The sequence below is a fragment of the Cyanistes caeruleus genome, chromosome 6 (genome assembly GCF_971803275.1).
Source record: "Cyanistes caeruleus chromosome 6, bCyaCae1.hap1.1, whole genome shotgun sequence".
Taxonomy (NCBI): domain Eukaryota; kingdom Metazoa; phylum Chordata; class Aves; order Passeriformes; family Paridae; genus Cyanistes; species Cyanistes caeruleus.
Window position 1 is genome coordinate 18793514 of NC_141706.1, and position 71655 is coordinate 18865168.

Below are 71655 nucleotides of genomic sequence, written 5' to 3' on the forward strand. Positions count from 1 at the left end.
CTCGATGAGGACAGCAGGGGTGCTTGTTTTCATCCCTGGCCTGGACGAGTCAGGTGAAGACTGGGGAACTTAGGATGGGTCTTGAAATCTCATAGCAAGAGTGGGATGTTTATATTAGCTTTAATACTTGGATAAAATTGCCTTCTCATTCAGTCCCAAAGCAAGACCTTAAAGATTTTTTTGCTCTGGGTTCATAAAAATTTTCCTGAATCTATGTTAGACTCCGCTTTCACAAAATCGCTGGGGCATATGGTGGGAATTCAGCTTTTTGACCCAGCTACTAAGAGGGACAAACTTGCAGCTTGTCTACTTCCTACATGTTGAATGATAATTGAAATTCTTAGTAACCCTCTTCTGACCCCCTTATCACTGGAATTTTTGCTGCACCACAGCCAAGGTCATCTTTAGAAACTCTGGGGTTGTCTGCCCAGATGCCACCTTTGACCACTTGCAATACTGCACCCAAAAAGGAGGGAGAGGCCTGTCTGGAGAAAGGGGAGGAGCCCTGCCAGGAAGAAGGTGAGGGGAACTAGCCCAGAAGAGACAGAATACAAAATTAATGCGAGGGTTTAAGCTTGGGAGTTTTAACTCAGGAGCCAATAATCAAGACCTAAATGAGTGTTCTATATCAGAGGACAAATATGATTTCAATCTTCAAGATTCAAACCCACTTCCTTTAGCCGATATGGGGAATTCTTTCTCTGTTTCCAAAGTAAGGGATCCCATAAAGAATGATTTACAATGCTCTTTGACAGATTGGAATGCCGTATGTTGTAAAGTAATTAAAGACGGAGATCTTAACTTGGCTCATAAACCATTGTTAGCTTTGCTGGTTAGATATGGAAGGGGGGGGGGGAGGTGGTAAAAACCCTCGATGGGAACCTGTATTGTCTGATGATATAAAAGATTTATGGAAGACAATTCAAGGGCAGACAAATTGACAGTAGCTACTGCAAGTACCTTGCCAAATATTTTTCAGCAGGCAAAATTAAGTCATGCTTTTTTTCATCAAAATGCACGAGCACTCATGTGAATGTTTCATCTTTCTAGAGATCAGGCTAAAGCAATCATAAATACATGCCCAGATTGTCAGTTGATGCAACCTCCTGTTTCTACAGGAGCGGTCAATCCACAAGGGTTGCAAAGCTTGCAATTATGGCAAACGGATATTACCAAATATCCGTCCCTTGGGAAATATAAAAATATCCATCAGTGGATACTTTCTCAAATGCAGTTTTTGCTTCTGTACACACAGGAGAAACAGCAAACCATGCATATCAACATTTTTTGCAAGCATTTGCTTCACTGGGAGTACCTCAAGAAATAAAACCAGATAATGATCCTGCATATACAGCTCAAAAATTGCCCACATTTTTAATGAATTGGGGTGTATGCCATACTTTTGGAATTCCTTATTCTCCCATGAGTCAAGCAATTGTAGAGAGAACACACCATTCTCTAAAACGTGTATTAGATTAGCAAAAGGGAGATATAGTGCAGGGAACACCACAGATGAGATTAAGTAAAACTTTGTAAGTTTATAGTTTCTTGAACAGTTCCTTCGCAGAGCCTGATCCTCCAATTTTTAGACATTTTTCTAATAGCACACATGTAAAATTAAAAGAGAATCCTCCAGTTCTAATTAGAAATCCTGAAACAGGGCAATTGAAGGTCTGTTTCCTCTAATAACGTGGGCCAAAATGTTTGCTTGTGCTTCTACAGGCTCAGGGCCCAAGGGATTGCTGCTAAGAATGTGGAAACTTACAAGATGAGAAAGTCTACTAAAGATTCTACAACCAAAGAAGAAAGCATGCAGATGTAAACTACACAGAGACTATAACTCGTATTTAGAATCTTTTGTCTTTATTGCAAAAACTGTAAACTTTAAGTTTCTTATTGATGTTAGAGATGTAGAAAATAAGAATATTGTAAAATTCCTTTGCCAAAAGTGTGGCAAAATTTGTGTTATATCCTTAAGTTTTACAAAAAGAAATTTACAGTCATAGGTTTTTAAAGAAAAAAAGTACTGAAAAATTTGCTTGAAACCTGAAGTTTGAGGAAAAAACCTATTGCCAAAAGATAACCCTTGGTTAAGCATGAAGTTCAATCAAATGTTGTTTGTTTTTTACTTTGTTTGCTTTGTTTGCTTTTAGTAGTGTAGCTTTGCAACTTAGTCAGCCTAGAACAAATGTTTGGGTGACTTTAGCTAATGCTTCAGGTTTAGATACCATATGCTTATCCACTACCACTCCAGAAAATCCATTTTCAACTTGTTTAGTCAGTGTATCAGTAGAAATTTGGCTGATTCCAGAAGAAATTGATAGGGCTATACGAGGTGCTTTTGCTGGGACAAATGTGTGGAAATTTTGGACTTCAGTAAACACATGAGAATAGTGGACTCCCTATCTTCCTGAAGCATATATTGAACCCCAAGAATTAGAACTTCTTGGCTCTATAAAGGTAGAGTTCTGTGTTAAGTTCAATTATACAGGGAAAAATCAATCAGTGATGAAAGATGTTTCTCCACATCACCCTGTGTCACTGTCAGACACTAAATGATTCACACAGACGCAGCTCAAAGTGTGATAAAAGAAGAAGAAACAAGTTTATTTGTTCTTTCAGCATTTATAGGTTTTCGACAATGACCAGGGATTGGATAGTCAGCTTACCACCTTCCCAACCACACTGGCAGTGAGAGATGTCCATCAAAAGGCATATCTTTAATGGAATGTATAAACACCTATAGTTTATAGTTACTTTCCTGGAAAAGTGGCTAGAAATTATGAAAACAATATCAAAAGGTCTGATTCTCAGGGTGACATGTCACCCTTTTTGTCTTTTAAAATAGAAAAGAAGAAAAGAAAAATGAACAGAGAAAACAATATCTTAAACACTCAAAATAAAAACAACAGAGAAAACAATGTTCCAAACAATATCAAAAGGCTTTTAGATTCAGGGTGATATCTCACCCCTTCTCCATTACAAAAATAAAAATGAAAACGTGTTTGGCATCAGTGTCTGCTTGTGGATGGGCCATTGGGATGATCACTCACATCACCTGCATCCGAGTCATCATCCAATGGCCCATGCATTGGATGACTTTCAGTTTGGTCACAGTCTCCAACCTGCTCGCCAGCCAGATGCTGCCTCTGCGGTCACAGGTCAGGGGGAACACATTTTGCAGGTACCCAGCATACCCCAGTATCTGTTGATACATGTTTGTACCTGCGCCCCAAAGCAATAAGGTCAAAAGGACCTTCCCACTGCTTGGTGACCAAATTCCCCACTTGAACCTTCACTCAAGGATGATGCGGCTCATCCAAAGCCCACAATGAAAGGTGATGGTTCAACGTGACTGGGTTATTAGAGTTCAGCTGCACCATGAGGTGATGGAGGGTATACAAAGCTTTTTCCAACTGACTGTGCTGGGTTTCACCCTGCATTCCCCATTTCTGCTTCTGTAGAACTTGCTTTAGTGTACCATGAGCACATTCCACAATAGCCTGACCTGTCGGAGAATGAGGGATACCAAACTTGTGTGACACACCCCACAACTGCAGGAACTGCTGCACCTTCTGAGACGCCTAAGCAGGACCATTATTGGTCTTCACAGCAGAAGGTATGCCTAAAACAGCAAAGCCTTCCTCCAGTGGGCAATGACATTGCGGGTCTTTTCTCCTGTGTGAGCGGAAGCCCACATTGCAGAGGAGAAAGTGTGCACACTGATGTCACATACCAGAGCCAACCGAACTTGGCAACTTGAGTGACATCTGTCTGCCAATGCTCCAAGGCCCTAAGGCCCCTGGGGTTCACCCCTGCCAAGGCGCAGCGAGCACATGACAGTCGTCACAAGACTTAACAATGTCATGGGTCTCAGCTGACATTAACTGGAATGGCTTCTGCAAAATATGCTCGTTCTGGTGGAAAAAAACACACAATGCTTTGGCATGCTTGAGCGTGTCAGGCTGAGGTGATGCTTGAGCGTGTCAGGCTGAGGTGCAACCCACTCTGGGTTAGCCAACTTGTCAGCCCTCATGTTACCTTCTGCAATGAACCCTTGGCAAATTGGTATGACTCCTTACACGCAGAACGTAGTACGGATGCACCCGGGACTGAATGGCACTCCACAGGGCCTTCAGAAAATGAAACAAAGCAGGATTACTGACCTCCTTCAAAACTGAATGACCCAACTTCTGGGCTATGTCAGCCGCATAGACAGAGTCTGTGACCAGATAGAAAGGTTCCTGGGAAAATTTCTGAAACGTCATGACAGTAGCCCATAACTCCACCAATTGGGCTGACCCATCCTCATGACTTTCCAAAACATACAGATCTGTCCTTCCAGGTAGCAATGGCCTTCCCAGTCCTCCCCGAACTGTCAGTAAAGACGGTGGGTCCTTGCACAGGTTCCTGACTATTTCTGGGCTGCAAACAAATTTCAGTGAATTTCACCAGCTGCAACAGCTGATGTCTGGGAAGATGATAGGTGATCTGCCCAGAAAAGTTCTCCAGAGCATTTTGCAAGGAAATACTGTTCGCAAAGCTTCAGTCAAAGTCCTCCTGCGGTACCAGGAGCACAATCTTTGCGGGATCTGCACCCATCAACTGTGAACACCGTTGCCGGTATTTGACAATCAAGCAAGCTATCAACTCAAACAATGCAGTTGCTGTCTTCTGTGGCTGACGGGGCAGGAAAACCCGTTCTAGGACATGCAAGGGATCAGACCATTCATCATTCCATTGGTCAATAGTACCTGTGGGATGCAAATCTGGAGTGGTAATGAAAACAGTGACATCAATGGAAGGATCAATGTGATAAACCTGACAAGCAGAAACTTCTCGCTGAACCTCCTCCAGCAGCTGTTGAGCCTCTGGGGTCAGTGTCCAAGGAGACTTCAAATCAGTCTTCTTTCAACAGATCAAACAAGGGAGACAGTTGTGCCATGGTCAGTCCCAAACAGGGATGCAACCAAGTGACAATACCCACCAACTTTTGGACATGATTCAGTGCCCTCACCGAATGCACAATTGCACCTCTTGATGTTGGACAATTCGTTCCAAAATTTTGACCCCCAAATACTTCCAAGGAGGTAGGCGCTGAACCTTCTCTGGAGCCACTTGCAGCCCAGGAGAATGCAGGGCACTGATCAGCCGAGGTTGTATGGTCAGCAGTTCGTCCTGGGTGGGCGCAACCACCAAGATGTCATCCATATAATGATAGAGATGAGCATCTGGAAACTGCCAGCCAACTCCAGACAGGGCTTAAGCCACATACCATTGACAAATGGCAGACAAATTCCGCATGCCTTGTGGCAAAACCCTCCACTGATATCTCTGTGTGGGCTCAGCACTGTTGACAGCCAGCACTGAGAAGGCAAATTTTGGCCTGTCATAGGGATGCAAAGGAATTGTAAAGAAACAATCCTTCAGATCGATGATGAGGGCTGGCCAGCCAGCAGGAAGCATGGCAGGGGATGGCATGCCAACCTGCAATGTCCCCATGCTTTCCATCATAGCATTAACTGTCCAGAGGTCTTGCAGCAACCTCCACTTCCCAGACTTCTTCTTGATGCAAAAAACAGGAATGTTCCAGGGACTGGTAGAAGGCTCCAGATGACCCTGGTCCAACTCTTCTTGCACCAAATCACGGTGGGTGACTAGTTTATCATGACGGAGGGGCTACTGATTCTCCCAAACGGGTTTTTTCACCAGCCAACATATAGGAGGTGCAGGACAGTCTGCACCCTCCAACACAGTGGCCCCCATCAAAAATCTGTCCCGATATGCACTCTCATGCAGCCAGAACATCTCTCCCCCAGAGAATTATCCATGAGCCCTTCATAACATATGTCCAAACCATGGTCATGTCTCCCTTGGGGTTCATGACGAACATGGGCCTCCAGCTCACATAGCATTGTTCTGATTCTGCCAACCCTGCAACAGACGTCCACCCTGGTTCCAAGGGCCACTCCAGGGGCCAGTCAGCAAACCTGACAATTGTGACATCCACACCAGTGTCAAGAAGCCCGTGGAGGTTAACCTCTGGTAGTATCTCACCACGGATGGACAGGGTGCAGACTCGTTCAGGACAATCCTTGGTCATCAGGAAAGCAGTCCAGTGAACCTGAGGTGGCCCAGTGGACCTGAAGCCACCATCTCCCTGCAGCCAGTTCTCAGCTCTGTGAACACAAGACTTAAAAGGCACAAGTTCAGCAAGCCTGGTTCCTGCAGGGATAGTGATGGGATGGGGGGGGGGGGGGGGTGGTGAGTGTGGAAACCATGCTTAAAATCCACCCCGTGAAATCTGAATCAATGACTCCCAGGTGCACAACAATGCCCTGAGCAGTGGCACTAGATCTCCCCACAAGAAGAGCACTCATGCCCTCACCTACCAGACCAAAAGCATCCAAAGGGACCCTGTTGTCGTGGTTTTAAACCAGTAACTAACAAAAAAATTACTTATTTCTTGCTGTGAGATATGGATTAGAACAAGAGCAAAACAGGCATAAAACTTAAAAGGAATAAAGAAAGTTTATTGACAAACTACAATAATAAGAACACCAGAATAAACTTCCAGAAAAACCTTTTCATCCCCTATCTACCCACTATTCTCTTGTTCACATGACAACAGAGACAAAGACTTTGGAACTTTGGTGGTGAAAACAGTCCCAATTCTTGCTACAGTCTTTTCACCAGTCTTTGTAGTGAAACAGAAGTTTCTTTCTGTTAATCTATGGAGTTTCTCACAAGAAAACTATTTTTGTTATAGTTTTCCATTGCCCTGATGTTAGCTGCCCAGAGCTGCTGTTATCAGAGCTCACTCCTCCCATTTCACATCACTCTGAGGTGTGTATGGCCCATGAGTCTAGGGATGGCATTTTAAGGATGAGTTATTCAAAAGCAAAAGTTCTCTTCATCTGTTTCTGTGAGCTTCACCAGAAAACAGTTTTTCTCATTGCCCCCCAAGGCTTCAAATTTTTGCTTCACTGTTTCCAGCACTTCACTATATCACAATCACTCTACTTTTTACTCGAAATTTTCACTTTGAACACTCTATTCCTCCCTATATACGGTCATAAATTAAAGGAGTTCTTTCAGGACTTTATTGTCCATCTCCATAGCTTTAACAGAAAAATATTTCATCTTAATTAAAGCATCTTCTTAATTCTCTACCTTTCCTGAAGCTTCTTTTCTTTCTTGTCACTGGTAGTTTATAAAGTCTCTTTTCATGTTGATCACTCTCTTTTTCCTTTTCTGGATAAAAAAAAGATTAATCTGCAAGTCTCATCTGGGAAATGAAAAGTTTAAAATCTTGCCCAGGCTTTGTAGATGGCTCTGTGACCTCTGCTGGTGCAGGAGCTGGAGCCGTCTGCGATAGAAAATTCCTCATGGCTGCTCTGGAGAGTGTAGTTGTTGTCTCAGCTCGCCGCAAGTCCAGAGCTTTTTCTCCTTCTTTACTTGGCAGTCCCCGGTGAACTCCGTCACTGCAGCCTAGCCAGGAACTGGCTTGGCCCGGCCAGAGCCCGGGACAAGTCCCCCGCAGGCCCCATCTCCCGGCCGGGAGCTGCTGGGGCCAGCCCAGTCCCTGCCTGGCCGCATGGCCTGGGCAGGGAACGGGAGGCCTGGAGCTCTGCCACCGTTCACATCCAGGAAACAAAAAGAACCCAAGTGCCCTGACTTTACATCTTAAGGTAGAGTTCACAAGTTGATCTCCCTTTTCAATGGTTAAAATTGCTGTCAATTCCCAGTAATGACCAATAACTGGTCAGGAGAAGAGACTCCTTTCAGTCCCCAGCAACTTCAACTTCCTTAGCTCTCACAACCACCTTAAAGGTAAAGTCACTTCGTGACACCTGTACATCCTGCAAGAGTCTAAGACAACCGTGTCTGCCATGCAGACATCAAGACCTGCTGAGCTGGAGGTGCTGGCTATCAGCTGGCCAAGAAAACCTCCATCGGCTCCAGGGTGTGAAAGAGGCTTATGTCTGAGCACGTCTCCCTGTCGTGCTTGGTTTCCTGTTTCCTGTGCCCTGCAGATGCTGACCATTGCCATGGACCGTTGCTTTGTACACATTCACCACATGATTCAGGCTATCACACTGGGCACAGTAAAACAAAGGAGTTGAGGCCCCCTGTGCCTTCTTTTTCTGCTTCTTGCTGGCCTGAGCAGTCCCCTGTTGCTGCTGCCCACCCTGCATCTTCACCCAAGTTGGCCGCAGAGCGACAGCTACAGTAGGTAGTTCCTCAGCAGCGACACTTGCCTCTACACAAGACTGTGCCAACTGCGGCAGCAAGGGATCACCAGTGAGCATCCCGATGATCCTCTGACACATGGCATTACAATTAGACCTTGCGAGGCTTTTCAGCATCAGCTGTCTTGCCGCACTATACTGCACCTGCCTCTCCACAGAAGCAGTCAGCTGATTTGCAAATCGCAGAAAAGACTCATCAGCTCGGTGGACAACCATCACAAAAGGCTCCTTTGGGATGGCCAGTTCTATGGTCCGCATTAACCCTGCCATGCCTGTCTCTTTGCATTGCTCAAGCATAATAGGGTCAAGGCCAACCTGCCTACTAACATCAGCAAAGCCATTTACCCAGCAGAGCATCAGAACCAATCACCAATCCTGCTGACCCAAGGCAATGTTCTGCTGCACCACTTGACAAGCCATCTGAGCCCACTGTGATTCAAAAATGTCATATTCCACCAGCTGAAAAAGAACATGGGCTATACTCCGGATATCATAAGGTACTAGGACACCACCCACAAGGCCCCAAAGGGCCTGCACAACCGTAACCCATGTTTCTCAGCCATCTCCCAGAGATTTGCCACAGCTTTCCAGGATAACGGTTGATGAGTCCTCTGAGTCGCATCCTGAAGCACAGGGAATGCCTGATAACCATCCGGAGGAATGGCCTCGCCTGCGACGCCCTGTCCCAGAGTCCCCTGAGACATGGCCAGGCACCTGGCTGGAAGACAACACAACAGTACCTGGTGCCACAGCTGCCGTAGCACCAGCAGAACCAGAGGAGCCATCCCCACCTTCTAGGGAGCTGTGCTCAGAAGCACAGCCAGCCACCTTGTCAACCTTAGCCCTCACCACCTCCCAAAAAACGTGCCTGGTCCCGCAGCTGCACAGTCAGGCAGGGGGGCAAAGTCCACAGGCCAGTTGAAGAAGCCCCAGCAGCCTGGGACTCCTTGCCCTTGGAGGCCATCAGCTTCACGACCCTGGCATCACCACCCAAGCCAAGAGTAAACAATGCAGGACCCCGATTTACATGTCTATCTCGGCCACAGGAGAGAGCAGGGACATCCCCACTCCAGCTGCGGGCTTGGGCCATGCCCAGGAACCTGAGGTGGGGCAGGGTGGAGTCAGCTCGGTGCAGCCCGCCCCCAGCACAGGGGGAGACCGAGGCACAGGGAGAGGCACAGCCCAAGGAGCCACGGCACCGTCCCACTCCACTGCCAGGGGGCGTCCTGGGATCGCAGGAGGGGAAACCCGCACCATGGAGCCAGCAGAAGCCAGCCCGGTGTCTGGGATCACCCCTAGCAGCGTCTCCCTGGGGATGCAAAGCCCAAGAACCAGTGCTGGCCACTCCACGTGGAGTGGCACAGGCGCACCCCCTGCTGGACCAGGGTCACCATGCACATGCACAGCCACTGGTGCTGAGCCTGGGCTCGCCCCATTCCCTGCTGTGGGGTACGGCACAGCCCAGATGCATAGGAGACAAGGAACCGCCCCCGATGTCACCTCCAGGGGCAGCGCAGCCCCCCGTTCAGGCAGCTCGCCGTCGCTTTGCACCGGGAATGCACACAGAAGAGGCGACCCTGCCCCAGGCTCACGCCACCAGAGCACTGGGCAAGGTGGGGTCACACCTACCTGCTCCACGGTGCCCCCAACAACCCAACCTGCAGGGGGCCCCAGCAACCCTGGGACTCAAGACACAGCTGTCCCCCAGCTCTGCATCACAGGGGGAGAGAGAAAACTCCACCCAGCTCCCAAAGCTGGAGTCCAAGGTGTTCCTCTCATCCAGGTCAGAGAAAGCAGCCACTGACCCAGCAGAAGAAGATGCACAGATGTTCAGAGTGCAGTCACACTGCCGCCAGATCAGCAGATGCCTGGCCAGGTGTAGTGGTTCAGATTTGCTAATTTTGTTTCCTGGCCAATGCACCAAATAAATGTTGTGCTTTTAAAGCAGTAACTAAAAAAATTTCTGGAAAACTTACTTATTTCTTTCTGTGAGATATAGATTAGAACAAGAGCACAATAGGCTTAAAACTTAAGTTTAGGCTTAAAGAAAGTTTATTAACAAAACTACAAGAATAAGAACACCAGAATAAACCTCCAGAAAACCCCTTTATCCCCCATTACTTAATCATTTTCTCGTTCACATGACAACATAGAGACAAAAAACTTTGGAACTTTGGTGTTTAAAACAGTCCCAATTCCTGCTAGAGTCTTTTCATCAGTCTCTGTAGAGAAACAGAAGTCTTTCTTCTGCTAATCTATGGAGTTTCTCACAGGAAAACTCTTTCTGTTATAGCTTTTCTATTTTTCTGATGCCAGCTGCCTGGAAATCTGTCATCAGTTCACTCCTCCCATTTCACATCACTCTGAGGTGTGTATGGGTCAATGAGTCTAGGGATATCATTTTAAGGATGAGTTATTCAAAGGCAAAAGTTCTCTTCATCTGTCTCTGTGAGCTTTCCTGGAAAACAGAAGTTTTCTCTTTCCCTCAAGCGGCCCCAAATCTTCAACTATTACTTCTCTCCTTCTGTTCCAGCACCTCACTGTATCATAATTACTCTAACTTTTGCTCAAAATCCAAACTTTGAACACTCCATTCCTCCCTATATACTCTGTCATGAATTAAAGGAGTTTTTTTCAGGACACTAGTGTCCATCTCCATAGCTTTAACAGAAAAATATTTCAGCTTAATTAAAGCATCTCCTTATTCTCTACCTTTTCTGAAGCTTAATTCTTTTCTTTACTGTCTCTGATAGTTTATAAAGTCTCTTTACATGTTGATTACTCTCTTTTTCTTTCTCTGGAAAAAAAGGATTAATCTGCAAGTCTCATCTGGGTAGTGAAAGGGTTAAAATCTTGCCCAGGCTTTGTAGATGGTTCTGTGATCTCTGCTGGAGCAGCGGCTGGAGCTGTCTGCGATGGAAGATTCTTCATGGCTGCTCTGGAGAGTGTGGTCACTGTCTCAGCCTGCCGCAGGTCAAGAGGTTTTTTCCTTTCTTTACTCGGCAGTCTCTGGTGAATTCAGTCACAACAAAAACTGCAGCCGAGCCAGGGACCGGCCTGGCCCGGCCAGAGCCTGGGGAAAGCCCCACAGGCCCCGTCTCCCGGCCAGGAGTCGCAGCAGGCCCAGCCCAGTTCCTGCCCGGGCCGCATGGCCAGGGTAGGGGATGGAAATCCAGCTAAAGCTCTGTTACCTTTCACAGCCAGAAACAAAGAGAGCAAGAAATTCCCAGGCTTATGTCTTAAGATGATGTTCACAGGTTGATCTCACTTTTCAATGGTTAAAATTGCTGTCAATTCTTAGAAATGGCCAGCTGTTGGCTAGGAGACAAACTCCCATCAGCCTCCAGCAGTTTTAACTTCTTTAAGTGTTTCTCTTTGTTTTCTTCAATGCCAATCTATCACACCAGGTTGGCATCATACCATGGGCATTGCCTGGATCAGACAATTGCCTAATGCTTCCCAAGCTGGCTTCAAAAAAAACACTTCAACCATAGGAAAAAGCCCTTCAGCTGTCCCATAAATATACAACTGCTGAAAATCAGTATCCAAAACATCAATCCGTTTCTGATCAAAGACAGCTCGAAACCCCCATGACCAGGGCTTCTGCTGGGGAAACCTGAAGGCAGTCATGGTCCAGGGCTGGACATGACACTGCTACCTTCACCTGCAATACCCAGGTCACCAGATGTCACTGTCAGACACTAAATGATTCACATAGATGCAGCTCAAAGTGTGATGAAAGAAGAACAAGTTTATTTGTTCTTTCAGTATTTATACTGGTCAACAATGACCAGGGATTGGATAGTCACGTTACCACCTTCCCGACCACACTGGCAGTGAGAGATGTCCGTCAAAAGGCATATCTTTAATGGAATGTATAAAGACCTATGTTTATAGTTACTTTCCTGAAAAAGTGGCTAGAAATTATGAAAACAATATTGAATGGTCTGATTCTCAGGGCAACAACCCTGTATATAAGAATCTGACTTTTTGGTATAATGACACTTCTGTAGTTCCATCTACATTCAACTCTGTCCCTCTTCAATTGCCGAAGGGGATATTTTTTGTTTGTGGAGACAGAGTGTGGTTTGTTATTCCATCTAACATCAAGGGTGGTCCTTGTACCTTGGGAAGGCTTACATTTCATACCAAGTATGAAAACAATTGTCGACATGAGACGTAGAGGAAAAAGGTCCTTAATTCATCAGTATGGACCAGAACGTAAGAATAATTTTGATCCTTGGAGTTTTGGAAAAAGGCTCACAACATCTCTTCTTTTGCGACCACTTGCATCAGCAGAAGCACTAATGCAATTAGATGGAATGGGATGTTGACTGAGTAAACAACCTAATGGTATGTCCCTTGCACTAAGAGGCTTCTTAGCAGATGTCAAATATGTTAGGCATGTAAATTAAGGAAATAAGGCAGCAATAGATTTTCTTTTGTTAGCACATGGACATGGATGTGAAGATTTTGAAGGGATGTGCTGTATGAATTTATGAGATCATTCCAAAAACATATATAAAAGTATACAACAGCTCAAAGAAGGGGTATCAAAAATCAGAGTAGATGATGGAACTTGGCTATGTGATTTGTTCAATGGATAGGGTTTGACAACATGGCTAAAAAAGTGTCTTACAACAGGACTACACATTTTAGTGATTGTGATAGTAATGTTAACAATGGTGCCTTATTTGTTTCAGTGTATGCAATGGATGATTAACAAATCCATTAATGTTTTTTTTTAGTGCAGAGCAAGAGGGGAGATGTGGGAAATAGAAAAATGGCAAATTCCACAGATGCTGAAGGGTTCAATCTGCAGCATTTGAAAGAGCTTGGGTTAATGTAATGATAAAGGCACACAAACATTAAGTCGAAAAATTATAACTTTATGTTCTTACTGTTATAAGTAAGAATATGTCTTGAGTAAGTAAGAAATTATATAAGGTAAAATACTGTGAGGTTTGAGCTGCAATAATGTGACTTATAGAGTAGGCTAGGGATCTAGAAGCTATAATAGTGGTGTATGACTACATGACCTGTCAGCTGATTGTCTACGAGACAGATGCAGTGCAGCAAAATTAAGCAAAGGTTGTGGACATGATTCTCTGAGCGCGAGATAGTTTCAACATGTCAGGGGCTCATCTGTTCCCAGGGGAAAAGTTATTGGGAAGTTTTCTCTCCAGGATTGTGTTATTGTAAATAGATAATATTTCTCAAAACAATAGTGAACAGATGTTCTTGGTTTGTTTTCTCTGGTCCCACCTATGGGACCAAAGGGGGTGCTGGTTTATTGTCCAATCGTGTAACTTGGACTGAAACACCTTATAAAAAGGGGTTAAGAACCCCTGAATAAAGGTTTTAGCCTCACGAAGCAGCTGGTGTGTGTGTGTCTGATTATCTGAAGAACCCTCAATACATCGTGTCCATCGGTGACAAAAGGTGATAGGTTGTTAAGTAAAAACAAGTTTCGTGTTTGCCTTCTATTGGACCAAAATGTTATACATTGCTGTGTGAAGAAGAGATATGTGACTACCTTGAGCTATGGCTGACTTGCTGCTTCTCTCCAAATCTCACACCTTCGAGACTGAAATCTTATCAGGTTTACTTGAGCAATAAATCATCTCAAATAGCATGGTGGCCCCATCCCTCATTTTTCATCTCAACAGTGTTTGGGAGGAATCCTGCCTTGTTCATAATTTTCGGAGGCAGAAGCCCACTCCCAGCCACAGGCCCCTGGACATGAAGGGTGGACCTTTCCCATGGGAAACAAAACTCACTCCCTCCAGGTTCCTTATGAAAGCTTGTCAAAGGTGTATGGAGCTCCAAGGGTAGCCTGATTGCTCGATGGGGGTGGCTTGGGTCAGGGAAAAATCCTGCTCTATTCATTATTTTTGGAGGCAGAAGCTTGCTACCGGCCATGGGCCCCTGGACCAAAACTTTTACCAGGGGAAAGAAAACTCACCCACCCAGGTTCCTGATGTCACTTTGTCAGAGGTGACACTCCAAGGGCAGCCCAAGTTCTAGGCGGAGGCGGCTTGGGTCTGGAAGGAATACTGCTCTGTTTGCAATTTTCAGCATTCTGGCAAAGGGATCCCTGGACATGAACATCAGTCCTTTTCCTTGGGTAACAAAACTCACCCCACAAGTTTCTTCTGTCAGTTTGCAAGAGGTGTTTGGCACTCCAAGTTCTAGGAGGGGGAAGCTTGGGTCCAGGAGGAATCCTGCTCCCTTCAATATTTTTGGAGGCAGATGCCAGCTCCAGGCATCTACAAGCTCAGGGAACATCCATCGGTATTAATATGGGACCCTGAAACTGTGATATCCAAAGTCCATACAAGCTTGAGACATGGGAGTGTGGATATGCCTGTGTATCCACACCCAAAGACAAAGGTGGATCCCACAGAGTAGGTGAAGACTTATGTCCTGAAACACCCTAGCTGGCCACCAGATCCCGAAAGGGACATGACCATAACAGCTAAGAGAAAGTGTCAAAGGAGTAGGGAAGGAGAGCCCAATTCTCCCTTTCACCCTGATTCCCCAATGTTAAGTTTTTTTTGTAGATGAGTTTTAAGAAATATGTTCTTTGTGTTGTTTTAATAATTTTTCTCATTCTGATTATGTTCACCATTTTAATAAGGTGTTGTTTGTCTGCCACAAACCAGATAACATTCTCCTCCCCCAGAATTAATGTTGCTGAAACCCCTGGTTCCCACCTTCCTCCCCAATGGTTTTATGATTTGTACCCCAATTCAGAACATCACTCTTGAAAGACCGCCAGTTTATTCACCAGCCTTCACAGAAGTAAACGAGAACACCGTTTATTTCTATTATTAACACATCTTTTATAGGGTTCTACAGGGTCCGCGGGCAGAGCAAGCTACTATTGGCTAGTACACACAAGTTTACATTCTTATCCTTGTACACAAGAATATTGTTTTGCTTTACTCTCTCTTCTGCAGGCAAGTTTCAAGGATTCTAGCCCTTAATATTACGACTTATTCCAGAGGCTGGTTTGTGCAGACAGGCTTTTACTAATATATCGTGCCCCCCATCTACTAAAAAACTCTATAATTCCCCCGTTCTCTTTTTGCACAAACCAGGCTTTGGATGCGGATTGTACTACACTTTTACGAACACAAGATAACATACAACTTACAAGCATTATCACCATTAACCCTATAAATAGCATCCGTCCCCCCTCCAGCACAAGAGACTTCAACCATCCAGTGATGCCCCTGCTGGTGAACCAACTCCCAGTGGGGTCACTATCTTCCTTCAGGGCATGTAACCCATCCTGTAGCTGGTGTAGTTGCTTATGGATGGAAACGGAATGATCAGTAAGATTCAAACAGCACATGCCTTCAAACTCCTCACAACCATGTCTTTGCGCTAAGAGCAAAAAATCAATTGCAGCTCGATTTTGTAATACTGCATGACGTACACTGCTTACATTGGCTGAAAGCTCACTTAACATTGTGGATGTTAAGTTTAATTCTTTCCTAGTCCAGCAAGCGAACCTTTTTACAGTGGCTAGACTTTTAGCAGCGGCTGCTCCTGGAATGAAGAAGGAGGTTGCCCATATTATACCGCGATTCCAAAAGTCTGCGTTTCTAACATCATTACACTGTAACTCGTTTAGGCTTCGCTTGGACCGTCTATTGGTTTTCATTTTGTTAGCCACATTTAGCAATTGATGTAAGCTTGGGTGGAACAAAGTAAGTTTCCCAAGATAACATGGCCCCTCAGGTGGACTACCAGGAATTCCATTCCATGCCCTATCCCCACAGATCAGGAAGACGGAACTAGGTAATTGCTTCGGTAATTGTCCTGTGAGATTGCATTGCGAGTAAAAAGCTTTACTCTCAGTGGCAGTAACGAGATCAACTATGGGGTTGACTGTAGCCCAGCGCTGTGTTACTTTGTCAGGATGACTTTTTGTCAGGGGCTCAAACATCATTCATCCACCTGAGGTATTGGTGGAACCTAGCAGATCTAACTCTTCTGGGGGTTCCATGGTAACATTAAGAACCTTAATAATTTTCACTTGCCAGCAGGCTTCAAGCTGTCTAGATGTGAAGCCAATGGTGCGATTGCACTCTTGCAGCATTTCCAATCGATTCAGTTGAGTGTCGTTGCTAACTAAACCTTTAAATGCTGGAGGATCCCATCCAGGGACTCCTATGAGACAGGTGCAAAAAGGATCTCCAGGTGTGGCTAGGCTCAAACACATTGATTTTTGACTAGTCAGGTGTGCTACGGTGACCCATATGTTCTGTTGCTTTTGGATATTTGTCAGCAGACAGCTGGTTGGGGTTACACACAGCACAATTACCATAAGCAGTTTGTCCCATGCAAATGGCATCATGTTTGCAAGCTCACGGCTAAAACTTCAGTTGTTAAATGAACTTTCAAAGATGCTTACGCTAGCTCTTGAAGGGGGAATACTGATACCTTATACTAATATAATAATCACTACACACACTAAACTCCTTATCTTAACTGTTATTTATCTACTTTTAACACACGTGCTCTGGTATATATGTAATCTAAGCGTGAAAGCTATTTGCAAAAAGGGTAAACACACAACTAAAATTTGTTTTGTGCACAATTAGATAGAGTCTCTGCACTCTTCTCAGATCTTCACAGGAATTTCTCACAAACAGACTATGACTTGACACAATTCAGTCCTGAAACATTTGTTGTTCTCGTGGTGTCAGCTGGCAGCCGATCAGAGATTGACTGAGGGCATCAACGTTCTGATTGTTCCTCAGATCTTTCGTGGCTGGTTTGGTCCATTGGCTAGGCACCCACAGCGGTCCAGTATCTGTGGAAACACAACTGTAACCAGGCCCGTTAAATAGCAATGGACTCGGTCCCTCCCAGATACCTGTTTTTGGGTTCTTGTAGTATAACTTAACCTCTGGGGTAGCTGGCATCTTTACTTGAATATTGTGAATTACCACCAGGGGCTGCTCTAAATCTCCAACTAAACTGAGGAAATTTAGAGTGAATAACACTTGCTGCAATCGAATGGTAGGGTCTAATTGTTCTGGTGTTTTTTGCTTATTCAGATACTCTTTTAGGGTTCTATGGGCTCTCTCTACAATGGCCTGTCCAGTTGACACATGGGGAATTCCTGTTACATGTTTGACTGTCGCTATCCAGCTCCCTGCTGGGACCCCTCTGTCCCACCCCCCGTGGTGCCTGCTCGTCTCTGGGCACAGGCGGCGGAGGGGGTCCTGGAGTGGATACAACACGGACTCAAAGTATCTAGACACAGGAGGCTCAAACTTGCTGGAATAATCCCGGGTTTATTGTCTGTCGTCCATCCGGGGCAAGAGAGAGAGCGAAATGCCCTGGGTCTTATCTCTTATACCAGGGGGCAGGGGTGATTAGGGGATGCAGGGAGGTCACAGCCAATGGGAAGGGGGGGGGGGGAGGGAAAGAAGGTTTTCAGGTAGGAACTAACATTACACAAACCAGAGGTGAGTTTTACCCTTGGGAGGTACCAAGATTTCTAGATGCACTACAACACCTCACCCTTTTCTGTTATACAAAAATGAGAAACATGGATTTGAATAAGAGGTAGGTTATTTCAAAAAAAAAAGGAGGAAACAGAAATTTTTTTAAAACATATTCGCAGCCAAAGTACGCAGGTCAGGGGCTAGAGAGGTTTCTTCTTGCTCTCTTCAGCGGCGTCTTCTCTTGGAAGCGACAGCCACTTGCTTCTCTTCTCTTCTTGCTGGTGCTGGATTCTTTGGAATAAAAGGTTTTACCCATTTCTGAGGAATCCATCGGGGGCCTGAAGGGGTGGATACACACGCGTAGCCACGCCCCCAGGTGACAAGTTCATAGGGACCCTTGGTTTGCCAAGTTTCAGGGTCTCTGATTAACACCGGTGGATGCTGTGACAATTTAAACTGATCACCACTGTTAAAATGCCGAGTTACAGGAGGATTCATGTTTTCAAATGAACAGTTTAGGAAATTAATAGTAAACAGAGCTTTACATAGTTTCTGTTGGGGAGACATCCAGACTGCTTCGCTACCTTGCCTGGCTAGGACTTGTTTGAGCGTCTGGTGTGTACGCTCGATTACAGCCTGACCTGTGGGGGAGTGGGGGATGCCAGTTTTATGTTCCACTCCCCACTGCTGGACAAATTCCAGGAACTCCTTGGATTTATACGCTGGGCCATTATCTGTTTTAATTTCTTTAGGGATTCCCAATACAGAAAAGGCCTGTACTAAGTGTTGTTTAGCATGCACAGACTTTTCTCTTGCATGAGCAGAGGCATACACCGCTCCTGAGTATGTATCGATACTCACATGTACATACTTAAGGCGACCAAAACTGGGAATGTGAGTGATATCTGTTTGCCACACCTCACAGCTCTTAAGGCCTCTGGGATTAACCCTGATGCCTAATGATGGCACTGCCTGGAGCTGACAATTGGGACAAGTAGCCACGATGGCTTTGGCCTGATTCCGTGTCAGCTGGAACTGACGGATCAGTCCTGGCACATTTTGATGATATTGCTGGTGACTTATTTTTGCCTGCTGAAACACATCAGGGAGACATACCTTTTCGGCTGGGGCAGCAAGGGAATCAGCCTTCCGGTTCCCCTCAGCGATTTCACCTGGCAATGGGGTGTGCGATCTTATGTGCATCACATAGAAAGGTTGTTCTCTATTCGAGACCAAGTAAATCAGTTTTGAAAGCAATCTAAAGAGATGTTCGTTCTCAATGTCTTTGAGAACTGCCTGTTCCGCTCTGGACACCACTCCTGCTACGTAGGCTGAGTCAGTAACTAAATTAATTGGTTCTGAAAATTTTTTAAAGGCTCTCACGACCGCAGCTAGTTCAGCTATCTGGGGTGACCCCTCTACAAACTCAACATCAGCTTCCCAAAGCTGAGTCTGTGGATTTCTCCAAGTCATCACTGACTTGTGAGATGTCCCAGATGCATCAGTGAACACTGTGAGAGCCTTGAGTGGCCTCCGGCTCCTTTTCTCACGAGGAATGAGATGGAATTCCTCATGAAACAATTTGTGTGATGGTGCATGAACTGAAATTTGCCCACTATAGCTGTCCAGAGCTAACTGGAGGTTAGCATTGCTCTGCAGCAGATGCTCAAACATCTCTTTGGTCAGTCTCTCAGGGGAGTTTTTCCCTTCTCCAGAGAGCCTGACTGGGAGGTGAATACACATAAAGTCACAACCTGCCAGTTCCCGCAGCCTTACCCTGGCCTTTTGAATCAGCTGAGCCATCAGCTCTTGTGGCTTGGTGATAGTCTTGGGTCTTTGATGGGAGAGGAAGACCCATTCTATTATTAAGAGTGGGTCTCTCTGCCCTTCAGCCCATTGGAATATTAACTCATGTAGGTGTGGCAATTTTCCCAGGACAATAAATTTGAAAGGCAGCTCAGGTTTGAAGCGGTGTGCCTGTCTTTCTGTCAAGGCCTTTTGTGCCTTTTCAATTACAGTTTTCGCTGCTGGAGTTAGCACTCTGGGAGACAGTAATTCTCTCTCCGCTTTTAATAAATTGAGTAGGGGGCCCAGGTCTTCATTGGTGAGGCCTAGCCAGGGTCTGACCCAGTTTAGTGACCCGCATAGAGAATGAAGATCTGCTAGAGTTTTAGGATTACCAATAATTTCCAATTTTTGTGGAACAACAGTCCGTGCTGTAATTTGCAGGCCCAGATATTTCCAAGGTGGCATCCTTTGAACTTTGTCTTCCTGCAATTGGAATCCAGCAGAGGTTAAAACTTTAACCACTAGGTCAAGGGTATCTTTCAGTATGTTGTTATTGGGACAGCATATTAAAATGTCATCCATATAATGCAAAATGATAGCCTCTCTCTTTTCAGCACGCACTGAGGACAGCAATGACCCCACATACCACTGGCAGATGAAGGGGCTGGCTTTCATCTCCTGAGGTAATACTGTCCAGTGGTACCGTTTCATTGGGGCTTCCCTGTTAATGGTAGGAATGGAAAAGGCAAACCTTGGTGCATCCTCTGGATGCAGGGGAATTTGAAAAAAGCAATCTTTAATATCCAGTACTGCTAGTAGCCAATCTTGTGGTAGCATGGTTGGGGAGGGCATTCCTGGTTGGAGAGATCCCATGTTTTGTATTTTTTTGTTTATTTCTCTTAAATCTTGAAGGAGACACCATTTATCTTTCCCTGGCTTTTTTATTACAAACACCGGGGAATTCTAAGGGCTGGTTGTTTCTACTATGTGTCCCTTAGCCAATTCTTCTTCCACTAATTTTTCTAGCGCCCCAAGTTTTTGTTTGCTGAGAGGCCACTGATTCACCCAAATTGGATCATTATCTAGCCAAGATAATTTTTGGACAGGACGCTCTACAGTGGCCTCTATCAAAAATCCTGAGGTGTCTCAGGAATAGTGAGTTTTACCCCCCACTGCAACATGGTATCTCTCCCCCACAGGGGGCACTGGTAGTCAATTACAAAAGGTCGGACACTAGCAATCCTACCATCCGGACCTTCGATCTGGACGATATCTCTAGCAATTTTTGCCAGTTTCATCCCTCCAACACCCTGTATTTTTCCTGCCACTGGTTGTAGTTCCCAGTGTGAGGGCCATACTTTTTCCGGTATGATGGTCACATCTGCCCCAGTGTCAGTTAACCCTTCTACATGGAGATGTTCTGATTTATGTGTTAAATTGCATCCTATAATTGGCTTGTTTTCACCCACTACTTCTGCCCAGTAAACTCCCGGTGCTTTGTCATCTACTGGGACTTCTGTTGGAACAGGGATTACCTGGGCTATTACCTGCCCTTTGTCTATATAGAAAGGGGGTTGGGGGCACCTAGCTAAGAGAGTGAGGTGTGTTAGGTCTCCCGTGATTGTCATGGGAGCCACCTCAATCTCTATTGGTGTGTGTGCTGTGTCTCCAATAACAAAATACCTACTATCCAGTCCAGCCAGGTCTTGTGAATTATCCTGCAAATCTACTCCAACAACAGTCCAGCGGTCAGATCTGAAACAAAAAGCTTTAGAAGTTACAAGTCTGAATCGCTTTTGCGGTTGCCAGACCTTATTAGGCAAACGTTTTTCACAATTATAGTTTAGCAGTTTTTCACCCCCCTTCTCCCTTTTTATTAAAGGACAGAGATTCGTTTCCACTTCATTTATGTCTGCACGCTGAGTGGATAAGCGCTGTGATGTAAGTTTTTTGGCAAGCTGGTATCCATGTGTTTCTGTTGTTTTAAAGGACAGTTTTTAGCAAAGTGTCCTGGTTTTCTGCAATAAAAACAAATTCGCTGTTGCTGGTCAGGCGTCATCTGTTCATTACTTGTCTCAGATGAAACTGCAGCAACAGGTCTTGGGGTGGTCCAGGGAGGTCTCTTTTCCTGCGAAAACATCTCTGCTTTCCTTGCACAGGCTGCTGACATCTGTGCAAGGGTTGGAGGGGGATCCACAGGCAAACCTAAAATGACTCTACGGCAAGATTCATTAGCATTTCTCTGAGCAAGTTCCTTGACTAACTCTGTCTGTACCACAGGGTCTTCTACCTGACGGGAGACTTGTTCTCTTAATCGGTCTAAGAATTGCAGGAATCCTTCTGAGGGCATTTGTTTTACATTAATATAACTGCCTTTAGTGTCAGCTGTAGGTAGCTGTGTGAAAGCCTTTTCTGCAGCTGTAGTGATTTTATCTATCACAGCTTTTGGCAATACCCTAGTTTGGTCTTCAGGTTTTTCCCATACTCCTTCACCACATAAATGCTCTAAAGTAATAGGATTATTTAATAAATCTACATATTGGGGATTAGTTTTTAATAATTCCACCAGTATGTTTTTTAGAAACCGTTCCATGTGTTTTCCCATAATTCAAATTCAGATGGTGTAAGCAAACACTTAAAAAGATCTTTAATATCTGTAGGAACTAAATCATTTGAAGTTAATGTTGTTTTAACAATGCTTTTAAATATTTCACTATTACGGCCAAATTCTCTTTGTACCTTGCAAATTTCTTTTTTGTCTTGGTATGAAAACGGTTTGTAAGTACGGTTTTGAGGTCTTGCTCCAATAAAGGTCACCGGAGCAGCAGTAGGGAAAAAGGCTGAGTTAAAACCATTTTGTTTTCCATCCCCAGTTGTATTGACCTGGGAGGGGGGAGAGGCTTGTCCTGCTCGGACATCGGGGAAGCCCGTATTCCCCCATCCCCCAGGGGCACCATGTGGCTCCACACTGGGAGCAGGCTGTGAGGTTCCACCCCTCCATTCCCCGGGGCGTCCCCCGGGGCCATCAGGGCAATTTGCAGCAGCACAACCACACCCGCCTTTGGAATGTGGTGAGGCAACCTCACCTCCCTGCTCGGTCTCGGGCCTGCCCCCCGGACCGTGGGAACTGGGCGGGGCCCTGCCCTTCACCCCCCACTCGGCCCAGCCCCCAGCCTCGCCCCTGGCTTCCGCCCCATCCCCGTCCCCAGCCCCGCCCCCGCAGGAGCTGGGCAGGGGGGCGCTCCCCCCCACGCCTGGCCCCGGGGTTCCACCCCCCCCCATGCCGGGTCTCGGGGTCTCCCCCTCCCCCATGCCGGGTCTCGGGGTCTCCCCCCCCCCATGTCGGGTCTCGGGGTCTCCCCCCACCCCATGCCAGGCCCGGGAGGCTGGCACCCCCCCATCGGGGGGCAGAGCCGGGACACCCCTCTCCCTGCCCCTCTCTTCCTCCCCACGGGACAGGGGCCGGAGGGACAGGGGATAGGGTTACAGCTTCGGGGGACAGGGTCATAGGGTGGGGCCAGGCAGGGCTGGGGGGGATTATGGGTTGGAGAAAGGGGATACACAGGAGGATTCACCATGTGGCCGGGTAACACGTGGCCAGCGCCATCTTGGCTCTCAGCCATGTGGGGATAGAAAGATACATTTTCTGTAACACTGACAGGGTATAGGGAGGGAGCCTTGACGGCTTGTGAGGCAGGACTGGGTGACTGAGAGAGACACACCGGATTAGAACTTGTATTGTTTGTCTCGGGTATCTTTTCTATTGGGGGAACAGAGGTTTTGGGGGAAAAGTTAGGAAAGTTAGGTGCTTGTTTGTCTTCCGTTTTTATTTCTCTGTTAACTAATTCTTTTCGAATTAAAAGAAAAACTGGGAGGAATTTCAGGGCCGATTTGTCTCCTCCTTCTATTTTTAAGGTTAATAAATTTCCAATTTCATCCCAGGCAGTTACTGAATCTAATTTTAACAATTCGACCTGTTTACTTTGCTGAGTCAAATATGATACAAACTGTTTTATCTTATGTTTTGAAATTTTTACATTTGTGGTTTTTAAAAAATTCTGTATTTGTTGTGTATGACTCCTTTCTTGTGTGCATAGCCGGGATCCCATTTTTGGAGGTCACAGCAGCTCTGCACACAATCTGTCTATTTTCCCTACCACAGAAAACAAGGTTGCACCAAAAGGATTACAATTAAACTCACACTGTACAAGCAGCAGGGAGAATTCCCTCTCCCACCCCCTCTCTGTCTCTGCCCACGGCTGGGGGAACCCCACACGCTCGGGTCTGCTGCCGCTGGGAAGGAGTTACACGGAACACAGTCCCCCGGGGTCTGTTTCACGCTCCACCCCTCCCAGCCCGAGTTCAATCTTACCTTTTTCTGTCGTTTTCTGGCGGTGGAAGGATACTTGTTGCCCTGGAATCGGTCCTCTGGTGCTGGAGGATTTTCGACTCCTTTTCGGAAACTTTTTTTGCTGTATTTTTTTTTAACTGCATCCAAAGTCTCCAAAGAACGGCTCACCCTGGCTCCGATAAGCCTTTAACGTGGGCTTGTTCAGCCCCAACGGTCGGGCGCCACTCTCTCGCTATCCAGCTCCCTGCTGGGACCCCTCTGTCCCACCCCCCGTGGTGCCTGCTCGTCTCTGGGCACAGGCGGTGGAGGGGGTCCTGGAGTGGATACAACACGGACTCAAAGTATCTAGACACAGGAGGCTCAAATTTGCTGGAATAATCCCGGGTTTATTGTCTGTCGTCCATCCGGGGCAAGAGAGAGAGCGAAATGCCCTGGGTCTTATCTCTTATACCAGGGGGCAGGGGTGATTAGGGGATGCAGGGAGGTCACAGCCAATGGGAAGGGGGGGGGGGAGGGAAAGAAGGTTTTCAGGTAGGAACTAACATTACACAAACCAGAGGTGAGTTTTACCCTTGGGAGGTACCAAGATTTCTAGATGCACTACAACATTTGACTGCCCATTTTTGTAAGAACTGAGAAACTCGTGTTCCTACATATGCAGGCCCATTGTCTGTTTTTATTTCTTTCAGAACTCCCATTATGGCAAAGCATGCTACCAAATGTCAAATTACATGTATGCTTTTTTCTCCTACTTGTGCAGTGGCCCAAACCATTTTTGAAAAGGTATCTATTGTAACATGTACATATTTGAGGCGACCAAATTCAGGCACATGTGTTACGTCCATTTGCCAAATCTCACAGGCTTGAAGACCCCTAGGGTTAACACCTAAGCCTAGAGTGGTTCCATATTGACTGCATTATGGACAGGATTTTACAATGTCTTGTGCATCTGTTAAGCTGATATTAAATTGTCTCTGTAAGGCTTTTGCGGCTTGATGAAAGAGAGCACGACTCTCTCTTGCAGCTGTGAAAGAGTCTCTTGGTGCTGCTACAACAGGACTGACAAGCATATCAGCTTTTGCATTGCCTTCTCCAACACCTAATTCTGTTTGATGACTGTGGATGTGAATGATGCAACAGGGCTCATTTCTGTCCTCTATAGCTCTTTTGATTTGAAAAAATAGTTGACACAATCGCTTATTATCTGGTGGCTTGATGAGACCGTCTTCAATACGTTGTACCACTCCTACCACGTACAATGAATCTGATACAATGTTCAGCTTACTGTCTCGCCAGTGAGACAGTGCCCATGCGACGGCTGTAAGTTCTAATGTCTGCAGTGAGTCATGTGCATCTCCATCTATAATTTTACTTCTCCAACTCGAGTCTTCTTGCCAGGTACAGGCTTCTTTTTTCCGCTGACTTCCTGCATCCGTCTATATTGTAAGGCCTTTTACCGGATGCTTCATGACTTTGGGCTGTTGCAACCACTGCTGCTTTAAGATGATCTGCAGGCATGGGTCTCTAGGTTGCCTGTTGTGTACAGTTCCTGGATAGCTGAGCAGCGCTAATTGAATTGGTTCTGAGTGTCTCAGCATCCACTCAAAATTTTCTATTGTTATTGGCAGACTGATATGTTCAGGCTCAGCACCACTAGTTTCCACAATTCGTGTTCTCGCCTTTTTGATGAGATAAGCAATTGCTTCTGTCCTCTGCCAGATACTCATTGGTGGCGTATATGGTGTAAAAATCCACTCAAGGATCGCTAAAGGCTCTGCACATTTCTTCCCTAATTGCACTCACCATAGCTTCTTGGCAGGCTGCTTGGCACCTCGACAGCTCTTAGGTGGGCCTTCTCCCCCTTTCTCTTTTTGCCAAGCAGGCTACTGAAATATGATAGCACATGGTGCAACAGAGTGGTTACAAATCAGAAGTCGCAAAGGCACATCTGGCAATCTTCTGTCTGCTAGTGTTGAAAGCAGTTTCTTCCCTAGAGAAATGAGACAGCTCTTTTGATCTGCAGAAAGGGTAATCGGAGCTTGCAGGTCTGTACCTTTCAAAAGGCTCATTAAGGGTGCTATCTCATCATTTCGGATACCAGCAATGCGTCGTACCCATTGCAGATCTCCAACAAGCCTTTGTGCATCGTTAAGGGTGCGGATCTCAGTGGTTAACTCCAATTTTTGTGGGTGGACTGATGAAGATGTCAAAATTCACCCTAGGTACTTCCATGGGGCTTGTTTTTGAATTTTTTCTGGGGCAACCACCAAGCCTTTTGCTGCAAGCTGGGCGGTGATAAATGTGAGATCTTCATCTTGGAATGGATCACATTGACAAAACAAGATGTCATCCATGTAGTGATAAATAATTGTCTGGGAGAGCTTGGCCCGCACAGGTGTCAGTGCCCAGTGCACAAACAGTTGGCACATTGTTGGAGAATTTTTCATCCCTTGTGGAAGGACCACCCACTCAAATCTCTGAGACGGACTTTCTTTGTTGATTGACGGCAAAGTGAAGGCGAATCTCACTGTGTCTTCTTTCTGCAGGGCTATTGTGAAGAAACAGTCTTTCAAATCTGTCGCTCTGTTGGGAATGGCGAGATTGAACGACACAGACTCTCTAGGAGTCAATCAGGAGAATTTCTCTTAGTTTATTACTTCAGGTCTCTTTTATAGAGACATATATATATGTGGAAAGTACAGAAAGGAAACTCTTATTGGTTAGCAAACTACTACATTACTATCATTGGTCAGTGGGGCACACTACCCCCTGACCTTCTCCTGCAAAGAAAACAAAGGAAAGACAAACAGCACCTGCAAGGCTGTTTTCTGTCTTTGAGGATTGTTTTGAATCCTCCTTATGAATTCCCAGGCTACTTTCTCAGGCTGGACTGAGAAAGCTATGTGGCATGTAATTTCTACAGGCTCTCTGTTTCAGAGTTAGTGTCCACACAAATCTATGACTAGAAGATGCCATTCTTGTGGCAGCATTGTGGGAGAGGGCATCCCTGGTTGTAATGCTCCCATTGCCCACATTTGGTCATTTACCTTGCGCAGATCATGCAGCAATCACCATTTTCCAGACTTCTTTGGGATGACAAAAATTGGAGTATTCCATGGGCTGAGTGATGGTTGGATATGCTTTGCTTGTAGCTGTTCCTTGACAAGTTCATGCGCAATTGCCAGCCGCTCCAGGGATAGAGGCCACTGCTCAACCCACAGAGGCTCATTAGATTTCCACTGAATCCTTGGGGTGGGCAGCCTGTCAGCAGAGGTGACTACTGAAAAGGCGATTGATTGGGAAGAGTTAGTGTTGCCCCGAGCTGCCTGAGACCATCTCAACCAACGAGCCCTCCAAGGCTTCCAGGCAAAGGCATGACATATGGACATAAGGTGGTAGTCTGTCCTTCAGGATATCGAAACTGGATCGGGTGTACACTTCTCAGTGGCGTGGAGTATCCTCCTACACCTTGTACTGAGCTCAAGGCTCTGTGGAGAGGCCATTCTCTTGGCCACCAGAGTCAGCTGACGATGGTAACATCAGCTCCTGTGTCTAACATCATCTTGACTCTTTGCTGTTTTGATCCGTGGCACAGGGTGATTTCAGTTACTGGCCGATGACTCATTTGTTGAACGAGATTCACCACTGTGTCTCCTGTTGACCCAAATCCTTTGGCTCCATGTCCAGAAGCACTTCGAAAAATGTCTTTCTCAGTTGCCACCTTTTGAAATAACACCAATTAAGCAATTCTTTTTCCCTTTTTGATTGTAAGTGGAGGAGCTAGGGTGTAGGCACACACTTGGATTTCACCAGTGTAATCAGCATCGATGATCCTGGGAGAACAATAAGTCCTGCAATTCCAGCAGATGATCTCCCAATCAAAAAAGCACCAAGTGCACTGGTAACAGAATAAACAGGTCCTGTAACTCCAGTTGGGATTTTGCGGATGGTGCTGCCGATGAGTGTGACATCTACTGATGCTGCCAAATTGATTCCCAGGCTTCCCTGGGTTGCTGGTGGGTTGAGCTGCTGAATAGAGTTGGGCTGGCAACTTGTGTCCCCGTGCGGCAGCTCCTCGCGCTCTTGATCATGTTTTTTGCAAAGCGACATACAGAAGTAGCATGTCTGCCTGTCTGACAGTGATCACACCACACAGTAGCTGGACAGGATTTTCAAAAGTGCCCTCTGTTGCCACATTGAAAACAGATGATTGAAGGTGTGGTAGAGGGTTTGCATCCACTTCCCAGTTTACTGATGGCAGCAGCAAGCAGACTTGTGGTTGGCTTGATGGCTTCTGCAACAGCATTGGCTACTAGCTGTCCTTGTTGCGTCTGATTTACTTGTAGGGCAATATCTAGCATGTCTCCCACATCTGCTTGCTTTGGGAGTGTGGCAAGGATAGGCTTCATCTTTGAGTTGGCATTCTCAAAAGCTAACAGTTTAAATATGTTCTGTTTTGCCTCTTCATTGCTCATGTCATTCTGAGCTTTTAGGGCTGCTGACAGACAATCGATGAAATGAGGATATGGTTCTGTGAGGCCTTGCCGTATTGTTGTGAAGGAAGGATGAGGTTTTGAATCAGGCACAGCATTAAAGGCTTGACGAGCGAGCTGTGCAGACAAATGATGCATTGCAAGAGGGTAGTTTAACTGTACAGCTATATGACTGTAGATTCCTGAACCAGTGAGCATGTCAGGATTAAGTCCATATAATACATCATTTTGATCTCGAGGTCAATTGGCTTCTAGAACTGCTAACCTTTTCCATTCCTTCTCCCACACCATAAGCTGTGATGGAGTTAAAAGCAGACGTGCGAGATTTTGGCTGTCTATGGGACTGTTAACATCAGAGGTGAACAGCCAATCCAATGCAGTGTTTGCAGCTTTGGATTTAATGCCATTCTCAGTAACTGTCTTTTTGGCTTGCTGTAAGATCTTCCAGTCGTGCTGTTCATAACATGGATTTTGCTGATCATATAAAATGGGACAAGCGACTGCCCCTGCTGCTTGCCATTCTCCCTCAAGAATTGCATCTCGAATGATGCCGGACCACCTCTGCTGTGCTCTGTGTTTTCTGTTCTCTTCCTCCAAGGTGACAGAGCTAGAACAAGGTTGTGGTGTTGACAGTGTTTCCAAAGGTGGAGCAGATGGTTCAGGACGCAGCATATCCTGTAGTTGTTGAACTGACTCTGCTCGTTGTCTCAGTGTTTGCTGCAGAGCTGCTTTCTCTTGTTGAGGCTGTGCTTTATTCGTACATAGGGTTTGTTCAATCCGAGCTTGAAGCTGTTGCACAAGCTGCTCTATTTGTTGTTGCCATCCCAGTAGCTCTTTCTTTGATGTACTGTTATCATCAATTGGCTCTGCTGCTGCTGCAAGCCGTCCGTCATCAGAGTGCATAGAGATATCATCATCGGAGGGGAGAGGGATGTCCTGTGGTCTTCCCCAGTGAAAAGTAGATGGCATCGAAGGGTAGATCTTTGGTTTGCACTTTGTGGCTCTTGTTTCTGCTGACGTATCAGGCTCTGCCTGGCTGGAGCTGGCACCCGCTCCTCCCAGGGGAGCCGTCACTTCTACATCTGCATTCGGCAGGGTAACTTCTGGCTTAGGCTCTGCCGGCGCAGCTGGAGCCACAGAGAGCTCTGCCGGTGAGGCCGGAGCCACGTCGGAGCACCCCTGGGATTTTAAAAGTTCTGACATGGTGCTACACTGCTTCCCTGTGAGCCCCTTTGCTGGCTGGACATGCCCAACTCCGAAAAATGCACTCAAACGGCTAGCGGACTCGGCAGGAGATGGCTGTGGCGCGTCCATCTCGGATGGCGCCATGGCGTCTATGGCAGCTGCTGCTACTGAGGATTCTGCCTTCATATCCCTTAAGGCATTTAACACAATTTTCCATACTGAACCGGGGGCTACTACGTCTTTACTCTTTCTCGTGATGGCCGTGTCCCACATCAGATTCCCGACATCCATCCATTCTTCCACCGCAAAAAGCAGTGAGGGCACTCCAAAATGCCCACGATTTTTCGCCCATATAATGAGCTTATCCAGGTCCTTTTCCCGGGCTGCTTTGCCTCATTTAAAGAGGATGCTAAGAAGCAGTTTTCTCGCTGCCGCAAATTCCGCTTCCATGCTAGCGGCAAACCACGGGAGGGAAGGTTGTGACCCTTCTACTACGCTCCTGCCTCTCGGTCTCCCCCAGCAACCTGAATTTACATGTCCTACCGCACTGCATCTCACCGCGCTCAGGCTGCCTATCTGGTGCCAATCCAAGCCCACGGCTTCCCGCGCCCAGATCCGCTCCCCTGACTCCAAAGCCTCTCTGCCCGCAGGAGGTCCCTGGTCAGAGCACCAGATCTTGAAAGACCGCCAGTTTATTCACCAGCCTTCACAGAAGTAAACGAGAACACCGTTTATTTCTATTATTAACACACCTTTTACAGGGTTCTACAGGGTCCATGGGCAGAGCAAGCTACTATTGGCTAGTACACACAAGTTTACATTCTTATCCTTGTACACAAGAATATTGTTTTGCTTTACTCTCTCTTCTGCAGGCAAGTTTCAAGGATTTTAGCCCTTAATATTACGACTTATTCCAGAGGCTGGTTTGTGCAGACAGGCTTTTACTAATATATCGTGCCCCATATCTGCTAAAAAACTCTCTATACATCACCTCCATCCTTCTTTTTGAAAAAGAAAGGGGGAGATGTTTGCTATTATAACTCTGTCCCCAGCCTCTGTTACCACTGTCCACGCCAGAGTGGATAGGGAGGCTGGGGAGGTAGTTTTAGCTTGCCAGACGAGGCCCTAAAAACGAGGCTCTTTCCCTTTGCTGAGATGGCAATCACAGCTTTATTTCTTGGGATCCTTTGGGGTGAGATGGCAGGAGGGAAAGAGGAAGAGGTATCGAGAGGCACCCCTTTTTCAAGGCAGGGTAAAAAGGGTGGGTTACTTTCACACAACCAATAAGGGGAACTGGGGAGAACAAGATAAGGGAAAGAACTTACAAGTCTACATTTTTGGGGGTACATTCTTTGGGTCATACCATTTTTCCTAACTGCATTACAACATCTCACCCTTTCTTATTATATAAAAATTTTGAAGAAAGATTGTGATATCATTTTGATACTGATCATGAGTTTGTCCACCACTTGTGATTGACAGGCCGGTCCAGTTGCTTCCAGTCCGCTAGCTCTATGTGGTTGATCTCTGAGGTAGTAGATACTAATTTCTTGAGAGCTTTTAAAACTAAACAACGGATGATCCCAAAGGCTAGCACGATTAGAAACAGAACAACAAAAAACAACAAGATTGTTTTGATTATCGAGGTCCACCATCCTGTGAGTCCCCAGCCTTTGAACAGCTCATTAAGCCAGTCCTCAGCTTCTTGCTTCACTTGTCCAATCAAGTTCTTCATCTCTCGGAGGGCTCCGTGGACACTGGGGGCTTTTGAGGACAGGTTTAGGCAGCAAAGTCCTTCAAATTCCTGGCATTTGTGTCCATGCAGCAGCAGAAGAAAATCTATGGCAGCCCGATTTTGGAGTGTGGCCTGTCTGGTAATCTCATCGCCTTTGAGGAGGGAGCTGAGGGCAGAGGATGTTAAGTTGGCCTGTTTCACTACCCAGCATTCTAACTGTCCTAATTCACTGAATGCCTGGGCAGCTGCAACCCATGGAAGAAATATGGATGCAGCAACCCTTTTTGATTTTGCTCAATGAAAAATGTCAGAATCACAATTTGGATCTAAAATGTCAGTGTTCCTTTTGTAAGTTTCATAGGTTGAATTTTCTTTTTGAATCCATATTTTAAATTTGGGTTTGGTTAGGTCCCTACAGGGATAGCCTCCCAAAGGTACACGGTCCTCCTCGAAGGCGAGATGGGAACCCTGCCCACGCTCTATGTCCGCAAATCAGAAACACGCTTTTAGGGAGGGTTCTTGGATGTGAACAGAGAGGATCATCTGCTGTGATGTGACTCCGCACACTACACCACTGCCTTGCCTTAAATTCGTTTCGATATTGTACTATGTGGTGATATAATTTAGTGTCTGTCAGTGTGTTATACATAAGGTGGATACAAAAGGGTGCAGGAGCAAAACCTAATAGCTCTAATTCTTGGGGCTCTTTATTAGCTCTGGGCAATTTTGGTAGCCACTCTTCAACAGGGTTTTTAATTGTTACCGTTCTCTGCTTACGGTTTTCAAGTGGCTGGGTGCTATGTATTTTGGGATCTGTATTAAACTTGGGATCACTAAAGCTGGCTGAAAATTCTTCAGCCTGCAGGGGGATTCCTACCAGACAGGTGGACACAGGGTCTTTTGCTGCTGCACTGGACAGGCAGGTACTGTCTTACTGAAGTGTGTATGCTAGGGTCACCCAGATGTTCTGTCGTGGCTGAGGGACGATCCAGGCAGTGGTCAGGCTGCTCAGAGCAAGCAGGAGGATAGCTGAGGTAAGGCTCATCATGGGTTTGAGTGTGAGATAGGTTTTTTCTTAAAGAAAAGAAACAAACATTTTTAAAATATATTCATAGTCAATGTATGCAGGTCAGAGAGTAACAAGAGGTTAGAAAGGTTTCTTCTTGTTTTTCCCAGCAGCCTCTTCTTTTGGAAGCGACTGCCACTTGTCTCTTCTTCTTCTGCTGGGGCTGGGTTTTTGGGAACAAAAGGCTTTACCCATTTTTGAGGAATCCATCAGGGGCCTGTAGGGGTGGATACACACGCGTAACCATGCCCCCAGGTGACAAGTTCATAGGAGCCCTTGGTTTGCCAAGTTTCAGGGTCCCTGATTAAAACTGGTGGGCGCTGTGACAATTTAAACTGATGACCACTGTTAAAATGCCGAGTCACAGGAGGATTCATGTTTTCAAAAGAACAGCTCAGGAAATTGATAGTAAACATAGCTTTACAAAGCTTTTGCTGTGAAGAGATCCACACTGCCCCACTACTTTGCCTGGCTAGGACTTGTTTGAGCATCTGGTGTGTACACTCAATCACAGCTTGACCTGTGGGGGAGTGGGGGATGTCAGTTTTGTGGTCCATTCCCCACTGCTGGACAAATTCCAGGAATTCCTTGGATTTATACGCTGGGCCACTATCTGTTTTAATTTCCTTAGGGATCCCCAGCACTGAAAAGGCTTGTACCATGTGTTGTTTGGCATGTACAGATTTTTCTCCTGCATGAGTAGAGGCATACACTGCTCCTGAGTATGTATCAATGCTCACATGTACATACTTAAGGTGACCAAAACTGGGAATGTGGGTGATATCTGTTTTGCCACACCTCACAGCTTCCAAGGCCTCAGGAATTAACCCCGATGCCTAATGATGGCACTGCCTGGAGCTGGCAATTGGGACAGGTAGCCACAATGGCTTTAGCCTGACCGCATGTCAGCTGGAACTGACGAATCAGTCCTGGCACATTTTGATGGTATTGCTGATGACTTAACTTTGCCTGTTGAAACACATCTGGGAGACGTTCCTTTTCAGCTGGGGCAGCAAGGGAATCAGCATTCCAGTTTCCCTCAGCGATTTCACCTGGCAAATCGGAATGCAATCTTATATGCATCTCATAGAAAGGATGTTCTCTATTTGAAATCAAATAAATCAGTTTTGAATGCAGTCTAAAGAGATGTTTGTTCTCAATGTCCTTGAGAACTGCCTGCTCTGCTCGGGACACTATTCCTGCTATGTAGGCTGAATCAGTAACCAAGTTAATTGGTTCTGAAAACTTCTCAATGGATCTTACGGCCGCAGACAGTTCAGCTATCTGGGGTGATCCTTCTACAAACTCAACATCAGCTTCCCAAAGCTGAGTCTGTGCATTTCTCCAGGTCATCACCTACTTGTGAGAGGTTCCAGATGCATCAGTGAACACTGTAAGAGCTTTGAGCAGCCTATGGCTTCTTTTCTCACAAGGAATGAGGTGAATTCCTCATGAAACCATTTGTGTGATGGTGCATGGACCGAAATTTGCCCACTATAGCTGTCCAGAGCAAACTGGAGGTTAGCATTGCTCTGCAGAAGGTGCTCAAACATCTCCTTGGTCAGTTTCTCTGGAGAGTGTTTGCTTTCTCCAGAGAGTCTGACTGGAAGGTGAATACACATAAGGTCACAACCTTCCAGTTCTGGCAGCCTTACACTGGCCTTTTGGATCAGCTGAGCCATCAGCTCTTGTGGCTTGGTGATAGTTTGGGGTCTTTGATGGGAGAGGAAGACCCATTCTATGATTAAGAGTGGATCTTTCTGCCCTTTGGCCCACTGGAATATCAACCCATGTAAGTGTAGTAATTTCCCAGGGACAATAAATTTGAAAGGCAGCTCTGGTTTGAAGTGATGTGCTTGTCTTTCTGTCAAGGCCCTTTGTGCTTTTTCAATTGCATTTTTTGCTTCTGGAGTCAGCTCCCTGGGTTACAGCAACTCTCTCTCCCCTTTCAATAAACTGAGCAGTGGGCTCAGGTATTCATTAATGGGACCTAGCCAGGGTTGGACCCAGTTTAGTGACCCACATAGGGAATGGAGATCTGCTAGGGTTTTAGGATTGCTAATGATTTCCAATTTCTGTGGAACAACAGTCCGTTTAGTGATTTCCAGGCCCAAGTATTTCCAAGGTGGCATCATTTGAACTTTGTCTTCCTGCAATTGGAATCCAGTAGAGGTTAAAACTTTAACCACTAGGTCAAGGGTGTCTTGCAGCATGTTGTTACTGGTACAGCACACTAACACATCATCCACATAATTCAAAATGTTCAGCATGCACTGGGGACAACAATGATCCCACATACCACTGGCAGATGAAAGGGCTCGCTTTCATCCCCTGAGGTAGTACTGTCCAGTGGTACCTTTTCATTGGGGCTTCTTGGTTAATTGTGGGAATGGAAAAGGAAAATCACGGTGCATCTTCTGGGTGCAGGGGAATTTGGAAAAAACATAATCTTTAATATCTAGCACTGCTAATAGCCAATTTTGTGGTAACATAGTCGGGGATGCATACCTTGTTAAGAGACCCCATGTCCTCTATTTTTTTGTTTATTTCTCTCAAATCCTGAAGGAGGCACCTCTTATCTTTCCCTGGCTTTTTTATTATAAATATTGGGGAATTCCAGGGACTGGTTGTTTCTACTATGTGTCCCTTGGCTAATTCTTCTTCCACCAATATTTCTAGCGCCCCGAGTTTCTCTTTGCTGAGAGGCCACTGATGCACCCAAATTGGATTATCATCTAGCCAGGTTAGCTTTCAGGTAGGGCACTCTGCAGTGGTCTCCATCAAAAATCCTGAGAGGTCTCAGGAATTGTTAATTTCGCTCCCCACTGGGACATGGTGTCTCTTCTCTTCCCCACAGGGGGCACTTGTGACAAACGAATGGATACTAGCCAATCTTCCATCTGGGCCCTCAATCTGAACAATATCTTTAGAGATTTTTGCCAGTTTCACCCCTCCAACACTCTGTATTTTTCCTGCCACGGGTTGCAGTTCCCAATGTGAAGGCCATACTTTTTCAGGTATGATAGTCACATCTGCCCCAGTGTCAATCAACCCTTCTGCATGGAGATGTTCTGATTTATGTGTCAGGTTACCCCCCAAAATGAGTTTGTCTTCACCCACCACTTCCACCCAGTACACTCCTGGTGCTTTCTCATGTACTGGGACTTCTGTTTGAACAGGGATCACTTGGGCTATTATCTGCCCTTCAGCTACATAGAAGGGTAGTTGAAGACATCTTGCCAAGAGAATGACGTGTGTTAGTTCTCCTTTAATTGTCATGGGAGCCACCTCAATCTCTATTGGTGTGTGTGCTGTGTCTCCAATAACAAAATACCTACTATCCAGTCCAGCCAGGTCTTGTGAATTGTCCTGCAAGTCCACTCCAATGACTGTCCAACGATCAGATCTGAAACAAAAAGCTTTAGCAGTTACAAGTCTGAATCGCTTTTGCGGGTGCCAGATCTTATTATGCAAGCGTTCCCCACAATTATGTTTCTGCAATCTCTCATCCTGTCCCCATTCCTCCCCTTTCTCCACTAAAATAGAGTCTTTTACTTGTTTCAAGTCTGTCATATTTGTGTCCTTGCGCCAGACAGGGGAGCGGTTTGACTTCAGTTTTTCTGTTGATTGGTTATAGCTTCATTCTGGGGCTCCCCTTGTTACTGGGTTTGAGGACAGTTCCTTGTGAAATGTCCTGGCCTCTTGCACTGGAAGCAGATGATGTGCTGCAGCTGTTCTGGTGTCATCTGTGGCCTGTTCCTGGGCAACACCATCCCTGGTGTTGCTGCTGCTACAGTCCTTGGGTTGCATGGTCCTGGTTTCTTGTCAAGTGCACTGTACAGATCTGCTTTCTTGGGGCAGGCCTGGATCATGTCTGCTATGGTGGGTGGAGGATGGATGGGCAGATTTAAAATCACTTTGCGGCAGGCCTCATTGGCATTTCTTTGTGCCATTTCTTTAATCAATTCTGCTTGTGCTGCTGGTTCCTGTACTTGCTGTTGTATTTGCAGTCTGAGGCGGTCTACAAACTGCAAGAAACTCTCAGATGGGAGTTGATTAATGTTAACGTGACTGACTTGGGTTTCAAGTGTAGGTATTTTATTGTAAGCTTTTTCTGCTACTTCACAGATTTTATCTAAAATAGGTTTTGTTAGCACTTGAGCCAGATCTTCAGGCTTAATCCATCTCCCTTACCCACACAGGTGCTCAAAAGTAATCTCATTATTTTCTGCATCTTTTGCATCCTGCATGCTTTGCTTGAGTTCATCTAGGTCTTTTAATGACCTTTTCCATGAACATTCCCAAAAATCAAACTCAGTGGGGGTTAGGAGGCACCTGAAGAAATCTTTGATGTCAGCAGGAACTAACTCCTGAGATTTTAAAGTAGCTTTAATCATTCTTTTTAATATTTCACTATTTTTGCCAAATTCAGGTTGTATTTTACAAATCTCTCTGATATCATGGTAAGAAAAAGGCTGATATTATCTATTAGTTCTGTTTTTACCAGTATATATCACAGTTGCAGCTGTAGGTGTATCCTTATCTTCCCCAGAGCCTGCATATCCGAGGTTTCCCTGTCCAGCCTCACCCCACCAGGCCCTGGGGGCCCTGCTTCACCCGCAGATGGGTGGAGGGACCTGTCCACACCCCTACAGGGGCTGGGCAGAGATACATCTCCCCTCTCTGGGGGGCAGGACCAGGACACCCCTTCCCCCGCCTCCCCACGGGGGCAGGGGGCAGGGCCACTTTTCTTACTCCCCCCTTCCCCGTGGGGATAGGAGGCAGGGGCGTGGAGAGAAAGATTGCAACTTTTGGAGGCGTGATTGCAAGGTGATGTCATGCTTGAGCAGGTATAGTAGGAGGGAGGGAGATGTGGGAGGGAGAGGAGGAATAATGGGAAGAGTAAGGGAAATAGGCAGAGTGTGGTGGATAGAAAGAGTCATGGGAAGGGGGAGGGAGATAAGAAGGGGGTTCCTCCACATGGGTGCCTAGGACATGGCCAACTCCATTTTGGATTCCAGCCACGTGGAGGTATGGGGATTGGTCAGAATACTGGGGTATAGGGAAGAGTCGCTGGTAGTTTTCGCAACACTATCAGAGCTGGTGGGGTGTGTGTGTGTGTGTGTGTGTGTGTGTGTGTGTGTGTGTGTGAATGAGACACATGGATCCAGAAATGGCATTATTACAGTGCATTTCTTGAGTTTCTGGATTTGTTCCATGTATCTTTTTCAGCTCATGAGCAAAAGATATGGGGAAAGAGGTATGAGACACTGATGAAAGCAATGGCTGGTTTTTTATGTCTTTTTCTCTGTTAATCAATTCTTTCAGAATTATAAGAAAAACTGGGAGATATTTTGAAGCATTTTTGTCTCCATCCTCTATTTTTAGAGTTAGAAGGTTGCCAATTTGATCCCATGCAGAGATAGAATTTGCTTCTGACAAATCAAGCTGTGGAATGTTATGAGATAACCATGATATGAAACATTTGAACTTTTTTCTAGAGATCTTAACATTAATAGTACTTAAAAATTCTTGCAATTTGGATTCTAAATTTGGTTGGGGTATAGATATTATTGATCCCCTTTCTGTTATTAAAACAGTGTTTTCACAACTCGTTTTTATCTTGTTTTACTGTAAAAGCAACAAAGTGATGCAGAGGCAGGCTTTTTTTTTTATTATTATTTTTCTCTCAGCTTGCCATCCCCCTATACACACTGGGGTAAGATAAGCTGTCCTGTGGCTGTCACTGCCCACGTCGTGCGGCTGCCACGTGAAACATGTTACAGCCGGCTCCGCATGGAGCCTGCGGCTCGGTCCCCATGCTGCCCAGGGGAGGGTTTCTGCTCCACGGCCACTGATCACACGGTCAGGGGCGGCCCAGCGGCCGCCGCTGCTGCCACCACACTGCCTGCCCGCGCCGCCATGCACCGTCCATGTGGCTGTCCCCTGTCACCTGCGGGGACACGTCACCGGCGCAGGCCCGCGCTCAGCTGATCCTAGCTCAGCTTGTGCACGCTGCACGGGCCGTGCCTGGGACCCGCTCCGCCCCACTTTCACGTTCCCTGCCGTGCCGGCCAGTCTGACTCACCACTCTTATGTTGCTGAGCAGAAAAAACTTCTTTGTGAATTGGCTGTCTCTGGGCTTGAGAAAGCTACCAGTTCATTCCTTGTAAACTGTATTTGTTTAGCTTTTCAAGGTAGTTGACGTGCCCAGGCTTGCGAAACACACACGTGTGTTTCCAGCCAGTTTTTGGGGGTCTAGCCCACCCAGAAACGTCACCTGCTATAATTTCTAATGTCCCCTGCCTCTTTGTTATCACTGTCCACCCCGCAGCAGCCAAGGAGACAGGGGAGATAGTTTAGCTTATTGAAGAAGAACCTAAAAACGAGGCTCTTTTCCTTTTGCTGAGATGGCAATTACAGCTTTATTTCTTGGGATCCTATGGAGTGAGGTAGCAGGAGGGAAAGGGGAAGAGGTATCAATAAGCACCCCTTTTTCAAGGCAGGGAGAAAGGGGTGGGTTACTTTCACACAACCAATAAGGGGGACTGGGGAGAAAAAGAGAAGGGAAAGAACCTTACAATTCTACATTTTCAGGGGTACATTCTTTGGGTCATACCATTTTTCCTAACTGCATTACAACACCCCTTTAACAAATTGCTGCCCAGTCAGGCTGGGGTTATGAACTGGACAGTTTTTAGCCATGTGCCCAAGTTGACCACATCAGTAGCAGATCAGTGGCCCGCAGTGGAGTGGCAGGTAGTGGATCAAGGTGGCCACTGCTACCGCTACCACACTCTCTGCTGTTTTCCTCCCTTCTGGCACCTTCTTTTCTTCTAAGCTGGTCACCTTCTTTGTGCAAGCTTTGATGATCTTGGCAAGGGTGGGTGGAGGGTCCCAGGGCAACCTGACAATTATCCTTCTACACGTCTCATTTGCATTGGCCTTTGCCACCTCAAGGATGTTTCTCCACCTGTGCTTGCAGCCTGTCAACAAAATCTAAAAATCGTTCTGATGGAGCTTGCTTGACATTAATGAAATTAACTTGGGGTTCTTTGGTGGGCAAGACATGAAAGGCTTTCTCCACAGCTCCCCTTATTTGATCTAGTATCTGCCTTGGTAAGGCTCTGGCTTGATCCTTTGCCTGAGCCCATTCCCCTTTGCCCCTCAAGTGGTCATTAGTTATGATATTCCCAGTGGTGCCAAGGGTGCCTCCAGAGCTCTGCAACAGCTCAGAGTGGAGGGTTTGTAATGATCTCTTCCATGCCTCTTCCCATAATAGATATTCAGATAGAGGATGCATACAAACAAATCCTTGATATCATATGGGACCACTAGGTTGGAGAAGAGAGTGGCCCTTAACAGGCTTTTAAAATATTCACTCCCCCTCCCAAACTCCTTCTGAGCTTTGCAAAGCTCCTTTATATTTTGTTATGAGAAGGGCTCCCATTCTGAAAGCACACTTCCCCGACCAGGAAACGTAACAGGAGCAACAAGAGGAAGGGCCTCCTGTTCTGGGTTCTGGTTCCCAGGCTCATCACATCCAGCCCCTAGAGCATGGATACCAGAAGTCGGGAGAGGGTAGGTGGAGCTGCATGAGAAAGGAGAGGGATAATAGGCAGGGCAACAACAAGAAGAGGTGAGGCTTTAGATGATATCATAGGAGGAAGTACCAGGGTGGGGAAGGAGGGTCCCAAGGGAAAAGGAAGAAGACGATCTGGGGACAGGAAGGGTTTGGGAAGAGGGAGAAAAGGATTGTGGGGAGGAGAAGCACAAGGGAGAGGCCCAGCCATGTGGTCTCCACCATCTTGTGCCTCCCGGGAGCCATTTTGGGGTGAACTGGGGGGTACATTAAATAGAACAACTTTAGGGGTTTGATCTGGGGTTTGAACTGGGCTAGAAGGTTTTAGGGAAGGATCTCTGGCAGCATGGCTGCTGCTGTCACAGCTAGGGTGCTGAGGGAGATGTGGGGAGCTAGAGAGATTGTGGCCATCGTGACTGCCCTGCACTTTATGAGCTGCTCTGCGCATCTCCCCTGGCATAGGGTTAGAGGGTTGAGGAGAGAGGGAAGGGGTAACTGGGACAGATTCCCATGGCCTTTCCTCCACTCCCATTCTTACCTTTTCTAACAAAGTTAGCCGAATTAATACAAACAAATGGAGAAATTTTTGAGCCAAAGTATCCCCCTGATTTACCAAATCAATTAATTTTACTCTGACTCCATCCCAAAAGGAGCTCAGATCTACCAGGGATACTTGGGGGAAATGTAGGAAAAGCCACCGGCTAAATCTTTTAAACAAACCTGTAGAGAAACATTTCCCGCCACCCTCCAAGACACCCACAACTTGAATAAAAATCCCCCTCTGCTGCACAGACAACTTTGCACTCACCTTTAATCTGCCCGTGTAGCAAAATCCACACTCCCCTGCAGCAAAAAGAGAACAGAACAAACACAAGCTATAAGGGCCCAGGAGCCAGTCACAGGGAATGAGGTGCTATCCATTACAACCTCCCCTCACACCCCAGAGGCAAAGCATCTCTCCCCTTTGTCCTCCCTCACACTGAGGAGATACCTCTGGCTTGACCAGAAAAGGGCTGCAGGGAAAGTCCTCTTCCAAGAAGCAAGCAACCCTCTCAGATGCTGGAGGGCTGCTGCTTCTGCCCCTAGGAGCACCAGCCTGCTACTACTGGGGCAGCCGACAGCCAAGGGCTTAACTGCAATTGCCAAAGGGATGCACAGCCTCTTTGTGGGGTCTCTGACTTGCAGGGAGAGCCCACATTGGGTGCCAGCTGACGTGGTGCTCTCACCACCACCAAGGCACCATGCCAAGTGTGGGGAACAGCTCCTGAAATAAACAGCAGGAGCTGAACCTTAGAGCTGCTGCTCTACAGCATGTTACAGCTGTCAGCACAAGGAAGAGGCAAAGGATGAGGAGGAGGCTCTCTGTATGGATTCCAGGAATGGGTTTATTCTCTGAAAGGGTCAGGGACAAAGTGCCTTGAGCACCTGTGTGTTCAGGATTAAATACGGGGAGGTTTTAGGGGGTGGGTACAAAATTTTAACCAATCAGGGAGCAACAGAGGAGCACGAGGCAGGGTTTACAATACAGAAAGCAATAGGGATAAGGGGGAGGAGAAAACAGGTCACACAGGGCTAACCCTCGACAGAGGGTTAGGGGATCTCCTGAGGAGTGGTACAATCAGGGATTGGTCCAACTGGAGATTGACAGGGTAGGGTCTGGAAGAATGGGCAGGGTTGCAGTGACAGGCAGGGAAGGTTTGGGAATAAGGGGTTGGGTCAAAATGATAGGCAGCATAGGGGAGGATACAAGTTAGGGGCAAACCAGCTCCAGGGGAACATAGGAACAAACCATTAACTGTACAACCATAAATTAACACTCTATTAAAATAAACACAATGCAGTTGTTACACACTGCAGTATACACACTGCAACAAGAAATGGTGTCCCTTTTCCATGGGAAGCAAAATTCACACCCCAAGTTTCTGATGTCAGTTTGTTAGAGCACACAAAGGGTAGCTCATGTTTTAAGTGAGGGTGGTTTGGGTTTGGGAGGAATCCTTTTCCTTTTGTAATTTATGGGAACAGAAGACCGCTCCCAGCCACTGGCCCCTTGACATGAATGGCGGCCCTTTTCCATGGGAAACAAAACTCACCCCCCCAGATTTCTGATGCCATTTTGTCAGAGGTGTTGGGCACTGCAAATGCAGCCTAAGGTTACTAGGTGGGGGCAGCTTGTGTTTGGGAGGATTTCTGCTCACTTCGTAATTTTTGGAGGTAGAAACCCGTTTCTGGTCATGGGCCTCTGGAAATGAACGGCGGCCCTTTTCCGTGGGAGACAAAAGTCATCTAGACAGGTTCCTGAAGTCAGTTTGTCAGAGACATTTGGCACTCCAAATGCAGCCCAAGTTCCAGGTTGTGGCGGCATGTGTTTGTGAGGAATCCTGATGCCTTCATAATTATTGGAGGCAGAAGCCCACTCCCAGACCCAGGCCCCTGGACACAAAGGGCAGCCCTTTTCCATGGGAAAAAAAACTTACTCCCCCTGGTTCCTGATATCAATTTGTCAGAGGTGGTTGGCATTCCAAGGACAACATTAGTTGGGTCAGCATGGGTTTGGGAGGAATCCTGCTCCATTTGTATTTTTCAGAGGCAGAAGCCTGCTCCCGGGCACATGTCCCTGGACACAAACGGCGGCCCTTTTCCATAGGAAAGAAAACTCGCCAACCCAGATTCCTGATGTCCATTTGTCCGAGGCATTTGGCATTCAAAGGGTGGCCCATGTTTTAGGTGGGTACAGCTTGGGTTTTGGAGGAATCCTGCTCCATTCATAATTTTTGGAGGCAGAAGCCCACTCCCTATCATGGACCACTGAGCACAATCTCCAGCCCTTTTCCATGGGAAAGAAAACTCACGTGGGAAGGTTCCTGATGTCAGTTTGTCAGATGTGTTTGGCACACCAAGGCCAGCCCAATTTCCAAGCTGGGGCAGCCTGGGTCCAGGAGGAATCCTGTGCCATTCATTATTTTTAGAAGCAGAAGCCCACTCCTGGCCACGGGCCCCTGGACCAAAACTGCAGCCCTTTTCCATGGGAAAGAAAACTCACCCAGACAGGTTCCTGATGTCAGTTTGTCAGAGGGGTTTGGCACTCCAAGGGCAGCCCAAGTTCTTTGTGGGGCAGTTTGGGTATGGGAGGAATCCTGCTCCATTTGTAATTTTTTGGAGGCAGAAGCTCACTCTTGGCCACATGCCCCTGGACACAAACTGCAGCAGTTTTTAATTGGAAACAAAATTCATGCGGCCATGTTCCTAATGTCAGTTTGTCAGATGTGTTAGGCACTAGAAGGGCAGCCCAAGTTCTAGGTGGAGGCAGACTTGGTCTAGGAGGAATCCTGCTCCATTTGTAATTTTCGGAGAAAGAATCCCACTCTTGTCCAAAGGCCCCTGGACATGAATGGCGGGTCTTTTCCAGGGGAAAGAAAACTCATACAGCCAGGTTCCTGATGTCAGTTAGTCAGAGGTGTTTGGCACTCCAAGTGCAGCCTGAGTTCTAGGTGGGTGTGGCCTGTGTCCTGGAGGAATTGTGCTCCATTCCTAATTTTCAGAGGCAGAAGCCCGCTCCAGGCCATGGGCCCCTGGTCACAAATGGCGGTCCTTTTCCATGGGTAACAAAACTTAGCCCCCCATGTTACAATATTGTCACTGTACAGATGGCCTGGACTGGATGAAGTAAATCGCACCATAACACAAATCCAGTTCAACTAGCTTAGTTCATGCCTGAATATGTCCCCAGATAAGCTAAAGGGGACAGTCATCCAGCCCCATCCAAGCTGAAAAGTAAACACACCATTTGCCAAGAAGATGGGCACGGAGAGAGATCTCAGCCAATAGATATCAAGCCCAGGTGTTTTTGAATTGGGTATTTAAGTGAATTCTGAATAATAAACAAGGATGTTTGTCTCATGAGCACCTGGACCACAAGTTGTGGATTTTTATCTCCATGACGGGCATGTTAAAAGTGGTGACCCCACGTGTGAAGGCACAGTCTTTCCCATGAGCAGAGCCAGGGGGAAGACAAGGACAGAGCATGGAACGCTGGTCCAAAACAGTGAAAAGCTGGAAAAAATAGGCATGGAGAGCCTGATATACAGGGGAAAGCTGAAGTAGGAGGCATGTGTAAAAAGCCTTTTAAAAAATTACAGCAAGGAGAGCTTTTTGCAATGAGGAATAATTTAAAATCTTGAGTATTTTCTGTAATTACCCTGAACAATAGAAGAAAATACTCATCAGAGTATTGGAGCCATGGGAGCCCACCAGAGCCATGGGAGCCTGAATATCCACCCAACCACCTCCAGTTTTGGAGGTATGGTCGCTTTTTTTACAAGAATGGGACTTAGAATATGATAAAATTCATTATTAGCTTTAATAGCATGGGCAAAGAATCATGGATTGGACACAACCAAAGAGGTTGTCCTTGATATAAATACATGGGAATGAACTGGACATTTTATAATTAAAGCAACCTCAAAGGGAGCCAAGAATGCTATAAAAGTTTTAAAGCCTTGGAGATTTATTTTTTACTTAATGAGACAGATAAATGCTGGACTGGAGAGTGAGAACAGGGCTCTGGAGGGGACAGAGGGAGCTTGGGACATTTTTCCAAGCCCATGGGGGGAACAGAAACACTAAACAGTTGCCCTGCATGGTCGGGCCACTTTGAATGCTCCCCTTGCTCCAGGACCAATTTATAACAAGCTGTTTCCTACAACCCCACCATGCTTGAGAGCACAGACAGCTGGTGGTGCCCTGCCTGGCGGACAAACCACAGCGTGTGGTACTGAACCAGATTGCAAAATCCTGCCACGTGGTTGGAGCGGCAGAGCAGAAGGAGGTGGTGCGATGCCATTCCAGAGTGCCCAGTTTCTGCCCCATGCCGGTGTGCCACACAAAGCAGCCATTCCAGTTGACAGAACACCGCCACTTCAGCCTTGGAGCCCCTGTAGCCATGACTCAGCCTCACACCACCCCCAGGACTACCCCTCAGCCACCGGAGCCACCCAAGCCCATTGGTACATGGAACCTGGCAGCCTGGACTGCCCCTGCCCAAAGCTGTTTGTCTCAGCCCAGAACCCAGCCCCACAGTCCTGCCTATGATGGCCACGCCTGCCTGCTGCTGCTGTTGGGGGGGGCCTGGGACAACAACTGCAGCCCTTTTCCAATGGAAAGAAAACTCACCCCCACCAGTTCCTGATTTCAGTTTGTCAGAGGTATTTGGCACTCAAACGGTGGCCCATGTTCTAGGTGATAGAGGCTTGGGTCTGGAAGGAATCCTGCTCCATTCATAATATAGGAAAGCAGAAGCCTGTTCCCAACCACAGGCACCTGGGCACAAATGTCGGTCCTTTCCCATGGGAAACAAAACTCACACCGCCAGATTCCTGATGTCAGTTTGTCACAGGTGTTTGGCACTCCAAGGGCAGCCCAAGTTCTAGGTGCAGGTAGCTTTGGTCCAGGAGGAATCCCTCTCTGTTTGTAATTTTTGGAGGCAGAATCCCACTCCCAAGCACAGGCAATAGGGCATGAGCTGCGGCTCTCTTCCAGGGGAAAGAAAACTTAGGTGGCAAAGTTCCTGATGTAAGTTTTTCAGATGTGTTTGTCACTTCAATGGCAGCCCGAGTTCTAGGTTGGGGTGGCTTGGGTTCTGGAAGAATCCTGCTCCGTTCATAATTTTTAGATGCAGAAGCCTGCTCCCAGCCACAGGCTCCTGGACATGAGAGGCAACCCATTTCCATGGACAAAGAAAACTCACCCTCCAGGTTCCTGATGTCAGTGTATCGGAGGCAGCTGTGACTCAATTGGTAGCCTGAGTTGTAGGAGGTGGAGGCTTAGGTCGAGGAAGAATCCTACTCTGTTTGTAATTTTTGGAGACAGAAGACCACTCCCAGCTATGGGACCCTGGACATGAGCCACGGCGGTTTTCCATGAGAAACAAAACTCATCCCTCCAGATTTTTGATATCAGTTTGTCAGAGGTGCTTGACAATCCAGAGGCAGCCCAAGTTCTAGTTAGTGGTGACTTGGTTTTGGAGTGGATCATGCTCCGTTCATAATTTTTGAAGGCAGAAGCCCACTTTGGGCCACAGGACCTTGGACACAAAGACTAGCCCTTTTCCAGGGGAAAGAAAACTCACTCCCCCAGATTCCTGATGTCAATTTGTCAGAGGCAATTGTCACTCCAAAGGCAGCCCGAGTTCTTCGTGGTGGCTATGGATGCTGAATGCAATAAAGCAGGTAGGGAGCATAGTGTCTGTGTGAAATTAAGTCACAGAACTTTCTCAGACTGGCCTGAGAAATCATAAGGAGGAATCAAAACAGTCCTTGGAGAGGGAAATCAACTTTTGCAGCAGTTGTTTGTTGCTCTGTTGTTTTCTTGCAAGAAGCAGTCAAGGGGTAGTGTTCCTAACTGTCAAATCATGGTGATGTGTTAGTTTCATGACCAATGAGAGTTTTACCTTTTTGGACCTTCTCGGAACTGTCTATAAAAGAAGATCTGGAAGAATGAAACTTCTTCTCTTGTGCAACCAAAGCTAAGAGGGTCTGTGTTGTACTTCAGCCGTTCCTAATATAGTGCGACATCTGGTGGACCCCAACATTCATTGCAGCCGAGACTGAAAACAGGCCACCTGCTTCTCCTCCAAAGAGAGGTAAGCAAAAAATACTCCTGCGCTCTCCTCGAGGGAACTGGTCTCTTTGACCACAGGATAGTGGGCTCAGCCAGTGAGTGGTCCTGGAATGGTAATCTCAATGAAGCTAGAGTTTATATACCTGGGATAAACCACTGCATTTGAATATTGCACTCACCAGCCGTTGAGATAAAAGGTTCCTACAATGGGGAACCAGAGCTTCACTGAGGAATGACTCATCCTCTCTGTGTGGAAGGACGTCTTGTCATGCTTCACACTCAGTCTCAGAAGATTCCATGCATGTCTTATTCCAGTGGGCAAAAGCCCAGGGTTTTATAGTAACAGCTGACAATGCCTTTAATCCAGATATCTGGCAGTCTGTGGGAGATTGTATATGGTCTGAGTTAACTAATGGAGATACCAGCGCATGTAGCCTGGCGACCACCTGGGGCACACACTTTAAAGTGTTACAGCAGTGGTCACTGGGAGACGGTGACGAAGGGATGGAGGATTTGGATGTCAGAGACGCCTCTTCTGTACGCACTGAGAGGCTGGAGGGCAGCGGGCTGGGGACAACTCAAGTAGCATTCCCTCGGCTCCACCTGGAGTCTCAGGGGACACAGGACCTGGGCAAACAAACTATCTCTCACCATGAGACTAACTTCCTCTGAAGTATCACTCCCCCTGTAATTTCGTAAGGCCAAAGTATCCATTCCATCAGCTGCAGAATTGCTTGCAAAGGCTTCATCAACAGAGGAGTGGCAAGGAAGCGGCGAATTGGGAATCTTGTGTCTGGGAGGAATCCTACTCCACTTGTGATTTTCAGAGTGAGAAGCCTGCTCATGGCCAAGGGCCCCTGGACACGAACAGTGGCCTTTTTCTGCAGAAAACAAAACTTACCCCCCAGGTTCCTGATGTCAGTTGGTCAGAGGTGTTGGGCACTCCAAGGGCAGCCTGAGTTCTAGCTGGAGGCAGCTTAGGTTTAGGAAGAATCCTGCTCCGTTTGTACTTTTCAGATGCAGAAACCCACTCCCAGCCACAGACCCCTGGACACGAGAGGCAGCCCGTTTGCACCACCTCCATTCACGCCCTCCACAGTGCCATTCTCAGCAACACAAGTGGCTGCAGGGGAGCCTTTGTTACCAGTAGCTTTTTTCCCCCCCTCCCTCCCCCCCACATTTCCTGTGCCTAATTTTCCTGCATTGCAAGGAACAGTACAGCAGTCCCCACAGCAGACCACCTGCACAGTGGGAGGGGTCATTCCCTCAGCCTCCCTGCTTTCATCCGCATGGCCTGCTCATACACTGGCATTGCCAGGGCAACTGCTGATGCAGACCACTGGCATGGTGGGAAGTGCCACCCCCTCAGCCCCTCCGCTTTCAGCTATGGGCACCACACCTGTGCCCGCACAGCCTCCTCCTTCTGGCCAATGCAGATGCTCTGCCATGGCGGCTCCTGTAGTTCTGGAGAAAATTCTTGCAGTGCCCATGGCTGCTGCTTCCACTACCTCTGTGTCTCTGGCCAGCCTGCCCTCCTCCAGTCCCTGCGCATCATCTTGCGTGCTGTTTCCCCAGGACATGGTCAGTGATCCAGCTGACGACCAATGCTCCGCCCCACAGTGGGGAGGCAGTCTGACAGCTGAATGCCAAAACCACTGAGCTGCGTGATCGTCCCAGAGCCATTTCTGAACACTGCCACCGTGTCAGGTGACCATGCATCTAAAACGCCCAGGACATTTTTGGGAAGCAGTAAAAAAGCAAGCTTTGGAAATGGGAGATTGGGATTTATTAGAGAGGATGGGAAAGCCCAGAAAAGGAATTATTAATGACACCGGTGTTGGAGGAAGGAAAACAGAGGGAGGACCAGAAGAGATGCAGATGGATCAGGAAGTCAGTGGGGCACTACACGGGACTGTCCAAGCCTTCCCTGTGTTCAAGGCTGCCTGTAACACGGGACAGGCTTACAAGAAAGATGTCATAGCATGGAGAGTTGTACAAGTTATACAAAGTAAAGTGGCAGGGTAAGGACTTGACTCTTCAGAAGTTATGCAGATTATCAGGATGTTATACATTGATCTGCTTGCTCCATTTGATATTAGACATCTGGCTCCAGTGTTATTTCAGCCTGTACAGTTTAGAGTCTTTGAGGACAATTGGAGGCAGATGGCTTAAAGAGCTGCAGAAGAGAACATGTGCTTGCCCGCACATGATCCCAGGCATGCGTTAGAGTAGATGTTTTATGGGAACAGGTGATTATTCCAATCCTGATCTCCAGGCCTGTTGGGACCCTCAAGTTATCAAACAGGGACAGAAAATAGGTATTGGAGCATTGCTAAAGACTATTTTAACAGCTACTCCCAGATCATGATATGTAACAATTACTCAAGGCTTGAAGGAGCCATTCTTGCCATTTATTGAGAAAATAGCAGTGGCTTTGGAGAAACATGTTGAGGATGATAACCTGTGGAGGAGGCACTGTCCTCTGACAGGCATCTGTGGCATACTCCCTGGAGATCGATCCCCTAAGATAAGATAAAACTGCTTAGTCACTCTGACTATGCTGTGGGACACTTCCTGCTTCAGGACCCCATGTTATCTCCCTGTGAACTATTGGTCATCTTATCCCAGTCTCAGACCATTGGTCCCCTTCCCAATCCTCCCCTTCCCTATAAAAACCCCAGCTTTTACCCAGTTTGGGATTAGACCATCACTGGTCCTCTTCTCTGAAGTCTGCATTAAAGTCTCCTTGCAGAATGCCATACGGTCTACCCATCTCTTACTTGCATTGGCAGGAGAACCCCTGAATGGAGCTGGCTGGGCTGAACAGAGCTGATCACAGAGCAGAAATCACTGCTGAAAGAGCTGATCACTTAAAGCCCTTGCCCATGCTCCAAGGGTTACCCCTGGCTGGAGACTGCCTGAAGAACCCCGGATGGTGGCTCTGTCCCCTGGGACAGCCTGACTATCTGGGCTCATTGCCAGCAGAAGCGGGGGTCGGACTGGCCCCCAGGATCCCAGCCTTGCAACAATAACCTGAGACCGATTCTATATAAACAACTAGCAAAGGATAATGCTAAAGAAGATTGCAGAAAGATCATAGATGCTCTTCCAAGAGACCCTTCAATAACAGATATGGTCCAAGCATATGCCAAAGTGGGTTCTGTAGAGCACAAAATGTCTGCTTTGGCTGCCACTATGGGATTAAAACAGGCAGGTTGTCGGGGTAGATCATGGAAGCAAACAGATGCTTGGAGTAAGGAACAACAGGTGAAGAAGAAAAGAAGAAAGGGTAGCTTCCTGTGTGCTAGATGCAAAAAGCCAGATCATTTTGCAAACCAATGTAAATCTAGATACCATGCCAATGGTCAGCCTTTGATGGGTTTGGGAAATGTGAGCAGGAGCACACAAAGGAACTGCACTCACACAAATGAGTCCCCAGGGCATGGTACCAGTACAGGCCTACTCAGCAGCTTAGAGGCAGCACCCAAAGAGCTGCCGGGGTGGATTTACATACCACAGCAACAGTCACAGTGGATTCTAACCACGTATATAAGCTTGAAATATAGCAGAGCTCTGGTGCGCCTGGCCCTGCTCCCCTGTGGCCTGTGCAGCCTGGCAGAGACTGGGCCAGACTCCAGCAGCTCCCAGGCAGGGGATGGAGACTGCTGGGGATGGAGACTGCTGGGCCTCCCCCTCCCAGACTGGGCTGGGCTCTGCTGTGGCACCTCCTGAGAAGCCCTCTGGGTCTCATTCTAGCTGGGTGGCTGAAGCCCTTCCCAGCGGGGGCCCTGGCCCTAGGCTGGGCCAAGCCACAGCTGCTGCCATCTCGCTGATACCAGCACCACACCCCCCCGCCCCCCCCCAACCCCCATGGCTTGCACAGAAGGCTCCAGGCCGAGGACTGTCCACGCTCTCCCAGAGGCTGCTGGGTTAAAATCCGACACCATGAATGCCTGCCCCGGCTTAGGCCAGATATAACCCTTTCACTACACAGATGAAACCTGCAGACTTTAGTCCCCTGTCCAGACAGAGGAAAGTGGGAGTGATTGACATGTAAGAGACAACATCAAACATCAAGGTCAATAAAAGTAAGTGTCAAGGCTCAGATAGAAGGAGAACGAGGAGATGCTTTAATAAGCTGAAATATTCTTTTGGTAGGGCCGTGGAGATAGATAATAATGTTCTGAAAAACAACTCCTTTAATTCATTAAAGAGCATTGAGGGGAATGAAGAATTCAAGCTGTAGATCTGAGCAACGGTATTTATTGATGAAGCCAAGAAGATGGTGGAGTAAGTGTGATCCCATGAGACGCTTGAACAGAGAGAGAGAGAGAGAGATGAGAGCTGATGAACACCCTTTGCCCCAGGAAGAGGAGAAGACTTCTGTTCCTAGAGATGATCACAGAGACAGATGAGGAGAACCTTTGCCTTTGAATAACTCATCCTTAAAATAATACCCCTTGAGTTCACAGCCCATGAAAACACCTCTGAGTAGTGTGAAAATGGGAGGAAGGCATGATGGCAGAGTTTGTGCCCAGGTGACTACCAGTCATAGAAATGAAAAGTTACAAGAAAACTGTTTATTGTGGAGAAAACTCCTATCTCTGCAGAGACCGATGAAAAGACTATTGTATAGTTGGTACTGCTTTAATATCCCAGGTTTTGTCTCTGTGTTGTCAGTTGGGAAAAGAAAGGTTGGGCAAGGGGAGGAAAGGTGCTTGGAAGTTTTATTCTGGTTTCTTATTCTTGTAGTCCTGTTAATAAATTTTCTTTATTCCTTTTAAGTTTTAAGCCTGTTTCGCCCTTCTCCTAAACCATATCTCACAGATATGAGTAACTACTCTGAAATAAGAAATGAGTAAGTACTCTGGTGATTTTAGCTAGAGATAAAACCCACCACAGGGAGTGGGATATTTTGGCAGCATAGGGGGTACGGATTTGGACACATATTTGATGGGGGCTGCTGTGGTGAAGGGCGCATGGTATCCTATGCTACCTTTACGATGCCTAGTAAACAAACCCATCTGGGAAAACCAGTGGCCCCTGACAAAAGAGAAGTTGGTCTCCCTTCGTGAATTGGTCCAGGAACAATTGCAACAGGGATAACTGAACCTTCTACTATCCCCTGGAACACTCCTGTTTTTGTGATTAAGAAAAAATCTGGGAAATGGAGACTGTTGCAAGATCTCTGAAAAATCAATGCAGTAATGGAAAGCACAGGGGCACTACAGCCTTGCCAAATTTCCCCCGCCCCCAGCCCAGAGAGTTCTTCTGGCTAACTGCAGTCAACCTGGGGTGGAGGGGGAAAAATGGCAAGGACAGAGATAAAAGGCAAAGGAGGCTCTCTTCTTCTGGAACACTGTCCTTCAATCTATTCCGAACAATCCAGGGAAGAAAAGAGGAAGAGTCCAGGCTCATGGTGAATTTTGAACAGAGGGAAAGGGGGCAGGGGAATGCAGGTTACAGCCAATGGGAAGAAACTGAAGGGGATAAGTGAGGGGAAAGGAACTAACACATCACAGAATCAGAGGGGGGACAACAGGAAGAAACCATTTCTTGTAACACAATGCAGTACAACACAGTGTTGGGGGTTAGGTGTCCCTCTTTTAGTTCTTTTAGTTACCTGTGGAATTTTTACCCAGTAATTGCAGGGAAAACCTAACTGTGGGTACTTGGTGGATACTTTAAGAACACAGAGAGTTCGGCCGGGCCCAGGGGGGGAAAGGGGGCAGGAAAAGGGGAGGGCAGGGACAGTTTGGTGGGCTTCTTCAGCTTTGGAGAAGAACGCTTTGGGCGCACAGAGCTGTTGCTATGGAGAGAAGGGAATTTCACCATCACCCAGATGGAGCTGCTGCTGCTTCTTCTCCTTCTTCCCTCTGTGTTGGTGGGACTCGCACCCCTGTCCTGCTGGGATGTGTGGCAGTGCCAGCCACCACCGCCGCAAAGCTGCTGATACACCTCAGCCACAGGCCCAGGATCTCAGCTCATCCCTGCTGTTCCAGCCGAGTGTTCCTCAGAGCCCTGCAGGAGCACCAGGACTGCCCCCCCCGAGGGGGTTTGTGAAAAAAAGCCTCTCCTCCATCCCTTCCTGTCTCAGCTGAGAAAGCTGTCACGGGGTCCCTGGTTCTGTTTTCTTGGTAATGCTGTAGTTGTTGTTTGTTTGCCTTGTTATACTAGTAAAGAAGTGTTATTCCTATCCCCTGATCTCTGCCTGAGAGCCCCTTGATTTCAGAATTGTAATAATTCGGAGGGAGGGGATCTACATTTTTCATTCCAAAGGAGGCTCCTGTTCTCCTTAGCAGACACCTGTCTTCCAAAACCAAGACAGATTTTGGCGCCCAACTGTGGGGCCTGAGGGCACTGAGAGAAAAAGGGCAAAAAAGAAATAACAGTTCTTAAATAACCTAACTTTTGTGTGCTGGATTTAGAAACCTTGTTAGGTAGAACCATGTTGTTTAGCTTACCCAGGTTTGGGTGGCATCTGGTCACAGCTATATTTCTCCCATATGCTGCACCTTACCTAAATATGGGTCCTATAACTAAGGCTACTGTGGCTATTATCCAGTTTGTTTTGTGGGTTGGTAAGGTGAGGAATTCATGGATGTTTAACGTCCTCTGGCGGGCTCATGGATTCAGAGCTGTCACACACTAACTGGATGGTTTTTGGGTTACTTTAACAATGGTACCTCCTGGGAGAAAATGACAGCTGGGAAATTTTTCTCCCAACCTTTCACCCAGTTCCTTGGGCCTACCCCACCAGTTTATGAAGGGTTAAAATCTTCTCTGAATGCTAATGACATCATACAGTCACTGGTGGTACTGATAGGCCTGTTCTACTTAGCATTCAGAGACAAAGGGAAATTTACTGGGATAAGCACCCTGACAGCTACCCAAGAGACTGAGAATGCTCCCTAGAACCTGACACAGCCCCAGAGACTAGGGGTGTTGCCCCAGAACCTGACACAGCCCCAGAGACTAGGGGTGCTGCACCAGAACCTGACACAGCCCCAGAGACTAGGGGTGCTGCCCCAGAGCCTGACCCTGCCCCACAGCCCACCTCAGAAATGAACCACCCACAGTGGGTGGGGGTTCTGGTGAAGGAGATGCATGAGATGGGCCAGATGCTAAAGGCATTTCCTCAGCTGCTGGGAAACCCTCCCCCTGCCTCGAAGAGGGAGAGTCTGATGGTGCAGCAGTAGAACCCACAGACATTACAACCGTCCAGGTTCCAGCTGAACCACAAGGGCAGTCACAGCCAGCAGCAGTTGCCCCTGTGGAAACGAGGAAGTCTAAGATGAAATCACAGCACCCTGTTGATAAGGATAAGAAAGGAGGTCCCTCACAACCCGCAGGGGAGACTGAAGAAGCCTAGAAGACAGGTGTCTGCTAGGGAGGACAGGAGCCTCCCTTGGAATGAAAAATGTAGAACCCCCTCCCTCTGAATTATTATAATTCTGAAATCAAGGGGCTCTCAGGCAGAGATCTGGGGATAGGAATAACAGTTCTTTACTAGTATTTATAACAAGGCAAACAAACAACAATAACTACAGTGTTAGCAAGAAAACAGAACCAGGCACCTCATGACAGCTTTCTCAGCTAAGACGGGAAGGGATGGAGGAGAGGCTTTTTTTCACAAACCCCCTCGCGGGGGGCAGTCCTGGTGCTCCTGCAGGGCTCTGAGGAACACTCGGCTGGAACAGCAGGGATGAGCTGAGATCCCGGGCCGGTGGCTGAGGTGTATCAGCAGCTCCGTGGCAGTGGCTGGCACTGCCACACATTCCAGCAGGACAGGGGGTGTGAGGCCACCAACACAGAGGGAAGAAGGAGAAGAAGCAGCAGCAGCTCCATCTGGGAGATGGCGAAATTCCCTTCTCTCCATAGCAACAGCTCTGTGCGCCCAAAGCGTTCTTCTCCAAAGCTGAAGAAGCCCACCAAACTGTCCCTGCCCTCCCCTTTTCCTGCCCCCTTTCCCCCCCTGGGCCCGGCCAAACTCTTTATCTTTCGTCAAGTACCAACCAAGTACCTGTAGCTAGGTTTTTCCCCAAAACTAGTGGGTAAAAATTCCACAGGCAAGCCAGAACTAAAAACACCTAACCCCCAACAGGTATCAAAGGTCTTGCCACAGGACTGCAAGAACAGCCCAAATATTTGTCAATGGTATGTGTCTCTGGCCTTGTCTGGAGTCCATGAGTAGTTCCCTGAGGCATACTGCTATAATTTCATGGATGACATCCTGCTGGCAGCGTCCACGCAGGACAAACTGCTGAGGATACAGCCTCAATGTTCACTGCCCTGCATACCTATGGTCTGCAGGTGGCTCTGGAGAAACATCAACGACATCCTCCTTGTAATCTTTGGAGTCTTTGTGGTATGCAATCACCCATATTACATCCTGCATACTGGGAGTCATACTAACTTACCAGGTTTCATAACAGAAGATAATGCCAGGGCTGACAGGTTAGCTAACCCTGTGTGGGTAGCACCTCAGCCTAATAAAATTGCACAGGCCAAGGTGTCACATGATTTTGCACATACCCTGCAAAAGCAATTCCAATTAACACCAACTGGGGCTTGTGACATTGTCAGTTCTTGCGCTGACTGGCATGGACTCACTGCACCTTCAGCAGTGGGGGTAAACCCCAGAAGTCTAAAAGTATTGCAGCTTTGGCAAACAGATGTCACTCATATTGCTGAATTTGGTTGATTTAAGTATGTGCACATGTCTATTGACACCTTCTCCTCTGTTATGTGGGCATCTGCTCACACTGGAAGAAAAGGTTGCAATGTTATTCCCCATTGGAAGATCACATTTGCAGTCTTACGTATATCTTCTGTGAAAACTGATACTGGTCCTGCCTACACCTCAGAAAAACACAACAGTTTTTGCAATTATGGGGAGTTTCACACAAATTTGTTATTCCACATTCTCCGACTGGGCAAGCCGTTGTTGAACGCACTCGTGGTACCTTAAAGCATGCTCTGGAAAAACAAAAAGGGGGAATGCCTGGATAAACCCCACACAGTCAGGTGGAGAAGGCTTTACATACAATCAATCACCTCACAGTGCCAAAAACTTCAGACAGTGCTGTCATTTTGAACCACTTCCTTTTGTTGCAGTCCTCAGGCGAGGTGCACCTGCCTCGAGTGAGGGTGTGAGACCTAACCACTAACAAGTGGGAAGGCCCATGTGAGCTCATCACTTGGGGTCGTGGGTATGCATGCATTTCCACAGATACTGGGATACGGTGGATAGCTGCAAGGTGCAACACCAAGGGCAGAAAGTAGCCAATGACCAATCTTCTTCTGATGATCAGGATGCCGATCATCAATCAGATGGTCCCTCTGCAAGTAGAGAGTGAGCATTTTCCTCTGTTGACAAGTTAGACTGCCAGTTCTTTGAGCAGACTAGTGATGTTTTGTTTGCTGTATTAGAATTAATAACTGGTTGTATTAGAATTAGCCATCAGTTCCTTGCAAGAATGAACAACAAGAATTGATGGTAGAGCATGAAGGATTTGATAAAACATGCCAGAGAATCTCCCTGATCATTCTAAATCAGTGTCCAATTGAGGTTTTGTTGGTAACCAACAAATTACTAAAAGAGACCTCTTGTGTTGTGTTTATTCTCCTTCCTGCAAGGGCCCAGCATTAGATTACAGACACTGCCTTTCTGCATTAAAACTAAAAAGGGGAATTATGGAAGCAGGCAGGGGGCACACTGTCTGTGGGAGACCAAGTCACATAACTTTCTCCGACTGGCCTGAGAAGTGTGGCCTGGGAAATCATAAGGAGGAATCAAAACAGTCCTTTGGAGGGGAAAATCCACTTTTGTAGCAGTTATTTGTTGCCTCGTTGTTTCCTTGCAAGAAACAGTCAAGGAGTAGTGTTCCTAACTGTCCAGTCATGGTGATGTGTTGGTTTAATGACCAATGAGAGTTTCACCTTTTTGGACCTTCTCAGAACAGTCTATAAAAGAAGATCTGGAAGAATAAAACTTGCTCTCTTTTGCAACCAAAGCTAAGAGAGTCTGTGTTGTACTTTCACCATTCCTAATATAGAGTGACAGGGGTGGCATGGGCCTGGGAGGAATCCTGCTCCATTCTTAATTTTCAGAAGAAGAAGTCTGCTCTCGACCATGGGCCCCTGGACACAAACAGCGGCCCTCTTCCATGAGAAAGGAAACTCATTCCCCCAAGGTTCCTGATGTCATTTTTTCAGAGGCGTTTGTCACAGCAAGGACAGCCTGAGTTCTAGTTCAGGGAGGCTTGTGTCTGGGAGGAATCCTGTTCCATTTGTAATACTTGGATTAAAAATTTCACTCCCAGCCATGTGCCCCTGCCTACGAATGGCAGCCAAAGAGAAAAAAAATGCACCCCTCCAGATTCCAGGTTCCAGTTTCTCAGAGGCAATTGGCAGTCCACAGGTAGCCCGAGTTCTTGGTGGGGGTGGCTTGTGTCTTATAGGAGTCCTGCTCTGTAATTTTTGGAGGCAGAAGCCTGCTGGCTTCCACAGGCCACTGGAGACTAACTGTGGACATTTCCAAGGGGAAAGAAAATTCATCTCGACCAGTTCCTGATGTCAGCTTCTCAGCAGCATTTGGCACTCCAAGGACAGGCCAAATTCTAGGTGGTAGATGGTGGGGACCAGGAGGAATCCTGCTCCCTTCATAATTTTTGGAGTCAGAATCCCACTCCCAACCATGGGCCCCTGGACACAGCAAGCAGCCTCATTCCATTGGAAATAGAACTCACCGCCACAGGTTCCTGATGCCAGTTTGTCAGAGGCATTGGGTATTCCAATAGAAGCTCACATTCAAGATGGTAGAGGTTTGGGTCTGGGAGGAATCCTGCTCTGTTCGTATTTTTCAGAGGCAGAAGCCCACTCCCAGCCATGGGCCTCGGGACACAAACGGCGGCCATTCTCCATGGGAAACAAAACTCATCTTGCCAAGGTCCTGATGTCAGTTACTCAGCAGGTTTTGGCACTCCTAGGGCAGCCAGAGTTCTGTGTGGGGGTGACTTGTGTCCAGAAGGAATCCTGCTCCGTTTGTAATTTTTGGAAAAACAAGCCCGCTACAGGTGACAGGCCACTGGACATGAGCTGTGGCCTGTTCAAGGAGATAGAAAATTCACCCTGACTGGTTCCTGATATCAATTTGTCGGAGGTGTTTGGCACTCCAAGAGCAGCCTGAGTTCTAGGTGGGGGCAGCTTGTGTCTGGGAGGAATCCTGCTCCATTCATAATTTTAGGATGTTGAATCTCCCTCCTGGGCACAGGTCCTTGGACACAAAGAGGGGCCCTTTTCCAGGGGAAACAAAACTCACACCCCAGGTTCCAGTGTTCAGCTTGTCAGAGGCATTTGGCAACCCAAGGGCACCCCAAGTGCCACCCCAATTTCTAGACACAGGCAGCTTGGTATCCTGCTCTGACATAATTTTCAGAGGAAGAAGCCAGCTCCCTGCCAAGGGCCCGTGGTCATGTGATGTTGCCTTTTTCCTTCTGAAACAAAACTCACCACCCCAGGTTCCTGATGACAGCTTGGTAGAGGCATTTGGCACTCCAAGGGCAGCTCGAGTTTTAGATGGTGTGGCTTGTGTTTGGGTGGAATCCTCCGTTCGTAATTTTTGGAGGCAGAACCCAGCTAACAGCGATGGGCCCCAGGAAAACAACAGCAGCCTTTTGAGAGGGGAAACAAAACTCACCCTCCCATGTTCCTGATGTCACTTTGTTAGAGGCACTCCATGGGCAGCCTGAGGTTTAGCTCGGGGTAGCTTGGATTTGGGAGGAATCCTGCTCCGTTCATAATTTTCAGAGGCACAAGCCACTTCTGGCCACAGGCCTCTGACATGAATGGCAGCCCTTTGCCATGGGAAACAAAACTCAGCCCCCAGATTCCAGTTGTCAGTCGGTCAGAGGTGTTTGGCACTCCAAGGGCAGCCCTAGTTCAAGCTGGTGGTGGCTTGTGTCCAGGAGGAATCCTGCTGCAGTCGTAATTTTCAGAGGAAGAAGCCCACTCCCAGCTGCAGGCACCTGGTCACGAGGAGTTGCCCTTTACAAGGGGAAACAAAATTTACCATCCCAGGTTCCTGATGTCAGTTGGTCAGAGGCGTTTGACACTCCAAGCGCAGCAAGAGACCTAGGTTTAGGTAGCTTGAATCCAGGTGGAATGGTGCTCTGTTCTTATTTTTTGGCAGCACAAGCCCCTAGACGTGAACAGTGGCCCTTTTCCTCTGGAAACAAAACTCACCCCCACAAGTCCCTGATATCTGTTTGTGAGAGGCATTTGGCAATCCATTGGCAGCTTGAGTTCTAGTTGGGGGCAGCCTGGGTCCAGGAGGAATTCTGCTCTGTTTGTAATTTTTGGAGGCAGAAGCCCGCCCCGGGAAACATGAGCTGTGGCTCTTTTCCATGGTAAACAAAGCTTATCCTCCCAGATTCCTTATGTCAGTGTGTCAGAGGAGTTTGGCACTCCAAGGGCAGCCTGAGTTCTACGTGGGGGTGGCTTGGGTCTGGGATGAATCCTCCTTCATTCGTAAATTGTGGAGTCAGTAGTCTGCTCCTGGCCACATGCCCCTGGACATAGACTACGGCCTGTGGAGGCTCTGGAGACAAGGACAGTAATGGTGTGGAAGGAGGCCTCTAATATATGCAGTCAAAGCATAAAGAGAAAGCTTTCCCCCATATAAGAACAAAAGGAAGAAATCTTTTCCTGTAGTTCTTTGCACCACCCTTTCACTCTACCCCTGTTAAATGTACCCAGTTGGCCTGTGTGCCATCCTTCCCCTTTTTTACCATCTGTGTCCTTCCCCTAGAAAGTTCTCCTGTCCCTGTTTCCTTATTGGCCCCAGTTTGCTGTAATCCTCCCCCCCTGTTATCCCATTGGCTCTCCCTCTCCCTGACTCTGCCTATGCACACATTACCCTGTTCCTATTGGACCCTGACCCTTGGAGCCACCCCCTCAAACCCCTATATATCTCTGGACCGTCCATTGTTTCATGTCTTTGTTCCTGGATGCCTCCAGTGTGTCACTGCAATAAACCCCACCGGAACTCCACAGAAAGACCTTTCCTGGCTCTCTGCTGTTGCTCTGCTGTCTGTGGTGTGCTTTGAGTGGGTGTGTGTGAGTGTGATTGCAGCCTGCCCAGACACCTTCCTCCTTGGAGGTGCTTTTGGAAAGGTAGTGTCAACCTCACCATCACCACCTGACGCTACAAGTGGCGCCTTAACAGGGACCCACTTCCACCAATCCCTGAAAGTGTTTCCAGGGGCTCCTGCCTCTAGACATAAGTCGCATTCTGGGCTATCCACTCTCCCAATGGTGCTTCCAAGTTTTATTGGGAATACCTGAGGAAAATGATTGGCAACCCTCCTGTAGTGAGGATTGATCACTACTATTGCTATTGGACCTCCTCAAGACTCTTCTGTTGACCCACTTCCAGGGATGGTGAGTATATTGGCATGTAGGTCTCTTGTTTTACATTTCATTTTGAATTTTTAGTCTTGTGGGGGGACAAGAGTGTGAGAATGGGAGCAAATCTGACCATTCTGCAGCAGGAAGTTTACATCCAAGTTCTAAATACCCTTGTTGTGGGGAAAGAGAAAGTTTCAATGGGGAATCTTAAACATTTTATTCATTTAATATTTTCCCAGTGTTACTTGTAATTCTGTTATGTTCATTTCCTTTTGGGATTCTTTGGGGAAAAAATTATTTGTTTTGCAATCTCAACGGGATTTTAAAGTTGTGAAATTTTTTCCTATCTTTAGTTCAATTTATGATTCAGTTGAGGGGATTGTTAAGGGGTCTGTGAGTTCAGGGAGTTGTTCAAGTTCTAAGTCCCCAGCTCTATCTTCCTTAGCTTGTGTCCCTAATCCCTCTTTCCCTCAGAGAAGTTCAGGAGATGGAGCCTGCCAAAAGGTGCAGGAGAGCTACCTGCCTTCTTCTGTTTCCCGTCCTCTTCTGTCCCCTTTCCAGAGCAGCATTGATCATGCTGCTCTGGATCCTAACCTTTCCCTCTTGCCTGCCTCCACGTACCCAGTTGTTACATCCCCAGTTGTCTCATCCTCAATGGCACAAAATGGCGCTGACCTCGTAGGGGAACGGCCATCTTCTGTCCTCCAAGTTCTTCCTTTCCCACCTTTGAAACCAAAAATGGCTCCTCCATCACCCCTCGTGACCTCCTCCTTTCCCCACGCCCACCTTGTCATGCTCCACCCCTGTGATGTGTTCCACCCCCATTACCATCCATGCATCAATGGTCACCCCTGCGGTGGGACCTCCCCTTTCCACCGGGACACTCCTTCCTGGTGTGGGCCCCACCTCTCCCTTCGGGGTTGCTGCCCTTTCTGCCCCTGGCCCCTGGTGGCCATGCTGCATCTGGATCTCATAACACTGGAACCATATCTGGTGATGACGGGGACCAGAAGGCAGCCATCTTGGCTGCCAGTGGCCCACACCATTGGGCGATGCCAGTCTGCTGGAGGCCTAGCACCTCTGCTGCCAAGCCTCCTTCCTCTTTTGAGGGGGAGAGCAGCTCCTTCTCAGACACTGAAGAGGAGAAAAGCATCCATTGGGCAGAGGTACAGAGGCTGGCTAACAGGGATGGGAACTGGGAGATGGTGCATAGGATGCAACTCTTGGCAGGCCCAGTTGACTACAGAGGGGGCAGAAGTGGGAGAAATCTGAAGTGGGATTCCATCCAGTATGGAAAATTGAAAGAACTTTGCAAAACTTGCAAAGACCATGGGAAGACTTCACCCTATTTCAAAAACTTACTTACCTTTGCTGTGCACGTGCTAGTACCCCATGATGTTAAATATATCATGTCCGTCCTCCTCTCTCCTGCCAAGTTCCTGTTGTGGGAAATGGTGTGGAAGAGGCAATTAAAACAGCTTCTTAAAATTTATAAGAATGAGGACGGGAGGGCAGAAATTAGTCTTGACCACCTGGCCGGTGAGGGAGACTTTGAAAAACCCGAAGATCAGGTGCATGAGATCCCCTGACCTGTGCTTGAGGATGTAAAAAATTCAGCTAAAACTGCCCTCTTGCAAACACCTGATAGCACAACCCCGCAGAAACATTTTACTGAGATTAAACAGGGGCCAGATTAAACTTTTATCAAATTTGTGGACAGACTTATAAACTCCATAGACAGGCAGATTGAGTCAATACCATCCAGGGATGAGCTGCTCTGGAAGCTGGCAGTTAACAACGCCAACATGGAACGAAAACAGGTCCAAAGAGCACTCCCCTTTGAGCCTGAACCCACTATAGAATAAATGATTGAGGCTTGTACCAGACTTTCTGCCCTGGATACAGTTGCCATTGCAGTGGGCAAAGTGGTGGCAGAGGCCATGGTGGCAGCCAATGTTTCCCCATCTGTCGCCCTGAAAACTCAGCTTCTGAGCTTGCTGACATGGTTTTCTAAAGACTTTCCCAGGACAGTAACTGTAAACATAGATATGTGTACATTCTTTCTGTTACATGTCTTGTGATGGGCATCTCTCATGGCCAGAGCAGTGAGAAAGTGTTATCCTGACCATCCAATCCCTGGCCATGGTCAGAAGCCTATAAATCCTGGGAGGAAAAATAAACTCTGCTCTTTCTTTCACCACACCTCAACCTGTGTCTGTGTGATCTATTCATCTTCAGCGGCAACGTCTGGGGACCTCCGACGTGTCTTGCACGTGACCGTTACACGGTACTATCTAGCCCGTGGCTATGGATGGTTTTGGGCTCTCTCCTACGGAGGGCCTGGTTATGGAAATATGGTGTGCAGTGTTTGATCAGAAGGGGATTAATGTTTCGTATGCTGACTTTCAGCGACTATGTAAGTATGGGAGAATTGAGGGTTTTTTCCCTGTGGTTGAGGCCATGTTTTTGAAGTCAGCTTGGGATGCTTTAGGTGATTCCCTGCTCGAGGCTCTGCTGGTCGGTTATGAGCCCCAGGTGCTCCGGCTGCTGGGGATCTGGCGAAGGTGCAGCAGCGTTCTGAGGAGCTGCATGTCCTCTTCTACCAGGTCGAGGGCTGTTTCCTCTGCCCTGAGTGAGAGGTCTGGCTCCGGCTCTGGCTGTGAGAGTGGGGTGGGGCTCTCCCTCTCCCCTGGTGGCACGGAGCCGGGGGGCAGCTGTGTCTCGGGTCCTGAGGTTGGCTCCCCTGGGATCGCCGGGGCCCCCAGCAGGTTGAATGGGGGTGCCGCGGGACCGGTGGGCATGACCCCGCCTCGGCCAGCACCCCGGTGGTGTAAGCCTGAGGCGGGGTTGGATCCTTGCCAGAGAGCTGTCGGGGGCACCGCGGAACGGGGGGGCGTAACTTTGCCTCAGCCGACGCCCCGGTGGTGTAAGCCCAGGGCAGGGTCACCTCCTTCGTGTGCCCTCCCAGCGCAGACTGATGGGGGGGTGTTTGAACGGGGCGTGCCGCCGCCTCTGGGGGATGCCTCAGGGTCAGTCCCATGTCCCTGCTGTGGCTGGGCCATGCCCTGCCCCGCGGTGGGGGACGCGATGGGTCCAGGCTCCGCGCCAGTGGCTGTTCCAGTGGAAGAGTGGCCGGCACCGCTTCTTGGACCTTTTGCCCCTGAAGAAACACTGTTAGGGGCGGTTCTGATCACTTCCCCCCGCCGTGCCAGATTCGTGGGGCATGGGGATGGGTGCTGCGGGTGGTGCAGACGCCAGGCCGGGTTCTGCTGGCCCCCCCTCCTGAGACCCTGGGTTGTCCCCTGGCAGCAGAGCAGGATGGTGCTGTGGCTTCGTGTGCTGTGCCTCTACTGGTGCTGAAGACGGGCCGTGCCGAGCTGGCTCTAACCCACCCCGCCTTGGGTTCCGAGGCATCGCCTGAGCCTGCGGCTGGAGGCAGCCCTCCCCCGTCGCCTCCTGTGGCCGTGGCAGACCAAGGTCCTGAGCTGTTTACCATTGGCTCCGGTGGTGCTGCCGTGGGACAGAAGCCGGTGGCCTCCATGGACAAAGGGTCCCAGGCTGCTGGAGCCTCTTCGTCTGGCCTGTGGACCTTGTCCTCTTGTCAAATGACTGTGCAGCTGAGCGTATCAGGCATTCCATGTGCTTCCGAATGCTTTGGTCCGGTGGGTGAGGGCATGAGTGCTCTTCTTGTGGTGTGGTTGAATATCACTGCTCAAGGCATCATTGCTCACCTATGGGATGTTGATTCGGATTTCCTGGGGTGCATTTCTGCCATGGGTTCCACACTCACCCCTCCTGTCCCTATCCCTGCAGGACCCGGATTTGCTCACCTTGTGCCTTTTGAATATCGTGTTCGCAGAGCTGAGAACCAGCTGCGGGGAGATGGTGGCTTTGGGTTCCCTGGACCTCCCTGGGTCACTAGACTGCTGTTCTGACAGCCAGGGATCACCCTGCAGAATGGGTCTGCACCCTGTCCATCCTTGGTGAGATGCTGTCAGAGATTAGCTTCCACGGGTTTTTGACACTGGCATGGACATCATAATTGTCAGGTTTGCTGACGGGCCCCCGGAGTGACCCTTGGACCCGATGCTGACACATTCAACGCAAAGAAGAACTTGAGACTGACTTTTTGTTCAGCAGATTCTGTTGTCCTTTCTCATGATAGACTAGACACCCCCTGTGATTTGATGCAGGAACAGTTGGATCACGGTGATCTGGAGCTTCGACCAGTCCCTGGGACATTCCTGTTTTCTGTATCAAGAAGAAGTCTGGGGAATGCAAGACCTCCAGAAAGTTCACGCTATGATGGGAAGCATGGGGATGTTGCAGGGTAGCATGCCTTTACCTGCCATGCTTCCTGCTGATTGGCTAGTCCTCATTGTGGATCTGAAGGATTGTGTTTTTTACAATTCCTTTGCATCCCGATGACAGACCGAAATTTGTCTTTCAGGTGCCAGCTATCATTAATGCTGAGCCCACACAGAGATATCAATGGAGATTTTGCCGTAAGTCTTATGAAAATTTACCAGCATTGCTGATGATATGGGGCTCTAGCCCTCTCTGGAGTTTGCGAGCAGTTTCCTGCTGCTCGTCTCTACAACGTCCCTGAAATTGTTTGAGGGTCAAAAATAATTTTTGGGATGAACAGTCCCGCATCTGGAGGTGCAATTATTTTTTTTTTGGCATTCAGTGCAGACACTGCATGAATGATGTCCAGATATTAATGGACTTTTACATAGTTGTGTCCTTATATGGGACTGACCACGACACAGCTGTCTCCCTTGTTTGGTCTATTAAAGGGGGACTCTGATTTAAAGTCACCTCTGACACTGACTCCACAGGCACAGTAGATGCTGGAGGAGGTTCTGCGAGCAGTTTCTTCTCATCAAGTTTATTATATTAATCTTTCCATTGATGTCACTGTTTTGTTTTTAGGTTTTTTTTTTTTTGGAGAGTCATGAGACTGGATCAGCCCAAATGATGGAATTACAGGCTGCTGTCATAGCATTTCGTAAGTTTTCCCAGGCACCTATCAATTTGGCCATGGATTCTGTCTCCATGACCAAACTGGGAGCCATCCACAAGCAGGTGTTGATGTTGGACATTTGTTTCATTTATTTTTTTTTGGTTTTTGTTGTTTCTGTTTTTTGTTTTTTGGTTTTTGGTTTTTTTTGTAATAACGAAAGGGTGAGATATCACCCTGAAATTACAGCCATCTGATTGTATGGAGTATTGTATTTTCCTATTATTTATCCTTTTGATTGTTTATAATGTTGCTAGTTTCTTTGTTAATTTTTCTTTTTCTTTTCTTTTTGTTAAACCAAAAAGGGTGAGATGTCGCCCTGAAAACTCAGCTTCTGAGCTTGCTGACATGGTTTTCTAAAGACTTTCCCAGGACAGTAACTGTAAACATAGATATGTGTACATTCTTTCTGTTACACGTCTTGTGATGGGCCTGACCATCCAATCCCTGGCCATGGTCAGAAGCCTATAAATCCTGGGAGGAAAAATAAACTCTCTCTTCCTTTCCCCACACCTCGACCTGTGTCTGTGTGATCTATTCATCTTCAGCAGCAACACCCATCGACGAACAAAAAGAATTTAAGATGCTTTGAATGTGGGGAAATGGGACATATAAAGGGTTGAGTGCAACCGGAAGTTTGCTGAGCATCATCCCTCCACTGCCTGTTCTTCCAATAAGTGCATGATTGTAGAGAGCATTTCAAGTATTGGCCCCAGTTCCAGCATGACTGGCAGATGCAGCATCATCCTAGTCCCCAGCAGCACCAAGGGAAACTACAGGCTGAGAGAGAGAGCTTGGGAGAGCTGCGCGCAATGACATCAAATTCCAAGTCATATCATCCCGTGGAGAATCACCACTTCCAGCTGTTGACACCACCCACGATGAGGAACAGCAGTGGCTTTCAGAGGCCTTCAGACAATTACAACAAGGAGCCCAGTGCATGTTCGTGAGCTCACTGTCCCTCCAATTTGAGGACCAATGTGAGTTATTTTATACCAACAAGAAAATGTGGTCCTTACGCCTGGCCACGGGATGTTTTTTTATGGGCAACTCTCTAAACAATGTAGAAGGACTGGAAATTGTCCCTGAGGTCCAAACCATGACATCTAATGATGAAATAGCTGTTAAAATCATGTGTTTGGACCCTCCTTATTTTCTATCATAAGGCACTCCTATTGCTGTTGCTTTTTTATTACTGGAGTGGACAAAAACTATTCTTTCCAATCTAACGACGTTCTGGACGGAGACTGTGGGCCAAGATAAGCCCCTGACTGAGTGTGCTTTGTTCAATAGAGTTAACAAGATCTATTTCCCAGGGATGCTGGACACTGGAGCTGATGTCACCATCATATTGTGCTCTGAGTGGCCAGCAGAATGGGAACTGGTACTGGCAAACAGTGTAATCTCAGGAATTGGAGGATCCACCTCCATGAGGAGCAAGCATACTATCTTAATTGAAGGACCAGAGGGTAAGGTGGCCACAGTACGACCATTTGTGGTCAGGGCACCCATTACATTATGGGGGAGGGAACTATTGTCTCAGTGGGGGATGTGGCTAGAAATCCCATTTACACCACGGGATTTCTAGTTTGGGGCCACTGTGGACCCCACAATTGACATTGACCACTGACAACCCTGTGTGGGTGGATTAGTTGCCCCTTACAGCTGAAAAGCTAAAAGCGCTTGAATGCCTAGTGGAGGGGCAGCTTTCCAAAGGACACCTCAAACCATCTAATAGTCCCTGGAACTCCCCTGTCTTTGTGATTAAAAAACCAGCAAAGACAGGTGGAAGCTCCTCCATGACCTCCAGAAGATAAATGATGTCATTGAGGACATGGGTCCCTTCCAGTCTGGCCTTCCCTCACTTTCCATGCTCCCACGGGATTGGGAATTAGTAGTCATTGACATACCAGACTGCTTTTTCACAATCCCACTCCACCCCAAAGATGCCCTGAGATTAGCCTTTTTTGTTCCCTCCCTGAACAGACAAGCACCTCTCAGGTGGTATCAGTGGTGCATATTGCCACAGGGGATGAAAAACTCCCCATCTATGTGTCAGCAACATGTAGCCCACATTCTCACGCCCATCTAAAAAACTCATCCAGACACCATTGGGTTCCACTACATGGATGACATTCTAATATGTGCTGAGGACAATGCTTACCTGGAGACTGTGCTTCAGGACACCATGGCAGCCCTCGAGAGTGCCAGTTTTGAGATTGCAGATGAAAAGATCCAGTGGACAAGCCCGTGGTGGTACCTCGGATTGAGGATCGGGGAAAGAACTGTTGTACCTCAGCAGCTGTCCATCAAAGATAACCCTACAAAGCTCCAAGACCTCTACCAGCTCTGCAGGAGCATCAATTGGGTTTGTCCTCTCTTGGGTATCACCACGAAAGATCTGGCACCACTGCACGCCTGCTCCGAGGCCCTGAGGACCTGGACTCCCCACATACCATCACCCCAGAAGCCACGGCCTCAATCAAAAAGGTTGCTGAAGCACTTGCATCTAGACAAGCCCACTGACATGACCCGGACTTGCCCTTTCAGTTTGCCACCTTGAGCAAGTCCCGAAAATTTCATGCTATAATTTTTCAATGGGACACCTCACTCAGAGACCCAGTTCTGATCACTGAGTGGGTGTTCCAAGCCCATCAGCCAATTAAAACCATAAATACACCACAGGAGCTGATGGCTTAACTATTCATCAAAACTAGGGCATACCTCTGGACTTTAGCAGGGTGTGACCTCTCATGCATTTATCTACCATTGATATCTAATTGTTTGCAAGCTTTGCTCCAAACAAATGAACACCTTCAGTTCACTCTTGACAGTTACCCAAAGCAAATTTCAATTCACTACCCTAAACATAAGCTCTTTAATTCAGCCTTCAATTTGGTCCCCAAGTCACTCAAAAGCCAAACTCCATTAAAGGCTCTGACAGTTTTCACCAATGTCTCTGAGAGATCCCACAAGTCAGTAATGACTTGGAAAGATCCAGTGACACAGAAGTGGGAGTCTGACATTGAAATTGTGCAGGGATCCCCCAAAACTGCAGAATTAGCAGCTATCATCAGAGCCTTCTTGAGGTTCCCAGAACTTCTCAATTTGGTTTCCGATTTGGCATATGTAGCCAGTGTAGCTGAGAGGGCTGAACACTTTGCTGAAAGAGATGTCAAATTTAAAATTGTATGAACTGCTCTTCAAACTTGTCTACCTGCTCTCCCACCAAGAGCAGCCATACCACATAATGCATGTGAGATCATGCACTGACCTTCCAGGACCAATCACTGAAGGTCCTGGAGAGCAGATGCTCCAACAATGGTGGCACAGACTACCTTACCTAACACGTTCCAGCAAGCCCATCAGAACTGTATTAAGCAGATGTTCAAAATTTCCTGGGAACAAGCAAGAGTGATAGTGGCATCCTGCCCTAATTGTCAAAAATATGCCCTACTATCTTTAGGTGTCAGGGTTCACCCCTGAGAACTTGAATCCGTGCAATTATGACAAACGGATGTAACTCACTATCCCTCTTTTGGTAGACTAAAATATATCCACGTGTCTATAGACACATTCTTGGGTGCTATTTTCACTTCTGCACATGTGGGAAAAAAGGCAAAAGATGTTATCAGACATTTTCTCCTAGCCTTCGCCACCCTAGCTATCCCCAAACAAATCAAAATGGACAATGGACCAGCTTATGCCTCAGAAAAATTCCATCAATTTTTTAATCAGTAGGGTGTGGGTCACAACATAGGCATTCCTCACTTTGCAACAGGACAGTCCATTGTCAAACACACCCACTGATCATTAAAACAGATCCTTGACCAGCAGTGAGGGGGAGGTTCAGTCTCTCAGTAACATAGAGAGACTCATCAAAGCAGCATATGTCTTTAACTTCCTTAACAACTCCTTTATGTAGTCGGCACCTTCCACTGTCTGACATTTTGCCAATAACACCAGGGTGCAAATAAATGACGGATCTTCGGTGCTGGTCAAGGATCCCAAAAGCAAAGAAATCATAGCTCTGTTTCCCTTAATAACATGGGGGAGAAAGTATGCCTAGGTTCAGATCCAAGGTGGATACCAGGGAAAAACATCAAGCCATATCTAGGAGAACAGGACACAGCACCCAAAGAACGTTCTTAAGACCACCAAGACAACTCCCAGGATGAAACACACGCAGCATGGAGGTGAAGAAGGAAAAGGCAAAAGAATACACACACCCTGACTGATAGCCTGGCTGCAGATGACAGTGTTGCTTACCCATTTGAGTCCAACAACAAGTGTTTGAGAAGTGTACTTCTTCACTGAATTAGACTCAAATGAGTAAGTTCTATCCAAACTTTTAGCACTGACATGCTTTAAGTTGTTATATTGTTATTGCTTCCTTCCCTACACCCTTAAACCAACTTTTCTCACATCTGAATAATATGTTACCACCCTTTCCCTTTTTCACCCTGCTTTCCTCTTCTTGTTCTGTTTTTAATGAAAGAAAAGGGGGAGTAGGAGAGAAAGTCAGTTTGCCAAGTTATTAAATGTGGAGGAAGCCCAGTCCTGTGACAGGCATCCTCCCTGGAAATCTGCCCCCTCAGATAAGACAAAACTGCCTAGTCATGGTGACTAAGCTGTGGACCCATTCCCGCTTCAGGACCCCATGTTATCTCCCTGTTAATTCTTGGTCATCTCATCTCACTCTCAGACCATTGGTCCCTTTCCCAATCCTCTCCTTCCCTATAAAAACCCCAGCTTTTGCCCAGATCAGTGGTTAGATCATCATTGTCCCCCTTGGCTGAAACCTGCATTAAAGACTGTGAAACACCATACGATCTTCCCATCTCTTGTCTGTATCAGTTGGCATAACACCTCAATGGAGCTGGCTGGGCTGAACACAGCTAATCACTACAAGAGCATGGATCACTTTGTAAAAAAGCCGATCACCTGAAGCCTCTGCCTGTGTTCCCAAGGGTTACCCCTGGCTGGAAACTGCCTGGAAACCCTGGATGGTGGCCTCTTCCCCAGGACATCTATCTAGGCTTGCTGCCAGAAGAAGCTGGGGGTCAGACAGGCCCCCAGGCCCAGCTGCAACAATTAAGAGTTAGGGGTTTTGAATTCTAAGGTCTGTTGTTAATTACTTCATAGGTTTATACATTCATTTTGAGCCTGCTCTTGGCTGCCCCCATGTTGTAATGCAGTTAGGAAAAATGGTATGACCCAAAGAATGTACCCCCAGAAATACAGAATTGTAAGTCTCTTTCTCTTATCTCTTTCTCCCCAGTTCCCCTTATTGGTTGTGCGAATGTAATCCACCCTCTTCCCCCTGCCTTCAAAAAGGGGCGCTTATTGATACCACTTCCTCTTTCCCTCCTGCCCCTCTTTTCTGCGGGATCCCAAGAAATAAAGGACAACTTCCATCTCAGCTAAGGGAAAGGACCTCATTTTTAAGTTCTTCTGTTCTATGCTATCCTATCTCCCCTGTTTCCCTGGCTGCAGCTGGGTGGACAGTGGTAACAGAGAAGCAGGGGACATAGAAATTATAGCACCCCCAAAGACACCGTGGAAAAGATCTGGATGCTGCTTTTCCTGCCAACCGTTGCAGGGTGGATTGTACCACAACCCCATGAGAACATCTGGATGACCCTCACAAAAACCCTCAATCAGGATAATTTGTGCGTGGTCATGGGTGAGTTTGGCAACCCCTTGTCATCATGCCAGTAAGGAATCTAATCCTGTGGATGCCTGGGATGAGTGGACAAGGATGTTACCACATGCAACAGAGGACCCCCAAGAATTGAATCTGTTGGGGTCCTCCAATGCCAGATTCTGTGTTCAGTTCCACTACAGGCAACCACCTCAGTCTGTCCCAATCTATGACCACATTTGTTCCCTTCACAGGAATAATGTGGACCCAATTTGCAAAATATATTCGCATAACTGGTGCAATTACACCAGTGAGACACTGTCCTCATCCATGTTTCACTCCAGGGTACTTCCCTGGGGAGTGTTTCTTATCTGTGAGGATAGGGCTTGGGCAGGAATCCTCTCTCACCTCCAGGGGGGTCCCTATAGCCTTGGAGAGATTACTGTCCTCACCGCGAATATCACCTTGCTTCAAGACTGGAAAAAGAAAGCTCAATTGGTCAGCCAAAAAAGATCATATGATCAATTTGAAGAAAATTGTGATAGCAAAATTTACAATTGGAATAAAGGAAAGAGGGTCGCAGTCTCCATATTTTTACCGTGGGTAGCCACAGTGAAGGCCCTCGGTGAGATTTCTCCCCTGGGGTGCTGGCTCAGTAAGCAAGCCAATGCAACATCCGCAGCTCTCAGTGCCCTCCTGGAAGACCAGTAGGGTATCAGGCCTCCAACCCTCCAAAATAGGGCTGTCATTGACTTTTTACTGCTCGCCCACAGCCATGGATGTGGGTAGTTCAAGGGGATGTGCTGTTTCAATCTAACATCCAGAAGCCGATACATCCACTGCAGTATCCAAATTCTCCAGGAACAAGTTAAAGACACTTCCAGTAGAAGCTGGAACACAGTCGGAGAAGGAAAGTGGAGCTGACAGTGGTTCCGGGAATTGTTAAAGATTGGACTGACAGGCTGGGCTCAAACCTTTGTTACTGGCATTTTGTGGATTTTACTTATTATTTTTGTTGTTTTGGTTATGTTTTCATGTTTT

General features: G+C 47.4%; 1 protein-coding gene, 1 long non-coding RNA gene and 2 pseudogenes across 2 annotated transcripts; 2 read left to right on the forward strand and 2 right to left on the reverse strand.

The window, feature by feature from the left end:
• Positions 1 to 15057: 15057 nt before the first annotated feature.
• On the reverse strand, positions 15058 to 29640 carry LOC147652489 (uncharacterized). The gene is made up of 3 exons (XM_086893232.1): positions 26811 to 29640; positions 24473 to 26433; positions 15058 to 17406 (listed from the first exon to the last, which is right to left on the reverse strand). Exon 1 carries the CDS (start codon positions 29552 to 29554, stop codon positions 28592 to 28594), a length of 963 nt encoding a protein of 320 aa, XP_086749358.1. The 5' UTR covers positions 29555 to 29640; the 3' UTR covers positions 15058 to 17406; positions 24473 to 26433; positions 26811 to 28591.
• Positions 29641 to 30251: 611 nt separating this feature from the next.
• LOC147652490 (uncharacterized) lies at positions 30252 to 40762 on the reverse strand. The gene is made up of 2 exons (XR_015288050.1): positions 40728 to 40762; positions 30252 to 35743 (listed from the first exon to the last, which is right to left on the reverse strand). It is a non-coding gene; the product is annotated as an uncharacterized LOC147652490 (long non-coding RNA).
• A 7467-nt stretch (positions 40763 to 48229) lies between these two features.
• LOC147652491 (uncharacterized) lies at positions 48230 to 49073 on the forward strand (annotated as a pseudogene).
• A 21471-nt stretch (positions 49074 to 70544) lies between these two features.
• Positions 70545 to 71655, forward strand: part of LOC147652492 (uncharacterized) — a 1207-nt pseudogene continuing 96 nt past the window's right edge.

What these genes read in the sequence shown, in the direction of transcription:
- LOC147652489 (XM_086893232.1), bottom strand. Translation starts at nt 29,554, where the DNA reads ATGTCAGAACTTTTAAAATCCCAGGGGTGCTCCGACGTGGCTCCGGCC.